General features: G+C 50.1%; 1 protein-coding gene and 1 long non-coding RNA gene across 2 annotated transcripts; one reads left to right on the top strand and one right to left on the bottom strand.

The window, feature by feature from the left end:
* Positions 1-28,760: 28,760 nt before the first annotated feature.
* On the bottom strand, positions 28,761-38,998 carry LOC141374882 (uncharacterized). Its single transcript, XR_012382054.1, has 3 exons — positions 38,872-38,998; positions 29,189-29,236; positions 28,761-29,115 (listed from the first exon to the last, which is right to left on the bottom strand). It is a non-coding gene; the product is annotated as an uncharacterized lncRNA (long non-coding RNA).
* On the top strand, positions 38,159-43,674 carry EN1 (engrailed homeobox 1). The gene is made up of 2 exons (XM_025855060.2): positions 38,159-39,454; positions 42,567-43,674. The coding sequence occupies exons 1-2, from the start codon at positions 38,596-38,598 to the stop codon at positions 42,881-42,883; spliced, it is 1,176 nt and encodes a 391-aa protein (XP_025710845.1). The 5' UTR covers positions 38,159-38,595; the 3' UTR covers positions 42,884-43,674.
* The last annotated feature ends 27,351 nt before the right edge of the window (positions 43,675-71,025 follow it).

Genomic DNA, 71,025 nt, shown 5'->3' with positions numbered 1-71,025 from the left:
TTAGGGCTAAGGCAGAGTATCCCAGGTAAAAACAGACTTGGGAGCACTCCCTCCCCGTGCCCCGCCCCCAACACACACACACACACACACACACACACACACACACACACACACACACACACAGCCACACACACACACACACACACACACACACACACACACAGGCCGAGACTCAGAGCTTGTTGGAGAGTGTGGAACTGTGGCCTCCTGGATGGTGCAGTTTGCTGAGGTTGACACAGGTGGAGACAGCCAAACAGGAAAGGGACCCCTGGGGTGACAACAAAACTTTCCAGGAAGTTGCTGAAGGAAATACTGTTGAATTTTCTGGAAAGCTAGCTGGGGCACTTGTGAGATTCACCAGGAAACTTCTGGGAATCTGCCCCGAGGGGTTGTTCTTGAACTCACTGGAAGCCAGATGAGCTGCCTGCAGAACTCATCGGAAAGCCACACACAGCGGTGGGAAAAGCTCTACGGGCGACGTGCCCGAGTAAGGAGCAAAACAGAAACAAAGCACGGGGACGGAGAAGACGAGCCCCTTCCTCCTGCAGCATACCTCCAGCGCCCTCTACTGGCAAAGCATAGCATCGTGCCCGTTGGCAAAGGAGAAATACTTGGAAGATTCAGTTCCAGGGCAAACAAGCATTGCGAGACGTGAGGCAAAAAACTGATAAGGGCACATTCACAATCAGGAGCACAATCACTGAGGTGGTGCACACACACACGACATACACATATCGAAGTAACGCCACACGTCCTCAGCTGTCCAGGTAAAAACTAGGAAAGAAGCACTCCTCTTCTTACAGGTCACAGTCTCCCCCAGATGCACGGAATCTTCACCAGCCTGGAATCACAGGTAAGGCACACCATGCCTCCTTGGTCCCGGGCAGTACTCCAAGGTCCAGCCTTTCTAGTTTTCTTACTCTCCTTCCCCCAGATCTTCAATTAGGGCTGCACTGGATGATCTCCCAAATTCATGAAAGCTGAAAAAAAAAAAAAAAAGTCCTGCTTGGGTCTCAGAAGCCTGGGGTATTAGAGGAAAGATAACTTAGCTAGGGGTTTGCACCTGTGTGGGGTTTGCACCTGTTGTCCCAGCTACTGTCCAGTTATTGCCCCTCCTCACTCACCAAAGTATCCTGCTTTAGGCAATGAATTACATTAGCCGCCCCAGTGTAGCCAGCTGTCAATCCACTCGCCTGGTTTAGAGATGAGGAACCCTCCCACATTGATGGCAAGAGGCTCCTTGGGGTCATGGAGAGGCTGGACTTGGCCGGTTACACGGCATCCCTTTAAAATGGCCCAACAGGGCAGGTGCTGGTATGGTCAAAGGACAGAAGGTGTGCAGAGCGTCAGGCACGAGTTGTGGCCCCAGGGATGTGACGTCCCTCACCACCCAGCTCCTCTGCCTGCCCACTTCCCCATTTCCTATCACCTGGTTTCCCATCTGCCTTTCAGACCAGGATGACAGGATGTATTTTATATTTACATTATATATGATATAATATAATAATATAATATAATATATAAAAATATATTTTTATATATAAAATGTATGTATTTTGTAACAGTGGAGCTCTGTAACTATTCAGGATAATCACGGGGAGGTTGAAGTGGGATCAGGGCTGTCTGTGCCCCAGACTTGCTAAGCAAGGAGGGAATATTGAACCCTTTCTCCGGTTTATGCCTCCTTCCCGGCAAATTCCCTCTTCCTGAAACTGACCGCGTGCTTAGAATAACGGACCAGGAGCAAACGCCACCCTCTAGGGAAGCCGGTCGGCTCGAGTGCAAGAACACCTGGGAAAGAGCATCCCAAGATCGCCATCTGGTGGCCATACTGTAGAACACATAGCCTGGCCAATTTAATGACCAATCCGGTGGGCAGCTACCCTGAGGCCATTTATAAGGGAAGAACCGCAGGCTGGGACTCCTGGTGTGGGACACCCGGTGATGTCTGCTAATGGGGGCTGCTTGGGAGCAGGTGTCTGTGAGGTACATCCCTCAGGCCACACTTGGACAGAGTCAGAGACTGTTCTCCCAGGCTTGTTGCCCTGGATTCAGGAGAGGTTACTCCAGGGTTTCTCAACCTCAACTCTATTGACACTTGGGGCTGGACAGTTTCTTGTCATGGGGGGATGGGGGGCTGTCCTGTGCACTGTAGGCAGTTTAGCAACATCCCTGTCCTCTGCCCACTAGAAGCCAGTAGCGATCCCAGCCCAGTTCCCAGTCATGTCAACCAAAAATGTTCCCACATGTTGCCCCATGTCCTTTGGAGAAGGGAGGAGAAATCATCCCTGGTTGAAAACCACTGGGCTACTCAATGAATTCACTATTCATTTAACAGACATTCCAGTTGTTAGCAAAATGGCAGAGGGCGGTGGTGACTAACTCTGTCCAAGTAGATCAGCAGCCATCCCCAGGGACCCACGGTGTGTGAGGTTCAGAAAGTTGAGATAAATCAACCCCAAGTCCCAGTTTTCTGGAGCACCGCTCCATAAACTTTGTCCATGGGGTCTTCCATCCGCCATACACCTGCACAGGTACTATGAAGCTCACCCCTAGTTTAGGTCATAGGTCCTTCCTCTAAACCTCAAAGGAAAACATCTGTTCACATGAGGATTAGGTGTGTTCATCTCATAATCCTCAGAACCAAGAGAGTCTGTAGTCATAAGAACAGCTACTACTGGTTTTTTGTTTGTTTGTTTGTTTTGTCTTGTTTTTATCAGCACAAAAGAAATGCCAAGCCCCGCGGTCAGCATTTTGCTGCCTTCATTCCTCACTATCACTCTGTGAGGTGGGTGCCATTTTGCAGGTGAAAACTGGGCCACAGATAGGTTAAGTCCTATGTCCAAGAGCTTGTACTTGGGAGAGCTGAATTGTGAACTTGGGTTCCACACAGCTTTCTGCAAGTCCCTGCCATCCCCAGTGAGCTGACTTCTCACAAGCCATTGGGAACTTGTCATCAGTACATCATGGCGTAGGCTTTGATGAAGTTCTTCTCCTTTTCCTCTGCCTTGGGCATGCTTACTTTGTCTCCTTGAGCTGCTGGAGGCACCTCAAGCAAAGGGACCATGACTTTTGCTTTCCTTGGGCTGCTTTCAGAGCCAGCACAGTGTCTGGCACAGAGGTGCTCAAAGGCACCCAACAGGCCCACCAAGGCAGCTCCCTTCCATGCAGAGTGGGCCCTGCCTAGAAGCCCTCAGAGTCCCACAGAATTCCTATTGGTTCCTCTTTACTTAGAACCATACCTAATGAAGAGATCCGTCTCATCTCCACCTACATCTCCCTCCGGTGGCAATCTAATTAGGTTCTCTCTACAATTAACCATTCGTAATTAAAGAGGAGCAAAGCCCATGTGTCATTCTTAAACTTCATCCATTAAACAACAATGTCCAATTTTGAAATCCCTCTTCAGACAAGGAGAAGTGGTACATGTGTGGGATAAGAATTCTCCAGATATGCTAACCTAAATTTAATTATGCAAGGAGAACAGAGGTTTAACTTCATTCTTCCTGGAAGTGCTGTAATTAAAACTCAATTAGGAGCAGTGCTGGCCAACATCATTATTTCAGTGTCACCCTATTGAAGAGACAAACAGCTCAGTGCTGCTCACGGGGATGCTGGGCTGAAGACTTTTCCAGGGAAGGGGTCGTTGGGCCTATCCTCGGTCTTTCAACATCTTCTAGAAGCACCATTGGTTCATTTGCTTTCTCTTCTTTTGTAACTTTTGAAGACTCTTCTATCCGAGCATCTAGATCGAAGGAAGAAGCAGCCATTCAGATGTCTGGTCTATTAACAATTCACTTATGATGGGCCTGGTGTTTCACATACAGTATCTTGTTTAATCTTTACCTCAACTGTAGAAAGTAGGTATTGTCCTTAATGAAAGACAAAAGCGTCAAGGCTCAGAGAAGTGAGAGAACCCGCCAGTCACACCATTGTGTAATGGTGGGACCAACCAGGCCGCCTCCAGAGTCTGTGCTCATTGTGTTATAATGAACATTTTGAAATAGTTTTCCAAATATCAGATGTTTAACATTAGAGGCCACCTTACTCTGTTTTTTAATGTCAAATAGACATACGAAAAGCAAAAATCGGGGTTCTGAAACTCTTCTTGCATGCATTGTGTTAGCAAGAAGGCCAGTGAGCTTCCTTTCCTAAACCCTTGCCAGGAATCTGGGCGCTTCTTCGTGGTTTGGGATCAATCATAAGGGAACTATAGTGTTTTCACTGGCTACAAGGGGGACAGGACCCAGACCCCACACCATAGTTAGAGAAACCCAGCCCACATACAACCCACGTCTTGGGTGGGGCTGTCTGCACAGACTACCCATGTCAGCGACAACCGTGGCTCCTTCTGGGGATTGCCACCAAGAGGACACGTCAGCCAGGCCAGGGACCTCACACAGGGCCACTGCTTACAGGACAAGTGGACCTGAGATCTAGCTCCTATTCCGCTCCAGACAAAGAAAGGCTACCTCTTTTCATTTGCTCACAAGGGCCGATAATGGTGGTGTGACCCTGCTGGTTTCAGGGTGCCCGGACCCACAGCCCACCGGACCTGTGGCTTCTAGCTCTTTCCACACGGAAAACAGAATACATTTGAAACCTCTGGAGGTAAGCCTGAGGATCTACCCTGATTTCTTTTCTTTTTCCAGAGATCCAAGACCCTCTCCACTCATATCTTCTCTAATTATTTCATTCTACCACCCCCTAGGCTTTTGCCTCCTGCCTACCCTGGTGAGTGGGATTTTGTTTCTTTAGGGTTAGCTTGGCTGCCAAAGCATCTGCAATAGGGATGTGGTTGAAATCCCAGGAGGGGCTAAGAGGGGGGTAGCCCAGGGGTGCTTGTCATGGTTTGCTGCACAAACAGAGCACCACTAGTTGGAGAAAGGCAGGAGGATGAGCCCAGTGAGCTGAGGGCTTCCAGTTGGCTCCATGTTAGGTCGGAGGGTGAGCAGTTTGTTGAGTCATCCATCCATCCCCTCATTTAAAACCCACACACTTCCAAAAAGTACTTGAGATCGTTTGAAACATATGTAATATCGAAGGTGAAACCAAAGAGAACGTGATACAACCCCTTTAGAAAACTGTATGGAAGTTTTTAACAAATGTAGACGTGTACCTACCCTTCGACTGAGCAATTTTATTCCTAGGTCTTTACCCAAGAAAAATGTCTATGTGTGTCCCTGGAAGACTTGACAAGAATATTTGTAGCATCTTTATTCAGAAGAGCCAAAAAATAAAAATACCTGTGTATGTATCAAAGGACAATGAAGAAACAAACTATGGTATATTCAAACAGTACATTTCTATTCAGTAATAAAAGGGAATACATTTCAGATAGGTGCAGTATGGATGAGTCACACGGAAATTATGCTGGGTGAAAGGAGACAGACACGGAAGTATTTGTATTGATGAATCCACTTACATGATTTAGGTCAAGAAGCAGCAAGACTCATCTGTGACAACAGCCGGCAGAATAGTGATTGCCCGGTGTGGGTTGGGGAAGCAGGGAGGAGACTGAGTGGAGAGGGCCTGAGGGAACTTTCTGGGATGCAGGAGATGTTGCTTACCTTGATGTGAGTGAGAGTTACACAGCATATGCATTTGTCAAAACTTATCAAACTGTATTCTTAAGACCTGTGCATTTCATTTCATGTAGAATATACCTAAGACAAAGCAGAACGAGCAACAAAACCTCCACAAATTGCATAAGAAACAACAAATATAGAAACAGTCTAGAAGCAGATGGGCTGCATTCAAACCCTGGTCCAGATCCTACCAGCACTGGGACTTCAGTCCCACTTAGTGGACGGTGAATTCTCCATGCTATTTAAAAAAGATATTAATCTTTCAGGAAACCTACCCTTTCCCTTGGACCATATATGGAGGTTTCCAAGATGGGGCTTTAGGAAGGGGCTCACAAACCTCTCAAAAATGTGCTGAGCATAAAGTACGTTTGTGTTGGGAGCGGGTTCGTGGTTTTCCATGAGACCCCTAAGATAACTTTTGCAGGATCCCAGAGTGAGTTGACTCTCACAAATGAGCAACAAGGTCAAACACTGAGCCTTCTAGTCCCTAGGAGTGAGTCACTAAATCCAGGTCCCCTTATGGGAGGAGATTACACAGAACCTGGCCCTCAGAGGTGCCTCCCAACCGGGAAGAAGGAGTAACAAACATGGCTTCTTGGGGCTCAACTGGAAACAAGGCCGAGCACTGTGCTTTCCCCGTCTTGTGAGGGCAATGATGCTCATCTGTGTGGACCACTGAGCCAGGGACACAGGGGGCAGGAGGGCAGGGCTGGGCCATCGGAAATGCAGGTGAGAGAAAGCCTCCAGTGTGTAGGGAAGCTGTGGGAAGCTGTGATTCAGACTTTCTGGAAGGATTGAAGGATGCTTGGAAAGCAGGGTGAACTATGGGGTGGGAAGCCATGCCCAGGAAAGGGCGGCTCCTCCCTCTCTCCCCCCACCTTGCCATTTCCTCCAGTATCTCCTCCAGCCTTGCCTCCTGGCCTCCCGCTCCAAGAGAAAGCTGTTGGAGTCTCTCTTCAAGGTCCTAGATTCTACTCTGAAAATGAAGAATGGCAGGCAGTAGCGCTTGGTCCAGCCCTACCGTGAGGTGAGGGACAAATGGTTGTTCTTGAACAGCCGAGCAGGACAGAAATGACAGACTTTGGAGCCAGACAGACTGAGATTTGAGGGTGCCTCACTGGGTGGCCTTTAGAAAGACTCTTCACTTCTCTGTGCCTCAAGTCATCATCTATAAAATCGGGATAAAAATCTCTCCTTCACGTGGTGTCATCAAGTCTGAACTGGGCAGGGCCTGATGCTTAGCAGGACTCTGTACACAGTAGGCACCACATTAAAGCTCCCACAGTTACTACGGCCCCCTCTGGGAGCTTCTGACTTCCTTCCATCTGATGAGTTCCGTGAGTGCCATTTAGATTTATTTATTCATTCAACTCATAAGCCACGAGCCCCAGCTGAATGCCAGGTGCTATACTAGGGCCCCAGGAATGTGGTGGAGAAGCAAATGGGCATGGACCTATCCTTCTGGGGCCCACGGGCATCTCTGGGTCACAGCAGCTTCTGCTTCTATTCAGGCACTCCTCGGGAGAGACTCTGGCGCCCTGTCTTCTCAGCCTGCTTGACACACTGGGGCCCATGGGGTGGGGGACGGCTCACAAGCATCAGCAGGTTCCCGTGAGTTTTCGCTGATGGCACCTCTGATGAAGGTGCCAGAGATAATCTCCTTGTTATCTGATTCCCTGTGATTCATCCCTGCTGGGTGCTGACAGCCACCCTGGCGTCTTCCCAGCTCTGCCTGGGGCCTGGAACCACAGTACACCCTGCAACCCAGTGGGAAAAGCCACCACATGCACGTGGGCTGGGAAAACTGGCACAGTTCTAGGGGTCCCTGCCCGTGGAATTGGTCCTGGCTCCGGCTTTGAGCGCTGGCAATGGTTGTCCTAAGATGGAGCCAGTGCATCCGGCCCAGTCTGTCCAGCAGCTGGGGAACAGTGGTGTCTGAGAAGCAGCAATTCCCAGGACAGCAGTTGTGGGGGTGGGGGGGGAGAGGGGCCAGTAGGGGTCTGCAGGAGGCACACCCCCACTGCTCGTAAATAACAACAACATTGACCATCATTCTTGTCATGGGGCCCATGATCCCTTATCCAAAATTCTGGGAGCCAGATGCATTTGGAAATTCAGAATTTAGGAAGTGGTTTAGGACGGTAAATGGTATAAATACTAGATTTTTTTTTTTAAGATTTCATTTATTCGTCAGAGAGAGAGAGAGCACAGCAGTGGGAGGGGCAGAGGGGGAGGGAGAGGGAGAAGCAGGCTCCTTACTGAGCAGGGAGCCCTATACGGGACTCGATCCCAGGACCCCGTGTTAATGACCTGAGCCGAAGGCAGATACCTAACGGACTGAGCCACCCAGGCGTCCCAATACTAGGTCTTATCTGGTCCCCAAGGGGTCTGGGGCAGCACCCTGTAAGCAAACACACTAAATGGATGAGTATTCAAAACAAAGCAGAGAAATAAAGAATATAAATGATTTCACATTCATTTAGGAAGGATTTACTGCCAAACAAGTTAAGCAAAAACATGGTTTCCTAAGCCTTTTTTGGATTCATGATCACAAAGAAGGGATTGTGGAGAAGTGCTAATTACAAGAACAGTTATAACAACAGTCATATTGTCTCTACAATTGTGTTCTTGATCCTATCCGGCGGTGGGGGGAACACCTCTAGAAAATTACATTTGTACTGATCGAACACATGCACTTTAAATAAAAACAGCATTTTGCTAGGTCAAGGCCCTGCCCTCCCATTGCCATACCTAGTATACATAGCACCCCCAGTATGGAAGTTCTGGACCTGCCCCTGCAGAAATGCCCTCCAGCCTTGCCTCCTGGCTTCCCGCTCCACGGGAAGGCCTGCGTGAGGAGACGCCTAGAAGGACTTCAGGCATCGAGCACCTGCTCCCAGAGGTGAACGGGGACTGCAGGCACTCTCAGGGAAACTCTAAGGACCAGCCTGGTGCTTCTGCCCGAAACAGAGAAAGAAGATGTGTGAGGACTGTTTCTCCCCAGCTTAAGGTGATTCCAGGAGTATGTGAGTGCGGGAGGTGTGGACATGGGCACAGGGTTGGCTGGAGAGCCTGTAGGAGGTCTCTTGGCTCCACGGGCAACACCTCGCAGAGCAGCCGGCTGGATGGGCAAACTGCACATTCTTGTCTGTGTAAGTCCTTTCCATTTTCCCTGACCTTGAACAAGGGCATTCAGAGCAGAGGCAGAGTCCCTGCTCCTGCAAGAGCCTCAAAGGGTGGTCAGTGCTCTAGAGGTCTCAGCACTGGCCACCGGTCACAGGGTGTTATAGGTGCGTCTCAGTCACCTGAGGGCCAGTCCAGAGACTTAATTATTAACCTTGCTACCAGGAGGCATTTACACACTAAAGACGAGGAACTTGTGACAAAAGAGAAGAGGTACATCTGAGATGCAGGGAGCTGAGAATGGCAGGTCAGCCTACCATGGAAGTCCTCCACCACTGCCAATCTTGGAAGGGCTCCCTTAGAGAGAACAATGACTTCATGAACATAGGCGATGTTCCCATGATTGTTGTATTGTATCAGCAAACAATCCTTTGGAACAGGGTGCTGTTGTTCATTTCATATTTGCATCCAGAAAGGAGTGAGCCAGTGGTGGAGCTGGGATTTGAACCCCTGTCTACTGAATCTGAAGGCTTGCGATCTCCTGTTGCTGTCTGTAATACAGTAAACACGGGAGCAGTGTTCAGTCTCCATTGTGCTTATACTCTTACACTGGAGTGAAAAAGGGAGTTTATGATACAACCAAAAGAATCCTGGGACCCTGCTTTACCTCCTGTTTTTTAAATAGTCGATCCAAGGGCTGCTAATGCAAATAACACTGTCAAGCATTTGTCCATAACTTACAGTTCACGAAGTCCTTGTCCATGTTGCATCTCATCTTGATACTCTCAATGCCAAGGCAAGAGCTGTAGAGGAAGACTTCATGTTTCTGTATGATGAGTCTGGCAACCAACGGAGGCTCACTGAGAAATGTTCATCCTCCCTAGCTAGCAGGCAGAAAGCATGGACTCGAATACCAACTTCCTTTATGATGTATGTGGTGCCCATCAACTCCCCCTCATTCTACTTCAAACTTCCTTCCCAGGCTTCCTGACATGGTCAGCCTCTACCCAGTTTGTGCAGGTTTACTGCTTTGGGTTCCAAGAACCTAAAGATTTATATTGCCATGATTGATTTATAATGTCATAAATAATGCACTCTAAGAGTTAATTTCAGAGAGTTGACATCAAAGGATCACCGAGCGTAAGAGTAATGTTGCTTGACTCCGGGGACAAAGAAACACCCGCTGGGGGATTGTGCCTCCATCAAACCAATTTCACTTTCCCTATCTTTAAAAGAAAATCTTCATAGTGAAAAATGAGCTCACGTGAAATCCAGCAGTCAGGTGCCTTCCCATGTTTATACTTGTTTACTAGCTGATGACTTCATTTGGGAACTCATTGTGAACTTTTTTTTTTTTTCCAATTGAACCTCCTTACTCTAACCTACTAAGGGGCACAAATATTGATTTCAGTACTTGCAGTGGACTAGCTTCTGTGTATATTTGCACTCAGCTTGGAAGCAAGCTGCAGCTGGGCCCAGGGCACATTTCCATCATGCTGTTGGGGGCCCAGAACTCACGTCCATCCTACTGTGTAGGCTCATCTGCATCACTTCATTAACCTCCCAAAAGTGTGATATCACCTGTTATGCCATGGATTTAAAAAAATGTTTTGATGCAGGGGCGCCTGGGTGGCTCAGTCGGTTAAGTGTCTGCCTTTGGCTCAGGTTATGATCCCGGAGTCCTGGGATCGAGCCCCGCATCAGGCTCCCTGCTCCAGGGAGAGTCTGCTTCTTCCTCTGCCCCTCCCACTGCTTGCACTCTCTCTCAAATAAATAAGTAAAATCTTTAAAAAAAATTTTTTTTGATCCACTTAGCACCTACGGCAGAGTTTTATTCATATATAATCTAAAATGAAAGTTTCAGGCGCCTGGGTGGCTCAGTTGGTTAAGCGACTGCCTTCAGCTCAGGTCACGATTCTGGAGTCCTGGGATCGAGTCCCACATCGGGCTCCCTGATCAGCAGGGAGTCTGCTTCTCCCTCTGACCCTCTTCCCTCTCGTGCTCTCTCTCTCTCTCAAATAAATAAAATCTTTAATAAATAAATAAATAAATAAAATGAAAGTTTCATGAACCAATTCTTACCCTTAATTATGAATGCACTCTGAAATTTTTCTTCTCATATTTCTTTGTTTTTAATGCTGGACATCTTCCACTAAATTTATTTTATAACCCACTAATGGGTTCAGATCTACAGTTTGAAAAACACTGGCCTAGGTGTTCTCACTCACTCTCTTGTGTCTGATTGCCTCCTCTCTATGAGATGAGCTGCTCCTGAACTGCTACTTTCGGTTTTGATCTCCCTCCTGAGCTACAGACTACTCCCCACCTACTGAGTGTAGACAGAAGAACTTAGGTGGATACCAACACCTTCTCCCTTCTCCCCACCAAAGTTTCTTTCCCTTGTGTTCCCTGGGTGGGATCCTTCCTGAGCCAGGGGGTCAAGTCTGGTTGGTGTCTCCTTCTGCCCCTTCCAATGCCCATATCCAATCAAACATTGAGTCCTGTCCAATATCCTTGCTAAGTATCTCTTGAATCCACCCACTCTTTCCAACACCACACTCTGTCCCCTACCTGAGGCCCACCACTGTCCCTGAATTAATTACCCAAGAGTCTCTAATTGTTCTTCTAACTTTCCAGTATGGTCCCCTCCAACCTACTCACCATACCAGGAGAAGAGTTCCTCTCCAGTGTGAATCTGATCAGTTCACTCCTTAGATTTAAAGCTTTCTCCTGGAACTTGTGGTAGCATGGTTCCCTTTGCCTAGAACCCTCTTCCATCTCCTCACCCCAACCCCACATCTGCCTCTGCTTAGCCCCGCCCAGCCTTCAGGTCTCCACTAAGATCTCACTTGCTGCGGGACCCCCTACTCTGTGTACACAGGGAATGCAGGTGAACTCTGACCCAGTGACCACTGTCTGTGTTTCTTAAGCATCTTCCCCTCACCTACCCCAGCACTCACCACCCTGTACTATAACTGCATTTTTTTCTTTCTGGAAGCCTCGTAAAGACAGAGACCATGTCCATCTACTTCTCTGCTGTAGCACCGATGCCTGACCCAGTGCTGGGCAACAAATGTTTGCTGAATGAAAAAATGAATTCTGGTATGTAATCTATCCTTTTCATTCAATACCTTGTAAAACATTCTTCTACTACATCATTTGAAGGAAAGGGTCTAGTGTATTATTGCACAAAGGTATGGCGATTTACTTAACTGTGTCAGGTATTTAGATAGTTACATGTTTTTCTGATTACATACATTATGACAGTGAACATCTTTGCACACCTTTCTCAACCCATAATCTTCACTATCTTCTTGGGCTGAAATTCTTAAAAAGTGGGTTGCTAGGTCCCAATTCATGCATGCTTTAACAAGTCTTGTTTTGTATTGCCAGACTGCCCTGCAGGAAATCTTGGCTAATTTGCAGTATCACCAACAATATAAAAGAGTGCTCATGCTCCCTCATCTTCAACGACACTGGGTTTCATCTTTTTTTTTTTTTTAATCTTGCCCAATCTAAAAGGCAGAAAATAACTCCCTGTTGTTTCATATGAAATACTAGCATTGACAGTTTTATAATATCCTTTCATGCGTTGTTCCTCCTGTGACAGGTTACAGCGTTACACATGATAACAGCTGTTGTTTATTTATTTTTTCAAAAGACTTTATTTATTTGTTTGACAGAGAGAAAGACAGTGAGAGCAGGAACACAAGCAGGGGGAGTGGGAGAGGGAGAAGCAGGTTTCCCGCTGAGCAGGGAGTCGGACGCCCGGCTCGATCCCAGGACCCTGGAATCATGACCTGAGCCAAAGGCAGATGCTTAATGACTGAGCCACCCAGGCACCTCACAGCTGTTGTTTAAAGAGTGTCTACTTGGGGGCGCCTGGGTGGCTCGGTGGGTTAAACATCCAACTCTTGGTTTCAGCTCAGGTCATGGTCTCCATGGTCATGGGATTGAGTCCTACATGGGGCTCCACGTGGGCTCAGCATGGAGTCTGCTTGAGATTCTCTCTCTCTGCCCCTCCCCCCAACTCGCGTGCGCTCCCTCTCTCAAATAAAAAAATAAATCTTAAACAAAAAGAGTGTTCACTTGTAGGCGCTGTCATACAGAGAAGAGAAAGGACACTGTTGAGAACTGTGCACATGTAGACATTGTTAGAAAGTTCTATTTACATGACTCCTCCCCAGGTCCTCACAAAACTTTGTAAGGTGCATAGTATTACACCTCTTTTACAGGAAAGCTAAGTAAGACAACAATACATTATAAATCAATAATGACAAATGATTATAAATGTGAAAATATTTATTGTGCAATTACTATGTGCCAGTTATAGATGCTTAGTGCTTTCAAAGTTTCATTCAATTCTCGCAACAACCCTATCATATATGTACATGTATAATTTTTTGACAAAGAAGCCAAGGTAATTCAATGGGGAAAGAATAAGCTTTTCAACACATGTGCTGGACCGAATGGAACCCCATATGCAAAAAAGTATTTTTTAACTCTTATCTGATGGTATAAACAAGACTTAACTTGTAATGAATCATAAACCTAAATGTAATAGCTAAAACTATGACAGTTACAGAAGAAAATATGACAATAAACTCTGTGGTCGTGGGGTAGGCAAGAATTTCTTAGATAAAAGACAAACTACATAAACTATAGAAGAAAGAGAGTAACAAACTGGACTTGAGTAGAACCAAAAAATCAATCTATGCTCTTCAAAGACACTATTAAGAAAATGAAAAGACAAGCCACAGCCTGGAAGAAAATATTCTCAAAGTACATATCAGATAAAAGACTTATATCCTGAATACATAAAGAATTCTTACAACTTTATGAGAAGACAACTCAATTTTTAAAAGAGTAAAAGATGTGAACAGCACTTAAGTCAAGAAGATATCCAAATGGTCTATAGACCTAAGACAAAATAATTAAAGCCAAACTGAGATACCACTATACATTTCTACAATTGGCTAAATTTAAAAGATTGACAATACCAAGTGTAGGTGAGGACATGGAGGAACTGAAACTTTCATGCATTGCTGAGTGGGAAAGCAAAATGGTACAACCACCTTGGGAAACAATTTGGCAATTTCCTATAAAGTTACATTATACTTACCATGTGATCCAATAACCCTACTTGTAAGTATTTATCCCAAAGAAACTAAAACACACTTCTATGCAAAGCACTGTAGCTTTGCTACAATATTTGTAGCAAATATTGATAGCGGCTTTTTTAATGAGAGTCCCCATATAGGGAAAAAAATCCCAAATTTCTATCAAGAGGTAAATGGGAAAATAAAATCTGGTCTATCACAGTGAAATATGGATCACTCTGTAAATAAAAAGAACTGAACTACACACATATGTAATAACACAGATGAACCTCAAATAATTATGCTGAGCGAAAGAAATGAGACACAAAAGACAATAGAACGTCTGGTTCCATTTATAGGAAATTCTAGACAAGGCAAAATTAGAGTGACAGAAATCAGATGGGTGGTTGCCAGGGCTGAGAATGGGAAAGTGATTGCAGAGGGACATGGGGGAACTTTTGAAGTGAAGGAACTGTTGTTTTATATCTTGATGTTAGTGGTGGGTACACAACCATGGACATTTGTCAAAACTCAGCATGTTGTGCAGTTGAAATTTGTGGGTTTGACTGCATGTAAATTGGACCCCAATAACGCTGATTTTAAAAAGAAAGAAAAAAAGAACATTCAATGCCTATTGTAATGCAGAAATATGACTTCCGGTTTCATACCAACCTTAGGGTGCACACAGATGCACTAAAAGGCCTGCCCAATGATGTTCACAGCTGTTTTATTTGTAATAGCCCCAAACTGGAAACACCCAAAATGTCCACCAGTGGTAAAATGATTTGTGGCATATCATACAATGTGTTCTTACACAGCTGTTGGAATAAGCAAACTACAGCCACATGTAATATCCCAGATGACTTTCACAGAGGTAATGTTGTGCTAAAGAAGCCATATGCAAAAAACCAAACAAACAAACAAACCACACGTGATATAATTCAATTTACAGGAATTTCAGAACCAGGCAAAACGTATCTGTGGTGACTAAAGTCAGAATAGTGGCTGCCTCTGTAGGGGAACATGACTTTGAGGAGCATGAAGGAGTCCTCTGGGGGTGGGAAATGTTGAATGATGAGCAGTGGGTGGGGGTTGCACAGGTGTATACAGATGGAAATGTTTAGGAAGCTGGACACTCCAGATTCATAAACTTGCTGAATTTAAGTCATAGCTAAATAAAAAAAATGTAAAGACATACCTTAAAAATATTAAATGCCAGTTCATTCCAATGCTTTGCTTTTAGACTTGACAGACATACAGACCAGCTAGATTGTGGTTCTTAACTGTTGTCAATGAAAACATGGAAATTGGTAGTATATACAATGAACATACTGAGCCTCCTTATGAGTGAAGACTTGTCTGAGAATTATCTTGATGGTTTGGAAGATTACTGTACGTGCAATCACTGTGTTTGCATTGAATGTGCTAATTAGAAGTATTTCTTATCTGTTCATCGGATCAGATTTCCCAACCACTGCTTCAAGGGGCCCTGGAGCCTTGTGAAGACCTGATTGCCGGCTCCCTGAGAACCTGTTAAGAAGAGCTGTGAGCAAATGTTTGAGCAGCAGGAGGCGTGGTGTGAACTTCAGAGACCCCCTCTGCTTCTGTCCTGTCACTCTGGTGGTCTGCAAGCTTGCTATAGTCAGGAGCCCTCTTTATGGTCTTTCTGTCCATTAAAGTCTTCTTGGTTTTTTTTATTTTTTAATTTTTTTTATTTTTAAGTAAACTCTACCTCCAACGTGGGGCTTGAACTAACAACCGTGATATGAAGAGTCGCAGTCTCTACTGATTGAGTCATCCAGGTGCCCCTGTCCATGAAAATCTTTATCACAAGTGGGTGGGCTGTGAGTCCAGAGCTCATGAGCTAATCACAGTATCACTGGATGGACACCGGGTACTGGGCCAGGAATGTTACCCGCATTATCTAATTTAACCCCCACAGTGACCTTGTCTGGGAGAAGTAATAAGTATTCTTCTTTAGAGATGAGACAACGGTGCCTCAGAAAAGTTAAGTGACTTGCCCAAGGTCACAGAGCTAGACAGTGGCAGAGCTAGGACTCAGACTCAAGCCTTCTGACATATGGGTTTGACTCATCTAAATCCTAAACCAATCCCTCTCTTCAACGTTATTCCCTTAGTGCACAGCTCCAGCTCCTCCTATGCTCACATGTTCGTTTGGGTGGCTGGTCAGTGAGTCTTGAGACCTTCTCCTCAGGCCCATGCCTGACACCCTACCATCAAGGGCAATCAAAGCACCAGTCTACAAGGGATAAATGTCCAGGAGAAAGGCCTCCCCAAAACAGATTAATGGTGCAGTCTAGCTGTTTAGAGCAAGGACTTCTGGGTAAAAATGGCCCTGGGTCACAATGGTGGCTCTTCCATAGAAGTAGCTGTTTGACCTGTGGAAAGTCACCAAACCCCTTTGAACTTCATTTGTTTCCTCTTCTGTAAAACAAAGATACTAGGAGACACATGTTCGTAGATAGGAAAACTCAGTAATTTGAACATACCAATTTTTCCTAAGCCAATCTATGCATTCAGTGTGGTCCCAGTAAGTTCTCAGGAGGATTGCTTTTCATAAAACTTGCCAAGATGATGTCAAAGAATACATGGAAGTCCAAAGGATTAAAAATAGTCAACACATTCCTGAAAGCAGAATAGGTTGGGAGTAATTTGATACCAAGACTTATCATAATATTACAGATTACATGACAAATAAAACAAATGAGACGCCTCACTAGACTCACCCCTGAATGGAACGGTAACACGAGATGGGGACATCACAGACAGCAGGGGCCAGGCACTGGGGTCGGGACTCCTGGTTATCCAGAGAGAAAACAATAAAATTGAATCTTTTCCTCCTCCATATATTCTAGACTTTGTGTAACTTCCAGATGTACTGAGCACTTACAGGTGAAAGGCACAACTTCACAACTTTTCAAAGAAAATACAGGAAGTATCTTTCTGACTGAGTGAAAGAGAACTTCTTCACCAAGATCAAAGAAAAGCACCGACTACCAAAAGGAAAGAGTAAGAAACCAGACTACATTGCAGTGAAGAACTCTCTTCGTCAAAGACACCAAAAAGGAAGTGAAAAGACAGGCCATAAACTGGGAGAAGATGTTTGGAACATCTGTAACTGGTAAAAAATTAGTATCCAGGCTATATAAAAAGCTCTTGCTAATACATTAAAAAAAAAAAGACAACACAACAGAAAATGAGCAAAAGGCATGAATAGGCATTTCTCAGAAGAGAGATCACAATGAACAAGTGCATTAGAATTAGGGAAACACAAAATAAGAACGTAGTGAGGTGCCACTTTAGAAAATATGCTAAACTCCGGACAAGATATCAATGAATAGGAACGTCTATGTTAATTTGTTTCTGATGGGTGTTTGTTTGATGCAGTCTCTTAGAAAAACAGTTGAGCCTTTGGATATGTGTGGTGTAGCATTCTGTTTCTAAGTATATATGCTAGACCTGGGTCAGCAAACCGTGGCTTATGGGCCATTTTGGCTCTGTTTTGTTTTTGCTAAATCAAATCTCATTGTTGGAACCCCACCAACTAACCTGTTCACATCTCACCTGTGGCTGTTCTTACTCTAAGACAACAGAGCTGAGGAGCTGCAACAGAGACTGTAAGACCCACAAAGCCTAAATATTTCCTAAATGGCCTTTTATAAAGTTTGCCAACCCTGATCTAGAGACATTTTTAAAGCCTTATTTTGTTTTGGTCTATCACTTTTTTTTTAAGCCACAACATTTTTAATAGGCTTTATTTCTTAGAATGGTTTTATATTTACAGGGAAATTAAAAAAAAACCAGTACGGAGCATTCCCACACGCCCCCTCACCTAGTTTCCCCTATTATTAACATCTGACATTAGCCTGGTACACTTGTTACATAGTCATATATTGTTACAAACTACAGTCCGTGGTTTATTCACGTTTTCTTAGCTTTTATCCATTGTCTTCTTCTGTTTCACGATCTCATTTGGGATGCCACACCACATTCACGTGTCATAGCTCCTTCAGCTCCTCTGGGCTATAGCAGTTTCTCAGACTTTCCTTGTTTTTGATGACCTTGGCAGTTCTAAGGAGTACCAATCAAATATTTTGTAGGATGTCCCTCAGGAGGAATTTATTTGATGTATTTCTCATGACTAGACTGGGTTTATGGGCTTTAGGGAAGAAGACCAGAGAGGTAAAGGGCCATTTCCGTCATTTTATCAAGGGTACATACTAACGTGATTTACCTCTGCTGATACTGACCTTGATCACCTAGCTGAGGGAGTGTTTTTCAGGCTTTTCCACTGTCAAGTGATTCTTCCCCTTACCCCCACCCCTGTGAGCTGCACTCTTTGGAAGGAGGTCACTGAGCAGAGCCTACACTTCCAGGGTGAGGATGTATGATTTTATTCCTTGAGGGTGAAATATGGATAGAAATTATTTGGAATTTTTCCTTTCCCTGCAAGGGAGATTTGCCTCATTTCTCCTATTCATGTATTTATTCAATCATTTATATCAGTATGGACTCATCAGTATTTATTTTGTACTTTGGGTTCAGGATCCAATACTACCTTATTTTGTGACCTAAATTGTTCCAGATTTACCACTGGGGGTTCTTTCCGTTGGCTCCTGGATCCCTTTGACAGACCTCTACCAATGTAGGTTTTTAAAATTCTTTGAGCACTTCATTACTTTCTAGCACCATAAGACTCCAGGCTCATTTTGTATATGTCTTGCCGGGTTCCAGAATCAGCCATTTCTCCAAGGAGTCCTGGTTCCTTAATAGGAGAATGGTGTTAGGACCCTAGATGTGGGTGCCAGTGTGCTCATTGTTATTGGGGGTATCACTGCTTCTGGGCTTTCTCAGCTGATGGAACAGGAAACATGTCTGTGTGTACTAACCCGTACATAGACACATCCCTATATGTATTTCTACATATCACCATCTGAATTTATATTAAGCTAAATATGAGACCATACCAGTGTCTTCAAGTCTGACCCATTATCACTTGGACCATTCTGGCTTCCTCCCCTTGATTATCTGTAAATTCCCACTCCAACAATGAGACACCAGTCTCCTACCCACTGCCATCCATTTATTCCATTGTTCGATTCCAGCATACATGGTTAGCACTATCAGAATAATTATTGCATGAAACAACTTTACTAACCAGAGTATGGTGCTTTCGTGCACTTCCCTTTGCCCTTAGTCTTAACTTATTTCCCAAGTTGCTTGAGTTGGTGCCTTTCCTCCATCCCCTCCTGGGGGGTTGTTCATTCATTTGCAAAACAGTTAAATTCTCTCCTCACCAGCAGCATTCTTTCACAGGATCCTCTGTCCTCCTAAATGTTTTTGTTGTTGTTGTTGTTTGTTTGTTTGTTTTATAGGGGGGAAGGGGCAGAGGGAGAGGAAGAGAGAGAATCTTTTTTTTTTTTAAAGATTTTATTTATTTGATAGAGAGAGAGAGACAGAGAGAGCAGGAACACAAGCAGGGGGAGCGGGAGAGGGAGAAGCAGGCTCTCTGCCGAGCAGGGAGCCCGATGCGGGGCTCGGTCCCAGGACCCTGGGACCACGACCTGAGCCGAAGGCAGACGCTTAACGACTGAGCCACCCAGGCGCCCCAAGAGAGAGAAGCTTAAGCAGGCTACACAGGCTCGATCTCACTACCCTGAGATCATAATCCAAGCTGAAATCAAGAATCGGACACAACCGATTGAGCCACCCAGGCGCCTCCGTCCTTCTAAATGATTTTTTAAACAGTACATATAGTAAGGTTCATTCTTTGTGCTGTGAAGTTCTGTGGATTTGATAGATGCATAATGTCGTGTATCCATCACCGTATCCCACTTTGAGGCAGTGAAACTCAATAGTTCTGCCACTTATTCAAAAATAGTCTCACCACTCTAAAAAATACCCTCTCCCCTTCACCAATTCACCTCTCCCCCCACCGATCTTTTTATGGTCTTCTTGAGACATTGTTACATATGTATAGGAGAGACATGAATGAGAATGCTCTCAGAAAGAACCAGAAGCAACCCAAATGTCCACTGACAGGAGGATGGATAACTAAGTTGAAGTATATTCCAATAATGAAGTCTCATACACTGTGACCATAACACTAATCCTGTTACAGGTAACATGGGTGAATCCTGGACAAGTAGTAGTATGTGAACAAACAAGTCCCATAGGACCTCAAATGCAAGCAAAATGAAACAATATAAATAATAACCAGTTTTTAAAAAAACAAACGAAAAACACAGAATTTGGGATAATAATTACTGGGGGCAGAAGCAGAGGAACAAGGTGGGGGAGGGGGACAAAGGCATCGAAGAAAGTCAGCAGTGATGCCTAGTTCTCAGGGGTAGTTCATAGCTATTCATCATAGTATTATGATTTTAAATTTGCACATCTGTGTACACGCATATAGTATATTATTATAATATTTATAAACATTTTTGAACTGACATGATCATACCGAATTCGTGGCATGCTGTGAGGATTCAAAGAGAGTATCTGTGAAGAACTCGTTTCCACAAATGATGACAATTGTGCTTATGATGAGCATTCTCACTTCCACAGAAATCACTGTCAGTCACGTCAGCTCCCTGTTTGGGTCACCCTCCTGACCCTGAGTTAGGCCCAAGCCTGTGCCTTTCTTGGAGGTCTCCAGCAGCGAGACACTCAGTGCTTTTCCCCCGATGCCTCAAAAGCCATCCTGAGACTCACAGATTTGGGGAGCCAGAAGTGAGTTTAGAGGTCATTTGCTATCACCTTTTATTTTGCACTTGAGGGAAAAGGGGACTGAGAGGCTGAATGGCCTTCCTAACACTATTCGAATCTATTGCGAAGTAGCCAGCCGTGGGTGTCTACCTTCCAGCTGCGCATAGAGCTGGTCCCTCTGTTAAGAGGGCAAACCCCCCAGTGAGTTAGTACTTCAGACCCAATATTGCAGATGTGGCCAAGCTGAAAGCAGGTGGAGAGTAAAAAGAGGACAGATTAAGGGGGAAAGGTATCCATCTCCAAGTTTAGGATTTCTGATTTATTGGCTCATTGCGTGTGGGTCACTACAGCAGGGGACTGGGGACGTGCACATAGCCTGTGGCTGGTGTAGTACCCACACGTGGCCACATGATGTCACCAGAAGCCAGTATTTATAGACAAGTCCACTAGGGCTCCCACCCGCGCCTGCCCTTCAGTTCCTATCCAGCAGAAAAGATTTTGCTGAGGCTCTGAGCCGCCTTCATTCACTTTGCTAACAAAATAAACTAACAAGCAAGTCCTCAAAATAGTTTCAGAAGGCAAAGGATTGCCTAGACCAGTACTGTCGGATAGAAATAAAATGCGAGCCCTATATGCCAGTTGAGTATATCATTTTAAATGTTTTAATAGCCACATTAAAAGAAAATAAAAAGAAACAAATGATATGAATTGTAATAATATATATTTTATTTAGCCCAATATTCAAAATAGTATTATGTCAACATATAATTAATATTTTAGAAGTTAATGGGATACTTTATATTCTTTTTGTCATGCCCAAGTCTTTGAGACCTGGTGTGTGTCTTATTTTGACAGCACATCTCAGGTCGGACCAGCCATATTTCCAGAGCTCAGTGGTACTACTGGGCAGAGCCAAGACAAAAATCACGTGTGCCAGCTCTGAGAAGCACTTTACATATAATGAAGGGATATTGGGACCAAGGAGAATTCATCCCAAGTGCGAGGATGATTTATCAGCTAGCACTGAGACAGCCTGGACTCCCCCAGAATTTTTGCCACCTGCTGGATAATGCCTGAAATTCCCTCATGTGCTCCCTTTAAGCTTCCTATCCTTTAAACCCTAAATGTGACACAGTATTCTACTTTTTCACTTACAGGCCAGAGACCTGGGATACGAGTTTACAGAAGGATATGGGCCACACGATCCTCCCTCCATGGGAAAGACTAAGAGAACAGAGGAAAAGTTTCTCTGGTCCACCAGAGATTTGTCATAGCAAAGAGAGTTCAAAGCCCTGTAACCCTCTCCCACCTCCCCACCCCTATTAGCCGCCTTGACTCCACAATGAGAATGTTCCGGGGGACAGCTGAATTTGCCAGGCTTCCCATCAAAAGAGCTTCCCTGGGAGACATGCAGGAGGAAGGCTAGCCTGCTTTCTCTCCAAACCCTGGTCTTGCGCCACCCTGGACCCTCACACCGGGCCGGGGCATCTCATCTAGACATGCTGGGACAGTGTCCCCTGGACAGAATGTCTTCAGGAGACACTGCCCCACTCCCACCCCCACCTCAGGCCCTGCAGGCTTGGGGAGCATTTGAGTTTGGTGGTGTCTACAGACTTTTGACCCACTCTACTCTGTGGACTCCTGTCCACAGGAGGGGGAAGGTAAACCCAAACTCCCAGGTTATTGTGGGACCTGCTAACATGCTATTATCTGGAGAAAATGCTGAACATTTCAGATCTCAGAGCCAAACAGCCTACAGTGTGGAAACATCTGAATTTCTGGAGGGACTGGTTTTCAACGTCTGGCACTGTGTTGACAGCCCATGAAGGAGGTGGGGGAGAAGGGCTTGCCACCTCAGAAGAGAAGCCCCGTTTCCTGAATGGCCTGCTCAGGGCAGAGTGTTTTTAAAGTTAACCAAAATTATTAAATAAAATGCGTGGGGACCCACAGCTCACGGCAAGCACAGCACCCAGCACAGAATTCCAGATGTCAAATAAAGATTAGGAGTTGTGTGTGTGTGTGTGTGTGTGTGTGTGTGTGTGTGTGTGTGTTTGTGTTGGAAAGCACCAGGAAATCTGGCCAAGCTGCCATGTTCCAGGCGGTCTCGTGTCTCCCTACAGAGCCCCAAAGTCTCCTTGCTTTCTCCTCGTAATCTAGAGCCAGGGCCCCCCTCAGTCTCCTGGGCTCCACCCCCCACTCCCCTACCACCAACCGAGGGGAGCCCAAATGCCAAAAAATGAAACACACATGTTTGCTATGAAATTCCTGGAGGACTGAATGTTTTCCGGTGAGCAATATCTTCATAAAAACACATAGGCTGACTCTACAGCTGTTGTAAAAACTTATCTGCAACATCGAGTGTGTCTCCCAGGGTGACTTATCTGATTTGGAAACAGATTCTTCATGAGGCAGCAGGAGTCTTGGGCGGGGCTGAGCATACCAACAAACAAACTTGTTAAAAAGTTACAAAAGTGATGGTATGCCTCTTAACTCTGCCCTTCTCCCCAAAGGTTCTCAGACCACACAGCTCCCACTCCTGTGCAGGGATTACTGGGGGTGCCACCTTAACCCAGAAAATTAGCCAGGGGCTAGGGAAGGGACACAGCTGTTCACTTCCCACTGTCTTGGACGGTAACTGTACCATCTCACCTAGAAAGTGCCCAAATGCCTTGGAGGTTGCCTGAGAAGCTGGGGGTGTCAGTGGGAGAATCCTATTTTTGAATTGCAGGAACTGTCCATTCCTAAGGTCACATTTGGAACCGAGAGGAATTTTGCATGCAGAGTTTCCTCCTTATCCAAAGAAGCGGCCAGCAGTCTGCCTGGCAGATGGAGCAATTGGCTTGAGGTCAGTCGGCCCGCCCTGAACTGCGTGTCCCGCGCCTCACCATTTCTCAGGTAGAACATGTGTGAGGAGGCTGGGCCCAGGGCCACTAGGCTTCTCATTACAAAGAAGAAATAAAAAAGCAAAGTCTGGATTTGGACAGGAAAGAGCGAAATGCAAACTACAAAATTTCTTTCGACTGTGCGTGTGTGTGTGTGTGTGTGTGTGTGTGTGTGTGTGTGGTCAGTGTCTGACCTCACAAACCTCCTCAAAGTTTGACTGCCTCTCACGTGGCCTCAACCCCAAAGCCTAATACTGCCAGGGTTGATAACCATTCTTATTTGAGCGCCTTTTTAAAAAGGAATTAGCTGGGAAACCACCTGTTTCTGTAGGATACTACAAAGGGTTACTTTTATTTTTTTTTTAAGATTTTATTTATTTATTCATGAGAGACAGAGGGAGAGAGAGAGAGAGAAGCAGAGGGAGAAGCAGGCTCCCAAGGAGCAGGGAGCCCGATGCGGGACTCGATCCCAGGACCCCGGGATCATGACCTGAGCCGAAGGCAGATGCTTAACCATCTGAGCCACCCAGGCGCCCTACAAAGGGTTACTTTTAAAGGTAAGGTGTTTTTGAGTTACTGAAGCCTAACTTAAAACAAAGCGTTTTGTTTTTTAAATGTAGACAAGATGGGCCCCGTAGGTGGCTCAGTCAGTTAAGCGTCTGACTCGATTTCTACTCAGGTCCTGGTATGGGGCATAAGATCGAGCCCCGTGTTAGGCGCACATGCTGGGCGTGGAGCCTGCTTAAGATTCTCTCTCTCCCACTCTCTCTGCCCTTGCGCCCCTCTCTAAAAAAAATGTAGACAAGAATTTGCTTCTTTTGAATAATAAATTTAAAAAGTCAGCCATACACTTCCCAAATGGGCAGGGGTATGTCGTCACATAGCAGTAAAAGCTGAACCTCACACCAAATTGAGGAAGACCAAAAAAAGGCTAGTGGAACCCAAATTTGTAACTACTCTCCCAGTCACGAAGAGATGAAATTAGGGCAAGTTCAAGGGTGAAGAGCGTAATTAAAGTATCTAGGTGATTGTACAAAACCCCTGAAAGACCCAATGATTTCTGGGGTGGAAATTCCCAAAAGCCTCCATCGTGACTCACTATAATTTGCTGCCCTCAAAGCCCGCACTGGTTTTGGCAGACATCAGGGCCCCGGAGCTCCAGGCCAGTGGTAGTGGTATCTGGAAACTTCCATTGGGAGAAAATGGGGGTGAGGGATGGGTGGTGGCAAAATTGCCTTATAAGGAAACTGTAAATCCTGGGAAGGCCTGGTGTTTCAACAAACTAGAAAAATGTTGAAGGGAAGATTCAAGAGCTCCATGTCCCTCCCACCCAGAGTTCAGGGAAAGAGGAGGGTGAGAGATGCGTGTCCCTAAGAGAACATTCTTCTCTTTCCATCTACCTAAAGGCTCCGCAGCGATGTCTTCACCAAGCTCTGGGAAACAGAAGGCGCCCAGCTCACAAAGGTCAGACCTTGACATGAGTGCACGGTGGAGCCTGTCAGAGCCTCCTGGGGGTGGCCACTCCCCGGGAATCTCAAATTCCCCACTTTACAGGCAATGATGGGGGCTCCCCTGAGAGATCACAATAACTTAAGGACTCCCCGCCGCCAAGTTAACTCTGGTTTGCCTCCTAGGTGATGGGGGCGAGACCTGGAGCTCCCATCTTCCACCTGGCCATTCTGAGCTGGGGCTCCACCACAGAAAGAATGGGCGTTCCCTGGGATTCTCCTAGACATGCACATTTGGGCTCAGAGCTGGGCTGTCTGGGATGTGCTTCCTGGCACATAATTACCACCATCAAGATTATTATTAGCATTAGGCATTTACATGACACTTAATATTTTCAAAGCATTGTACTGCAGTTTAATTAGTTTTTCCTTGCAACATTCCTGTCGAGTCCACACTTGATAGCTGGGAGACTGACAGGGGGAAGAGAGAAATGCTAAAGGTTGATGAAGAATAGGGGGTGCTGCATCGTCGCTTGGCTTTTATTCTCTCTGGTGACCCAGCCAAGATCACCACCCCCTGCTCCCTGCAAATTCTGCACCCCCACTCCCCAGGGCCCCACTAACAAGGTACCTGGAGCCTCCAGGAGTGTGGTGGGGATGGAATCTCTTATATTTCGACTCAAGGTCCGGACACCTTTCAAAAAAAAAGCCTGTGTCAAGTCCAAGTTCACTCTTATTCAAAACTGCCGACACCCTTAGTCTCATTCCAAACCTCTCCATTAAAGTAACTATAAAATCCCAAGGTGGTGAGTCCCAAACCTAAGGCAGCTCTGATAGGAAGCCTTTTAGTATTTGACAAATCCTAATTCTAATTCGGTCTGTGAAAACGGAGGAGTGGTGCAAGCTAGCAAAGTCTGCATCTTGTCGGCGTGGAGGCTTCTTTCCTGGCCCTGAGAGCCCCAGGGCTTATTGTCTACTTCCGAGAAAATAAGACCTTTTTTTGGTCCAAGGCCTCTGGTTCTGCTCCCTTGGTTAAAGGTGAAAGCTCAGGGGAGGTGAAAGCGGGGGGCGGGGGGGGGGTGCAGCCAAGGCCAAGTGAGGAGGGAGGACTGAAATCTCTGGCAGTTAGCTGTGGTTCCCACCACCCTGGGGATAACGCTAGCGCCTCTCCGCACACCTGTGCTTTCTTAAACCAAGCCAGGCACCTCCATTCTCTAGCCCGGAAAGTCCTTCCGCCAGGCTGGGGGTGGGGGTGCCGCTGCTGGCTTCTGGGGGGCCAGTGATGTTTCCAGAAGTTGGCCAGCCGGTGACCTGGGGTCAAGATTGGGATGGAGAGAGTTATGTCTCCTGGCAGTGCTGCTCCTAGGTCCCCTCCTTCCCTCCGTATCCCCACTCCCATCCTGGTCAAAGGTGCCCCACACGACTTAGCGTTGACCCAACGGACGGACTGTCAGGACCCGGGAGTGAAGCAGTCTGGAGGGGGGACCGCCCCAGCATGGTTGGGAAGCCCTGGGTCCTCGAGGTTTTGCCACGGGCCTCAACTGTCCCTGGGGTCCCTCTCTTATCCTTGCCAAGACAGTGAAAGCGCGAGTCTGGAGAAGCTCAGAGACTTGTCATCTTTGTGGGACCAGAGTTCCATGCACATCCCAATCAGGTCCTCGCCGGCTGCCCAGGAGCAAGTCTGAAAACGTCTGGGTTTTGGCGACCCCCTAGTAGACACCTAGACCAGCCACTGAGCCTGGAAGCCGGCTCCTGGTGGCAGGAGCTGGGGCCTGAGGGCCTGCCCAGACCAGCATTTCTGTCCCTGTCGCCCGGTGCAGACAACCAAGGCCAAGTCAATGCTCCGCGCTTTCTGCGCTCCCTGCGCTTGGGAGCCCGTAGAAGAACACGGACAACACCGGCCAGGAGAGGCTGAGGCCTCCGCACTGCTCTTGGGCGGGGCCCTTCAGTGCGATGGAAGCCGAGGTCGTCTCCCCGCAGCGGGCCGAGGCTTTGGGATTCCAGTTCTCGGTCCAGGACTGGGGCCGGCGTGCAAGGCATGGGCTGGGGACTCACCGGACGGACCCCGCAGCCAAACCCGCGGGGCTGGCGAGAACGCGGCTGACTTCAGGGCTTGGGATCCCTGAGGCCTTGCGTTCTGTGCGAGGGACATTAGAATCCCCATCCTCCTTGGGGCCTGGGGGGCAACTTCGAGAAGCCCCTGAGCCAACTGGTCCCCACCTCTCCTCTAGAGCTGGGGACAGATTAGGTTCTCCATTTCCGGCTTGCTAGGGACATGCCCTTGGGGGATTCCGGGAAGGGATCTTTCTTGGGATAGTCGTAAAGTATCTGTGCCTCAGTTTCCTCCTTTGTAAGCTGGAGACGGTGATATTACATACCCCGATAGATTACAGTAAAGATTGAATGAGCTAACCCAGATGGAGAGCTGAGAGCCATGCCCAGAGCAAGCACCCAATAAATACTGGTTATCTACTCTATCTTCTTTCCCTTGCCTTTTGGAGGAAGGGCTCCCTTGCTCTCTCCCTCCCTCTTCCCTCTCTCTATCCCTAACTTTTCCCCTCTCCCTCCCTTTCCCCATCTCTCTCACCTAGTCTCTTTCTCTCTTCCCTACCACTCTCCCCTATGTAGACCGGCAAGGTCTGAGTGAAATGTGAGAAATGTTTAAAATAAATCCGATCGTTTTCCTATGTGAGTCCCCCCACTGGAGTTGGTCAGAGCAGTGCAAATTGTAGCTGGCATTAGTGGGCTCCAGCCCCGGCCACTTTGCAGTTGGCTCTGGAAGGTTCCCACCTCTTGGTCAGCTCCTGGGAACGCATTCGCTTCCGGGGGGGGGGGGGTCTTGATCTTGATTCCTGAAGTCAGGGTTCCAGTGGCCGGCCTGGGAGAGTCCAGAGGAGCGTTAGGATAGATACAGAGTCCCTGCTGTTTCCCTGTCCGGGCCCGCGACAGTGTCCACGCACCCACCCCGCTCAGCCCACAGCTTCGACGCCGAGCTCGCCACAGGCCCCAGTGTGCCTTCTGTGCTAGGCCCAGGCCTGCAGCTCCCGATTTCCCAGGCTGACCTGGTTTCGTGGGGGAGGCGGTTGATGGCAGGACCTCTACACGGACGCCAGAAGGCATGAAGTTCGGAATTCCAGGAGTCAAGGCTGAGGGGCTGGGAAAGCGCCATCACAAGCTGTGTGAGTCCTGCGGCGCCAGGAACCAGAATCGCCAAACCCCTAGCCACCGGTGGGGCTGGAACTCCGGAGAGCCACTGAAAAATCCTGAGCCACACAGACTATCGGGACGTCAGGGCCAGGCCACCAACTAAGCCTTCAGGCCTCGGTTTGCATTCAGACTGCCGGTCACAGGACAAACGATCAGACCTCCCGACCTCGATTTTTCCATCTCTAAATAGGAACACTAACCCCAAGCCTGAATTCCACTTGTGCGCGGGTTGTCAAGACGCTGAAATTCACCACCTCCGAGGAGGAGCAGGCGCTCCCAGAACGATTCCTGGACTCACAGACGGAAAGACCGGAAACGTCCTCTCCATTCGGAGAGCAAAGGGTCCAGGGTTCAAAGTGGCAGCTCCTCTGATTGTCGCCAGGGGAGTTTCTTATTCGCAGGGGAAGGGATGCGGGGCCTCCGCCCAGCTGCGGAGCTGCTTCGGTAGCCGAAGACAAGGTTAGCCGGCCCGGCTGCTGCTCCGACAGCCGCGGACCGGTTGGGGCTGCCCAACCCACCTAACTTGGCCCGGCTGCCCCACGCTTGGGGGCCAGGCCTTGCGGAAAGGACCGAGGGCACGGAACCCGCGCTTTCCTCCAGCTGCGCAAACATGAACTCCAAGCGGAAGTTATGCGCGATCTCCCGGTAACTCGAGCAAAAGACTGCCACCTGCCCCCCTCCGGTTTCCGCGCTTTATTAATTTCATGGAGAGTTCAAGGGGAAGTGGTTTGAGGTTTGAGCTATCCGACATTGGTCTTAATGCTTCCCTTTTCGGCTCTCGGGACACTGTCCGTGAGGGAGCCTCTGATTAGGGGCCAGTCCACTCCCGGGGGTGGAGGTGGACTCAGAGTGTGCGTGGCCTCAGCTTTGTTTCTGGCCTCGGTTCTTCTTTGGTCCTCTCTTTAACACTGACCCAAATCTGGGGCCTTGGTCTTCTCGCCTAAGCCTTCCACATTAGCATCCATTATGTTCTCACTGGCCCCATGACACCGGTCCTCCTCACGGATCCTCCTCATGGGTCCTCCCCAGCGTGTTCACACTGCAAAGTGAACAAAGTTTTCTTGTTTTGTTGATTCTTTTTTTTAAAAAGATTTTAATAAATGGGCACTTACCAAGATAATTCCGGCCGAGAAACATCCTCACCCCCATCCAATGAAATCCTTGGACAACGGAGAAAACAGTGATATAATCAAAGCAGCTATACATTAAATACGTATAAGAGATAAGGCTATAAATTGCATATAAAGGTCCAGGATCTATTTAAAGCTAGAAATAGAAAGAAGATAAGACACAGGTATCTACATTTAGGGCTGAGATTCAATGCTAGATTCAAGGTCAGAGTAGAGAGGGGATCAATCTAATCTAATTCCCTCAGATTAGAAGAAAAAAACAGGCTCAGAGAGAACCAGGGGCCTGCTCAAGGTCACATGGCAGACAGAGGGGGCGAGGGAACCCAGTCCCTGAGTCTCAAAGCAGCACCCATTCCACTGTGTCTCAGGCATTTTCTGCTTTCCGAATCACAGAGCAAAGAGCTCCTCGTGGGGTTTTTTCTCTCTAGCTTTGACTCTTATGAGGCGAGGAGATCCCAAGAAAGATCCCTTCCCGGAATCCCGTTGTCTTTCCTCGGTCTGGCGTTGGCTGACAGGAAAGAGGCTAAATTTCTCCCCGTCCGACCCAGGGACTTCAATCACAAACCTCTCCCTTGAGCACCGTACAAGTGCAGTTCTCCAAAATCACCGACAGGTGGTGCGTTCCTCACAGGAAAACCGGCCGGGAATTCGCCAGCGCCTCTTCGACCCTGCTCCTAGCCCTAACCGCTGGCCTAGGGTCCCTCCCCCGAGAAAGGGGACAGCAAGGAGTGTAGCGAGGGGAACTCAGGCTGGGTGCTGAGTGGTTTGAAAAGAAAATCCCTAGAAACCCTATTCTAGCCTTGCGGCTCAGAGAGGCCTCACGTCCTAAGGAGTGAATGAGCATTGGGTGCGGAGGGCAGGGCTCTGCCCGCTTGGCCAGAGAAAACACGGGGACCCACTAGGGTCACCCCTAGGGGGCGTTATCTTCCCTAAACAAACTCGTGCATGCACCCGGTCATTCATGCACACTCAGCTGCCGCCTTTCTCAGCCACCATCCCCAACTCGTATCCTTCACCTAATTTTTTCTTTTATATTTGGAGGGTGGGGGGAGAATAAAGGGGAAGAGGGCGCTTTTTCAATTGCGACGATAATTGTCTGCGAGATGGGTTTCTTAATCTGCTCGTCCATTCTTCTCCTCTAATATTTGGCTTTGCCGCTTTGATCACCAGAAGATCACATACTTGACTCCTTTGCATAACAATTTTGGGGACGGGCATCCTAGGCGCGGGAGGGGAAGGACGTGCACGGAATGGCTTTGGGATCGGTTTTCTACCGCCACGCCCCATTCCCCCCCTCCCCCGCAGGAAGTGAGGCCAGCCGACCCCCCATCCCTAACAGTACCATTCAAGCCTGGAAAGTTCTGAAGGTAAGTGGGGGCGAAGAGGAAGCTGCTAAACCCTTGGCGGGGAGACCCTAAGGGCCTGGAGTGAGATCCTACCAAAGGAGGGACTGTGTTTTCCCCTTGCGACCCACTGCATTCCCAACCCCAAGAGATCCCGCCTTGGGTCCCCATCACCCCCCCCACCACCACCACACACACATATTGGGGAGAGAGTGAACCCAGAGGTGAATGGAACAGGTTGGCAGCCAGGGAAAGGAGACCACTATCCCTCATCTCATCGCTGTGCTCTCATCTGGGATTTAGACCACGGGACAAAACTCAAACTCCCATGGCTTGGAATTAGGATTGGCGAGCTCTGGGACAAGTGGTGGCCTCTGGGGGACTCTGACCTAGCCTGTTCCCTTCTCTGGGTTCACTTGCAGCATCTGTGGAGTGGGTTTTGGGTCTAGGCGCTCCCTGAGGTCCCTTTGATCTTGACTTTGCCACGTGGTGCCCACCTCTCCCCAGTCAGGGTTTAGGGCTTCCAAGCTGCAGAGGTGGGTCTTGGAGGGGGAAGAGAAAACCAGTAGCTGTTTTAATCTACGTTTAAACAACGTATGCCTCCTCTGCCTTTGCATAGTTCCAATACAGGGGAGCTGCGGGGAAGGGGGGCAGGGTTTAGGGTGGGGAGGAAGGGTGTAGGGTGGGGATGGGAGGCGAGCAGTTGGTTGGGGGTCAGACCCCTCAGGTCCTTGCGACTTAACACGTGGCACTTCCAAACCTTCTGTAAAGGGAGTTGCTCTCTCATTCCCAGCTCGCACAAAAACGCACACACGGAGACTCTATACGCATGGACACCCACAGGCACGTACACCGGTGCAGAGCCCATGCACACACAACACTTGCACACACGAACATAGCGCAAGCACATGAGGATTAACGGGACACAGAAAATGCACACAATCCTTCCATGCACACCCGGACACACAGGCACACGCACTCACCTGGAGCCTCGCATACACATAGAGTCACGTACAAACACGCACGCGCGCGGCGCACACTCGTCCCTCTCCCCTGTTTCTGCAGGAGCAAGCAGACAGGGAAGGTGGTCCTGGAAGGCCTCGGCATTGCAGTGACTCCTCCCCTCCCACCTCACCCGCACGCGATCCAGTCTAGGAAAGAAGGAGGTGCGGGGGGGGGGGCACAAGGTCTTGCCCCTTTCCCTCTCCACTCGGGGCTCTTGAGACTTCCCTTCCCCACCCACTCCCTTTCCGGACTAAACTTTTCCCCTCCCTCACCTCCCCGCCAGCCTCCCGCTGCGCCGACCTCGGCTGGAGCCCGGAGCACATCCTGCATCCTCTCCGGGACGAGGGTCGGGAGGCTGCGTCCCCAAGGACGAAAGGGGGGCGCGGCCTGGCTCGCGCTCCGGGGTCCGCGGGGAGGGAGACGGGAAGGCGCGGGCCAGAAGCCAGAGCCGCGAGAGCTGGGTGCGCAGACTTCTGCTTCCTTTTCCCGGGTCAGTGGGAGAAGATCCCAGGGACACCTCTGACCCCTATGGGAGTCAAGGGAAGGAGAAGGAGAACAGTTTACTCTGGGGCAAGCAGAAAGAACGCGGTTTTCCGAGCTGCAGGGGTATTCCTATGCAAAGGACTTGGATGCTGTGGGTTTTCTTCTTTTCTCGAGTTTTTGTTGTTGTTGTTGTTGTTTTTTGTCCCCAACTTTGAAGTTGGGTCCGGACCTCCCGGGGAGCATAGACTGAGCCGAGGGGGCAGCAGAACCCAGAAACCGCACTGGCCCCTCCTCACTCGCTCCCACACTGGTACCCACTGGCGGGCACAGGGCCAGTCGGTGTGGACTCCGACCCGCGCCGAGCAGGATCGAGGTGGGAGCCGCCACTTGGACAGGTGGGGACTGGGGTGGGCTAGGGGCCCCCTCGGCCTGAGGGTGCCTGGGCTTAAGGGAACCTCCTAGGGAGGGGGAGGGGTGAGAGGACGAAAAGCAAAGTAAAGGAGAGAAGAAAATTCTAGCGTAGACGCTGAATTTACTCTGGGTTTTATTATTTTTGTGGGGGAAGAAAAACCATTAGCGTTTCAGTTTTGGCATTTGGGTGGAATTGGGTGTAAGGAGAAAAGCAGGATGTCTGATTAAAGTGAAGAAAAAAATATGGTGAGAGTGTGTGTGGTTGCCTTGCTTTTGGGAGCCGTGAGCTCTAAAATCTTCGGCTCTAGGGGCCTGGCTAGCTGTGTGGTACAGCTCCAGAGTGGTTTGGGGATACAGAGGAGAAGGGGAAGTCTCTCCCCCGTAGTCGGAGCCTAGGGGTCCTGCATCTCTCTCTCCAACACCCCTGCGCAGCCCTAACCTGGCTCATCAACCCGCCAGCCGCAACCAGTCGGGTGTTTGCGAGTTGGCGTCCAGGACGCCCGGCGCTGGCCCCGCAGGCAGTCCGCAGGGCTCAATAAGGAAACCAGGGCCCGGGGAGCCCTTTCCGAATCCTGACTACCAGGTACAGTTTACGAAATCACTGAGATGTTTCCCCCATTTCCCACGGTCATGTGAAGAAAGGGCTCAATTTTCTCAGCTTGAGAGGGGGGAAAAAAATCCCCAAACAAAAAATCAAACCGTTTCTAGAACAAAAAATGTCCGTGCTGTGAACTGCTCCCTCGGATAAAAGGGAGAAAACCCTGTGGGAAGGCAGAATGGTGGGGACATAAATCCAAATATTGAAATCCCCAAAGGGGACAACCTCCAACAGCACGTACCTTTCTTTCTTTCCTTCCTCCCTTCATTCTTTTTCTCTTCCTTTTTCTTTCTTTCTTTCTTCTTTCTTTCAAATTTCTAGGAACCTGGACATTTACTGGTGTATTTCATGCACACCGGAAAAAAAAAGAAATTCCCCCTGATCCACCCCCCCCCCAGTCTTCTGGGTCATCTACAAAGCTGCCGCCCCAATTTCGAGAGTCAACGGAACATTTTATTTTCCATGGTTTGCGTCCCACGCACCCCCCCAACCCATCTCAGTTTTTGCCCTTCCCCCGCCTCCCCCAGTCCCACTCCAAGCTTCGGGCAGAATTGCTCAGGATCCCTAACCAATACCCAAGGAATCCCCCTTGCACCCACCCAGCCCCCACATTATTATCGCCTCCAAATGAAGACCAAAACCAAGAGCGCTAATTGAATTAGTCTATTGAAAGGACTGTCAGGTACAATGACGTGGCTCGAGGCCCCACATTTCCCAAGGTCTATAGGCTTTGGGGACCTGCAATGTATAGTCTGACCTTCTGGCTCATAATAATACCGCGGCACTTGTAGCAGAAATCTCCTCGCATTCACTCCCAACAAAACCGCTGGTCACCCAGTCCCCGTAGGAAGGCTGCACGCTATTGTGTTGCGACAACTCATTCATGTCCCGCGCCACGAGGCCCCACCGCCATCTGATCTACACTCGAAATGCGATTACCACTGTGTGCATGCAACACGCTCGCACTCTCGGCCCATCGTGCACACGCCTGGCCAGGCTGCAAGGGTTTCCTTCACAATTCTCCTCACACCCATCCTCAAAAGAGAGGGGGAAAGAGGCAGGACCATGACATTTGTCTCTGCCTAAACGAGATCCAAAATTCTGCAGAGATGCAGGCTGGCGGGAGATCTCTTTTTTTTTGGAACAGCATGCACACAAGCCCACACAAACACACTTCTCCAGGCCCAACTGGCTGGTAGGGCAGAATTGGGTGTATACTCTGAAGTGTACATACACGAGCCTCCTGCCATGCACACAAATACACAGACACACAATCAGGGTTTTTATAGACTCTCTTTGTGGTTCTCACATTCACAAGCAAATAGACAAAAACACAGGGTTTGGCCCCTACAGCCATGGGCCACTCTGCAAATTGATAAGTGGTTTTTGCAAGAATGGGAAGAGGAGAAACAAAGGTATAATTTCTCAGCCTTCACCTTGAAAAGCACTCATCAGTCTTCCTGCTATATGACCCTCGGACTTCTCTAGCACCCCCCAAACACACAAACATACTTCCTGTCTGTTTGGCCAGGTGCTTTTCGCTCCGTAGAAGTTCCTGTTAGCCACAGAGAATGCAGAAAATGGAGGAAGTAGTCCGGGACTGGGAGAGAGGCAGTAGGGTTAGGGTCTCTCCATCCTGCTTCCCCCACCCCCCAAACCACCACCAGTGAAAGCCTCTTTGGGTCCCCTCCTTCCCTGGAGTGGGGAAATAAACCATAGGGGTTCCCCCCTTCGGCATTTAAAACAAAACATCTTTTTCCTTATTCTCCACTTGCATGTGGGCTGGATATGGAAACGGAGCTTGGGGCCGATCTATTACACAGATGTGGCTAGGTCAGGGGCCTTCTGTGGAGCCTCTTGCCCTGGGGAAACTGCACAACTCAGAACTTCAAGGCAATGGAAAGGGGCACTGGGTGCCTCCAAACTTCCATACCTTCAGCCCAGAAGCAGAGGGCGTTTGCAGAAAGGGACTCCATTCTCTTCCTTGTAGATTTCCCCACCTGCTTCCTATCAGTCTTCCTCCTGGCCATCCCCACCTGGATAGCTATCAAGTTGGAAGAAATTCCTTAATTCTCAAAGGCAGAAAAGAGTACCCCAAACGCACAGCCACACAAATGTATTCAGACGTGCACACCCATGGCTCCATCCACACGCAACCCCTTTACCCACATACTCACAACTCACCCTGCTGGTACTTTCTCACCCACACGCCCAGTCCTGAGCCCACTCCGAGTCCTCTGCAACCCCTCACACACCCATCTCGTTCAACATTTGCTCACTCTCAGCACACACACACCTCACTGCCAGGCTTGCTAGGACACCAACCCGCTAGCATAGTATGTTCATTTTCAGGACGGTGAAGAGGGCGTGGGCCTGGGTGGGGGTCGTGGAGAGCTGACGGTGCTGGGTGCAGAGCATCCGGGGCGCAGGCCTGGCCTGGGGGAGGTGGGGGGGACCAGGCAGCGCGCCGGAGCGCCGCCTAATCCAGCCGGAGCTCGTGGGCCGCGGGTGCATTTATCATCCCATTACTGTAACAAATCCGGGCTCCACTACATGAAAGGTAAAATGAATTACCGACGTTAAGCCGTCAATAAAGTCATTTCTGTAAATGGTGTCTCCAAAGGGCCGCCGCATTATTCAGCTGGCTTTATCAGCTGGCTGGAAATTACGTGGAAGAGCCGGGCCGCGCGGCGCGCGGGGCCGCTCACTTTGATTAAGCGTCTTGCCAGCGCGATGTGACAGAGCTTTTGACCAGGGTTTTATTCACAGGCCTGTGATGAACGCCAAGCTGATCAGGCGGAATGAAGAGTAATTAAAACCTATAAATTATCTTCCGCAGCCCTTCTCGAGGCGTCTCCTGCAGGCGAGATAAGGCGTCGAGACCCTATTTACGGCGCTGAAAGGGACGGCGGCGCACAAAAGCTACGCGGCTAAATAGGATATTGATAGTGTCCTAATTAGAATTTAATTAAGTACCCACGCTCGCTTGCGGGATAAAGATTTCAATTTTGCGAACTTAAATATAAATAAAATCCCACCCCCATTTCGGGGAGAAAAGGTGGGGCCACCGGGAGATTTCGGGGAGCCCTTGGGTGTAGAACTGAAGAGGACCCGGTAGACTCCAAGGTGGGGTTAGAGGGGCAGCTTGGGAGGGTTGAGATCACGGCGGGCCTGCTTAGCGCAGCGCTCCCGGAAATGGTTCGGGCAGCCCCCAGGCCGCCGGGCAGGTCTAACCGGGATCTGTGAGAGCCCCAGGTATGGGAAGACCCTCGGCTGACCCGAAGATGCAGCCGGCGATCCGAACTCTCGCTCTCCACCAGCCCCTCGGAGAAACTTCGGCTCCTGCGCTGGTTCGGCCTTTTGCGGTTTTCGTTTTATTTTCCTCCTAACCCTCTGTGACTTTTCGGGGCACGGGGGATTATTCTGTATTGTCCTATAAGACAATATCCCCAGAGACCCTTTCTCCACTGTCCCAGTTGAGGATGGCGGTCAGGGAGAACAGGTTCTCTGGAGCTCCAAGCTATTAACATCCCTAAGAAGGCCTAAGCTGCCCAAGCCTTCCAAGCCACTCTCCCGCACCGCAGGCTTCAAGCCAGTCTGAGCCTGGCCCTCCAAAACAGCCAGGCAGACAAACCCTGCTGGTGTCCAGCGCCTCCCCTCCCCTCACCCCATCCTTGGCGACGGGAAAACTTTTAGGGTGCCTCGACCAGGAAACAGCGAAAAAGAGCCCTGCGGAATGGAGACGGGTCTCCGCGAGCATGGAATTGGCATGAGCCTCCGCGCTCCCCCAAAGCTTGGGAAGAAAATGCGAGGGTAGAGCCAGAGGCCTCCAGGGAGTCGGGAGCAATTCCAGAGAGATCTGGGCAACCGGGGTAAACTCGTCCACATCGTCAGCTGGCTAGGACTAACCCTTAGGGTGCAGTACTTTCATTTGTTTGATTTCACTTTGCAGGAAAATCTAACCGGAGGTTGCCCCGAACCCAAAAGCCGTGCCTCACGCACATCGGCACTCAGACTTGCTTAGGCCGGGGGCCCGCCCAAGACAACTCCACGATGCCGGGATGGCTTCGACTCCAGCGGCCAGGGAAAGAACAGGCGCGCCTGGCGAGACCCGCGCTCGGGCTCTCTCGCGCCCTCTGGGCTTGGCTTCATGGCGCCAGGACAGCTCCCGGGGGTTGTCGAAGGTCCGGACAGGGTAGAGGACAGGAGTATGGATACTCTGGAAAGGACACGCAATGCAGCTGGCCTGCATGCACTGCAAAACCTACAGACAGACGCTAGCTAGGCGCAGCTGGCTTCCGGAGTTTGCTATTTATGAAAAAATAAACTGCTTCTCTGAAAGTAACCAACGCTTGGTCTTTTTCACATCTCTGACCCTCTTCGTCTCACCCCCTCCCTACACACACACACACACACACACACACACACACACACACAGACAACATTTCACCGTTCATAGCAAGAAGAAGAGAGAAAATAAAAGCCTGAGTTTCTTAGGCATAGGGATGTAAAAGAGCCGAGGCCCCCTGCTTCCTGACCCTGTGCCCGGCGCGCACGCACCTATAATCCTGCATTTCTCCAACAAGTTGTTTATGGAGTTGCTTCTCTATTTGCCTACACCCCGAAATCCACCCCTCCCTGGTCTCCTTTGCCCCTTTCTCGGTCCGGCTTGAAAGAGGGGGAGGGGCTCGGCGCGGGTGGGGGAGGGCGGGCCGGACGCGCGGGGCCCTAGCCGCGGCGCCCCCTCTCCGCCAGCGGCCGCCACCCCCGGATTATTTATCCGCAAAGTCCCGCGCGCGCCCATTGGGCCGAGGCCCGGGTGTCAGCGCGAGTCCTGGCTCGCCATTGGCCCCGCACACGTGCGGCCTGACTCACGTGCTTCCGGTTTGAAGGCAAAAAGTGTGCCTGGGTGATTTTTTTTTAAGCGAGAGAGTTTGTGCAAAGATCCGAGCTGTCAGAGATTTGAAAAAAAAAAAAAAAAAAAAAAAAAAAAGGCAGCCCCGGCGCTGGCGGAGACGCGCTCTCCCTGCAAAAAAAGCAAAGGCGATTAAAGGCGCTGCCAGCCTCGCGCTCTGGGCACAGCTGAGCGTGACACTCGGGGAAGTCAAACCCCTCACTACTGCCTAGGAAGATGGCTAGACTTTAAAGACTATTTTTTTCCCTTTAAGAAAAAAAATTTCTTGGAGCTTTTTTCTTTTTTCTTTTCTTTTTCTTTTTGTTTTCTTTCTTTTTGGCCGTGGCTTACTCCCCATTTAAAACAAATCATTGAATCTGGTTGCAGAAAGAAAAAAAAGAAATAGCCAAGTGTCTCCATATCTGGATGTCTACAAATTAGAGAGAGAGACAGCGAGATCTATCTGCTCGATAAGAGCGAGCGATCCAGGCCAGACGCCTGGGCTTTTTTTCCTGCACCCGCCCCGTGCCTTCGCTGGGGCTTCGCCGGCCTCCTTCCTCCGCGCACCCCCACGGGCCGCTGGCAAAGTGGGGTGGGGAGCGAGGCGGGGGGGGCGGGGGCCGGCGCGGCGGCCGGGGCGGCGGGGCGGCCGAGCATGGAAGAACAGCAGCCGGAACCTAAAAGTCAGCGCGACTCGGGCCTCGGCGCGGCGGCGGTGGCGGCGGCCCCGGGCAGCCTGAGCCTGAGCCTGAGCCCCGGCGCCAGCGGCAGCAGCGGCAGCGATGGAGACAGCGTGCCCGTGTCCCCGCAGCCCGCGCCCCCCTCGCCGCCCGCGGCGCCCTGCCTGCCGCCCCTGGCCCACCACCCTCACCTCCCCCCGCACCCCCCGCCCCCGCCGCCGCCGCCGCAGCATCTCGCGGCGCCTGCTCACCAGCCGCAGCCCGCGGCCCAGCTGCACCGCACCACCAACTTTTTCATCGACAACATCCTGAGGCCGGACTTCGGCTGCAAAAAGGAGCAGCCGCCGCCGCAGCTCCTGGTGGCGGCGGCGGCCGGAGGAGGCGCAGGAGGAGGCCGGGTCGAGCGTGACAGAGGCCAGACCGGCACAGGTAGAGACCCTGTCCACCCGCTGGGCACGCGGGCGCCGGGCGCCGCCTCGCTCCTATGCGCCCCGGACGTGAACTGTGGCCCACCCGACGGCTCTTCGCCAGCCGCCGGCGGCGGTGCGGGTGCGTCTAAAGCCGGGAACCCGGCGGCGGCGGCGGCCGCGGCGGCCGTGGCGGCGGCGGCCGCGGCGGCCGCGGCGGCCAAGCCTTCGGACAGCGGCGGCGGCAGTGGAGGCGGCGTGGGGAGCCCTAGTGCGCAGGGTGCCAAGTACCCGGAGCATGGCAACCCCGCCATCCTGCTTATGGGCTCAGCCAACGGCGGGCCCGTGGTCAAAACTGACTCGCAGCAGCCCCTCGTATGGCCCGCCTGGGTGTACTGCACGCGCTACTCGGATCGCCCGTCCTCTGGTGAGTACCCTACCCCGGGCTGCGCCATGTCTTTCGGGCCCGCGGACGCCCCCAGAACTCAGCCGCCGCTGTGCTGGGGAGAGCAGACCCGGCCTTGGGTGCTCTCTTCTCTCACGCCTGCTTCCTCCTCACCCCCGTCCCAGTCACAGCCGGGTGTGCCCCCCGTTCTGCGCTCCTGGCCTCTGTGGCCACCACTGGAGAGGCTACAGCTCCTGGCTCGGGAAGCTCAAGTCTTGATCCTTCTTTCCTTCGGTGTTGAACTCCGAGCCCCTCGGGCCTTCTTTGTATTTTACCTTTATTATTCCTGGAAAAAACACAATCAGCCATTGATTTTTCTTTCAGGGAGAGGGGTGTTTAGAGCGGGCGGGGAGGTGGGCCTAGTGGTCTGGGTCTGAAATCCCTCCAGCCAGGTCCTACGGAGGCCGAAATGGAGCCAGGCTCTGATCAGAGAAATAATCGTCACCTTGTGTTCTTACAAACACAAACACCATCTCGACATTTTCTGAGGCGAGTTCATTTACAGAGAGAGAGATTGGAGGACACACAGAAAGAGGGAAAAGGCTTTGATAGCTGTGCCTCTTCCCCAGGCCGGGTAAGCTAGGCAGTCTGACCCGGGTGGGTAGAATCCAGGGAAAGATGGTTGCCAAAACGGTCGGTGCCGATAGAGCCCTGGCTCCTGGTTCTCTAGAGCTCACAGACAGTGGGAGTGGAGAGGAGACCGGTCAGGCACGGGCCAGATCGCGGGGGCACGGGGCATTGGCAGCCGCCTCCGCAGCTTCTCCGTGGCGTGGCGCTCACATCCTCCGGCCCTGCCCCTTCCTTCTTTCACTCCTTTCTTCCCTGTATCTGCCAGTTAGCAGATTTCTGCCAGCTGTAGGTTGTTTTTCTCGACTTCCTTCGGCCCTTTTCTCGCGTGTTCCTCGCGCTTGGAAACCCCGAGGCCGAGAGACCTGCGCTGGGACAGTCCTAGGCCCCAGGAGAGGAGGCTGGGGCCTGCCCGCCTCCCCGGGCGGCAGCGCCAGAGAGGCCCGTGGGCGCGGCGAGGAGGACGGCAGGGGTTCTGGCCTACAATTGGTGTTCCGGGCACCCGAGGCCGGTAGGAGGCCGGACACAGCGTAGCCATGCGCCGCTCTACTCCGGCTGGTGTCTAGCCTCCCCACGGTTGCCGGCCGGGCGCGGATCGATGCGCGCTATCAGCCCCCGCCATCTCGAGCCCCGTTATTGACACGTCGGGCTCCCTGAACCTCCGAAAAGCTGCTTTGATTGACTCGCCTGATGGATAGAGTGATTGAGCTGTCAGGTTGGGCGGCTCAGGCTGGCCAGGAGGCTACGATTTTATTACAAGTGTCCGTGCCTCTGCACACACATACACAACACTCTCACAACATCCCGGACGCACAACGCACAGCGGGGCCTTTCCGGAGATGTGCACATTTCCTGGGCCATCTCTTCCCGCTCAGATAATTACTAATCTAAACCAAGGCCGTCCTTCCTCCCCACCCCACCTCTCAGTCCTCTCCGCACGGCGCTCAGGAGTGGGCCTTGCCTTTGTTCTTGGCCGCTTTCCCTCTTCCGTGCCTGGGGAGGCAGGAGACGGGCTCCTCCTGCATGGGCAGTTCAGGGAGACGAACCTCAGCCCAGACCTGAGTCGCTGCAGCCAGCCAGGCCTGGAGTCTTTGGTCATAGGACAGCTGGTGACCCCAGGCGCTGGCCTGCCCGCGGAGCCAAGCAGCCCAGCTTGCCCCTCTGTTGCTAGGTTTGGAGATGCTGGTGAAGACCCTTCTTTCCAGACAGTTTCTGATATTAAAAGGCCGGACAGGGACTTAACTTGGCTCAGGAAGCTCCTATAACCACGACAGGGCCCACCAAGTAAATGCCGGAAGACTTGGGTCTGAGGCTGAGGAACAGAGGGGCAGGCTTTAAAGGCTGCCTCTTCTTTCCCCCCTGCTCTCTCCAGGGCTGGGCTCCACAGCAGCTCTCTTCCCACACTAGGTTTTGGGAGAATCTTCACCTTCTTGGCGAGGTTTGCTGGGACGTCTTCCCATATCTGTCTTAGGGGCAAAGCACAGATTTCTGTCCGCCTTGTCCCTCTGTCTCTTTCCCTGTGCCCGTATTTTGCTCATGAATGGGGGGAGAACCGATGGAGTCTCCTTGCAAATGTCATCGATGGGCAGGGGAAGCAGATCTGGCCTGTTTTTGTTATACAGGACTTTTCAATCCTGAAACTGCCGCGTACGTGTTCGAAAGAGAGAGAAGGGAGACCTTGCCTGTACAGCTAGGTGGAGAAATGGGGAGGGTCCTCTCTTTCTTACTGGCACCATCCAAGGGGCAAAGCAGAGAACCCTGGGGGCCAGGGTCATGTGGGTAAGGTGTGCAACTGGGTGAAAGCCTTGTTCCGCCTTCAGAGAAGGGGGTGGTCAGTGTCTCCCTGGGACCCTAAAAAGGGCTTCCTTTAGGGCCAGAGAGAAAGGAAGAGCCCAGAGAACATACACCAAAGACTTTGGATCTAGGCAAGCCCCTCACAGTCCCCTCCCTATCCCCCTGTTTTCTGGGGTCAATAGCTACAAGCAGACCCGGTCTTATCATCTTAAGTGCTGGGCGTAGGTGCGCTTCTTGAGGAGGAAGGGAGGATTAGTTTGCAGGCTGGCCATTCCCTCAGGGCAGTCCTGCCCGGTGTCTTCACTGGCCCAGGCTTGAGCCTCTTTTTATTTCAGGGTTGTGAAGACAGCAGGCCCCTGACCTCCAACTCTGGGATCCACCGGATGGGGCTTCCAAATGTCTCTCCATCTTGGATTATGGGATTTAAGCGTGGCACGCTGCTCTCTGGTTCCGCGAACTGGGGTGTGGGATGCACGGACAAGCTCGGCCGGTTTTCCTCCGCGGCCCTTCTGGCCCCCCAGAAGGGAAGTTGGCGACCCCAACAGCCAGGCGATTGATCTCGGGGCTAGCCGGCGGGAGGGAGCCAGGGGCGCAGCAGGGCCTCGGCTATCGCCCCGGAAGCGCGGGGCGCGATCCCCGCTCGGCTCTGCAATTCTCACGGCTTCCTCTGCCCTCTCCCCCCTCCCCTCTGCCCTCCGTCCCCACCCCCACCCGGCCCTCTCCGCCGCTGCAGGTCCGCGCACCAGGAAGCTGAAGAAGAAGAAGAACGAGAAGGAGGACAAGCGGCCGCGGACGGCGTTCACCGCCGAGCAGCTGCAGAGACTCAAGGCGGAGTTCCAGGCGAACCGCTACATCACGGAGCAGCGGCGGCAGACCCTGGCCCAGGAGCTCAGCCTCAACGAGTCCCAGATCAAGATCTGGTTCCAGAACAAGCGCGCCAAGATCAAGAAAGCCACGGGCATCAAGAACGGCCTGGCGCTGCACCTCATGGCGCAGGGACTGTACAACCACTCCACCACCACGGTCCAGGACAAAGACGAGAGCGAGTAGCCGCCCGCCGGCTGGGGCCGCGCGGTCCGGCCGCCGCGCCCGCGCCCCCTCCTGGCATCGCCGCTGCCGCCGCCGCCGCCGCCGCCGCCGCCCGGCCGGCCCCACGCCGGGGGAGAAAGAATCCGCGCACAGGAGGGAGGGAGCAACAGGGAAGAGAGAGAGAGAGAGATTCTCAGAATGGAGAGTCACGTTTGAACGAAACATTTTTTAAAAAGGGAGAAAGACTCGGACAGGTGCTATCGAAAAATAAGATCTGTTCTCTATTCACAGTATAAGGGGCGAAACTGCGAACTCCTTAAAGCTCTATCTAGCCAAACCGCTTACGACCTTGTATATATTTAATTTCAGGTAAGGAAAAGAAATATGTGTAGCGATCTCTATTTGCTGGACTTTTTATTAATCTCCTTTATTATTATTGTTATAATTATTATAATTATTATAATTATTTTATCCCCCACCTCGGCCTCGCTGCCCCCGGCCCAGTTTCGTTTTCGTTGCCTTTTTTCTTTTGAATGTTGTTGCTTCTCCGGTGCCTCCCGCCCCGCATCGCTGGCCCTCGTTTCTCTGGGACTTTTCTTTGTGTGCGTGAGAGTGTGTTTCCTCGCGTGTCTGCCCTTCGCCTCTTCCCCGCCTCCCCAGCCCCTTCTGTCGGTCTGTCTGTCCTGCTCCCCTTTCGTTTTCCGGAGACTTGTTGAGAAATACGACCCCACAGACTGCGAGACTGAACCGCCGCTACAAGCCAAAGATTTTATTATGTTCAGAAACCTGTAGTCTGAAATAAAGTGTACACTGTGCTCACGAGCCGTTGGCGGCCTTCCTCCTTGCGGGCTCGGGAAGGGCGTGGGCGCAGGGCACGCGAGGGCCCCGCGCGCATCGCGCACACACCGGGCGGCGAGCCCCGGGCGGCCCGGCCTGGCCTTGCGATCACCGCACAACGAATACCGGGGGCAAGACGAGCGCGCGGCGGTAGAGGCGGCCCAGAGCCGGGTAGGTCCCGGTCTGGAGGGTCCGGAGGCCCACTCCTGCTCTCTGATGGCGTCCAAAGGAGCCCAAAGACAAAACAAAACAAAGCAAAACAAAAAACAACAAACCCCAGTCCTGACTTCGGAAACACTGCCGGGACGTCCGGCTGCTCCCTGTGCCGACCCAGGCCCAGCTTGGCTTTGCCCTCCTCCTGTTCACCCTGCCCCGCTCTTTGCTTCGGCCTGCACCTTTCTCTTTTCTGTCCTTCTTCCCCTCACAACCCCGTGTGGGTTTCGCTTGAGGTTTTCCCTTCCAGAAGCGCAAGGCCTTCCCAAGGGCGGCAGAGGTGAGGGGCTGCCTCCAGGGCTGAGCTGCCCACGAGGGCGAGGGGGCTCTTCGGCGGGCCTCTGGGCCTGGTCTCTCGGCCGCCGGGACTTCACTGCTCTTAGTTCGGAGAAGTGATTCAGTTCCCGAAGCGTCAGGTCGAGGGCGGCACTTGGAGCCTTTCCTGGTCGGGATTTCGTGGTCCCGAATAGCCCAGGGAGAAGAGGCCTGGACGCTGGGAAGTGATGCTGCTGGGATCCTTTTTGGGCCGGAATTCCCACGCGGGCCCGGGCCTGCCTCGCGCAGACCCAAAACCTAAGTGGGGTCACTCTCCGAATGCCAACAAAGGCTTGCTTCCTGATTGAGGGGGGGAGGGGGCACAGACCCAAGCCTTCTGAACCCTCAGGGCAGGTGGACTTCCCAGAGGGAAATGTCTGCACTCTTTGCCCCTGACCCTGGGACCTTCCCTTCCTGGGCAGGCACTGGGCCCCCTACCTTCAGGGACTAGGAGGAGGAAAGGGAGGTCCCTTTTGTCCAGGATTTGTTTTTTAATGGTAAATCCTCCTTTCTTCCTGTCTTCTGAAATATGTGTATGTACCTGTCCGTGTGTGGCTAGATATGTAGGTGTCCTTGCAGACTTGTGTGCATATGTGATCACGTGCAAATGTAGGTGCATCGGAGGAGCTACCTGGTTTTGTGTGTCCCTGCATGTTTGAGTATTGTGCTCACTGGGTGTTCATTTCTCTGTAATTAGATGCACACTTGGATGTTTGTGAGCTTGCGGTGTGTGTACATGTGTTCATTAGTGTTTGCACACCAGAATGCCTGCAGGTGTGTTTGTGGGGCTGGTGCATGCATGGGAACTCTGTTTCTGTGTTCTTCCCTTGAGTTTCTTTCCTGTTGTTTTTGCAGGATTGATTTTGTGAGAAGTGAGAATGGTCATTCTACCTTTTTCCTTGAGAAACTTCCCCCTCATTTGGGCCTATATCCTGGGAAGTGACAGGGCTAGTAGGCTCCAAGTCCCTGCTCAAGGGTTTGGGAGCCTGAGGTTCAAAGCCTGGAGTTGGAGAGCATACTTGATATTGCCATGGGTTCCCAACTTTATTGCAATAAGTCTTTTCCTCCCCTTCACGCCTTCTTGGGGTGTGTAGACTAACCTCTGCACATAATGGGTGCTTACCCACTCCTTGAGTGAAGAGTTGGAAGCAGAGGCCAGGGGTGGTCCTTCCCTAGGATGGCCCCCGTGAATGGTTTTCTGGTGGTTGGACGTACATCCTTTGCCTTTCTTGGATGGGGAAGGGGGCCCGGGATCTTCAGGCTCTCCAGGGCTTCAGATTAGAGGGTCTGAGACTTGGAGCCCAGGGTCCTCTTGCCCTCATCCACATAGCTCAGAACATCAGGAAGGGTCCTGGCCACCTCCAGATGTGGTGTTGGGGGCACTCTGCTCTACAGAGAACCTGATCCTTTGAGTGCCTGGAAATGGGGCTACCCTTTCTTGGCCCTTCTTCACGGTGGCCCTTAGGTTACCTAAGCCCTTCGAGACCACTAGATCTAGAGGCTGGGCCAGGGGCCAAGGCGAAGAGCCATCCTGTTCCTTAAGGCTCCTCTTCACCACTCTCAGGAGGTCAAAGTCAAGAGCTCTTCCCCTCAACCCTGGGGTAGAAGGAGGAGGTGATGACCCCTCCCTAAGATTGCATTAGTAAAGCTTATGGATCTGTTATTATTATGTAATTTGATTTCTTCCCCGTATCTCCTTTTATCTTCCAACCCCTATGGGCACGAGAATTTTCTTCTTTGTTCAGTGGAGAAAACTCAAGCTCAAACGACTACATATTTGGTCCATGCCTCCTCTGTGGCAGTGTGTCTTTTTCTATGTCATCTCTACTCTTAACAACTGCCTCAACCTCAGGAATCCGGCCCTGGCCCTGACTTTCCTACCTTCCTGCCTTCCTCATCCCCATTTCCCCTTCTTCCTGATTGGGGCTGAGGAAGGAGGACGAGGACTCTGGTCAGAACTCTTTCTTGTTCCCCCTCTAAAAAAAGAAAGTAATAATAATCATAAACAAGCATTGATTTCTCTGATTTATGGGGCTGGCTTAGGGAGTCGCCTGTGTATTAAAAAGTCTGAGGTTGCATCGAAATAAATAGTGGAGTGTGCTATCCCAACTTCCTCATTTTCTACCTTTTAAAAAAAAAAAGATCAGATTGAACCATAAACTTAAATCTTCCTCAGCCCAGAAGGAAATACACACTAGCCGAGTCTAAACAGTATTGATCCCTGGCTCTTTCTGAGGGCAAAGGTCTCTGTGTTCTTGCTCAAAAGTCTTGTCCCTTTAGTAGGGTCAGGGTGAGGCTGCAGATGGAGGAGGGGGTATTGGGATGTTTGGGGCTGCTGGTATGTGTGTGCAAGCTTCTATGTTTGTGGGTTGTATGGTGAGGGGCCTTTGTATAGGGGTGGCATTAAGTATATTTGTTCAGGCTTGGGAGGTGGCAGTGTGTGTTTGGGGTGTATGGCTGCCAATAGTTTGGTGTTTGTGAGTGTGTGCATGTATGGCCAATTCTCAGGGCCCCTAGGCTGGGTTGCCCAGGGCACAGAGAGGGAGTGGCCTGCCCCTTACCTGGCTCCCACAGCCCCCTGACCTATGCAGGATTTCCAGAGATGATCTCACCAGGGAGGTCGCTGCGTCCCGGTCTCCCCCTACCCCAACTCCCGCATCCAATGCCCTCAGTAAAAGACCTACTTGCAGGGGCAGGGCTGAGCCTTGGCTGACTCCCTAGAGGCCAGAGGCCACAGCCAGGGGTGGAGAGGCTCTGGCCAGACTCCTTACCCTGGATGAAGGTGGTTCTCTAGAGGGGTCATCAGCTCCTCCAGTGGTTAGCCTAGATTTTCCTTTTTGTGTTGGAGAAAACCCTATTCCTCTGGCAATAGAAGCTGCCTTCCACTATGCTCAGACATGGGCAGGGGGCGGGGAGGGGCAGGGAGGCCAGGCAGCAGCCCTCCCTCAGCCTTGCCTCACCTCAGGGTGGGTTCCAAATGAAGTATTCCCTCTGGGGGAGGTGGCAGAGTATTGCTCCATCCCTCTGAACCACCCCCCCCCAACTGCTCTTCTCCCAATTTGAACTCAGGTGAGAGGGCTACTCTCCTGTGGCAACTTGTGGAAAGGGGACTCTGCCAACCCCCACTCCTCCCCCAAATGCTTTAAAAGGCCAGTCTTTTAATGAAGTCCCATTGTTGGGAGGGGGTCCTCAGGGATTCTGGAATAAAAAGGTTTCATTTCACAGGCAGGGGTGGGGGGGGTGGGGAAGCGTGGGGAGGGTGGGGGAAGTCCTGAGAGAGTAAGTACCTCATTCAAAAGCACACAGCAAGCGAGAGGCAACCCCCACCCCCAGCTTTCCTAGGAGTCCAGTGTCCTTGCCTTTGTACCACTGCGTGGGTAGAGTTACTGCGCAGCAGGCCACTCCGCACACGTGCGCGTGCTTCTGCACATCAAAGAGCACAAGCATGCATTCATCCATGTGTACACATGCACACACATGTAGAAAATGTGCACATATACAAAGAAATGTACATGGGCTGATGTGTGGAGGTGTGTTCCCAGGGAGCACAGGGACATTGCCTGTGTAGAAGCTTCTGGCACACATTTATGCACAGTCCAGGAATACACATACTGGTACCCAACACATACCTGCCTGCCCCTTCCATGGAGGCCACCAGGGAGCACTGGGATGGAGGTGGGTGGGTTGATTGGGTGGGGACCAGGAAGACGGGAATCAGGGCAGCCAGGGGAGTGATGGGGTAGCCCCCTTTCTCTCCCAGGAGGCAGCTGGATCCAGGTGACTCTAAGCTCAGACACAAGACACACAGGTACAACTCTCTCGTGCCTTACAGTGTACCCTGCACCTTCCCAGGGGCATCTCTGGGGGGAATAGCAGGCCTCAGGCAGGAGGGGGCAAAGTTCCTAAAAACAGATTTCTCAGAGAGCTTGGTAAGTCCTGGGCTATTACAATTTATTCCTTGGATTTGCTTCTCAATGCAGTCTTTCCAGGCTGAGGTGTCACTCTGGAGGTGGAACTCTGGAATTCTCCCCACAGATATGAGAGTGGGTTGCTCTGGGGACATTTGCGAAGATTTCAGGCCACGGTGATGGAAGACTCTAGGTATAGGCGAGTCTGTAGAAGAGCAAGGATTTACTGTGGGTGTGTAGGCACACACATCTTATGCTGAAAAGAGAACTGGTATCAATCACTCCCCATTGGGCTCTTGGTGGTAGGAAGGAAGTGGGGTGGTGGACGGGAGGCGGGGTGGGGGTGGGATGGGAGAAGTGGGTAAGAGAGTTGTGTAGAGGAGGTGGTGAGCACAAACATCCCCCCTCCTCAACTTTGCTGGGGAATGGGGTAAAACTCCCACAAGCTTTTGGGGACTAACAGCCACCGGCAAATTCCTCCCTGCTCCCTGCCACCATGCAAGCGCACTGGAGAGTGTTTGGCAACGCCAGCAGGGGTGCGCTCATCCTCCCTGAGGCCTGGAGAGCGTGCAGCCCGGCCAGAGGAATACAATTACAGCGCAGAGGGGAGGGAGACCCCTGCGGGCAAGATGGAAGGAGTCCCCAGAAGAGAGGGACCCACAAGTATTTAAAATTTGGCCACAACGGCTGCAAGAGTGGGCTAGGGCCCTGACAGAGACCAACCAACTCAGGCTGAAAGACTCCCAGTTCTGCCATCTGATAAAGCTGACACAATGCGAAACCTGACGGATAAAGTTCTGCTGCTGCTTGGCAGGGGGTCTGGGGAGAAGCCACCATGAATAGTCTCCAGGTCTCCAAGCTGAAGGTAATTAGATGCTGAAGAAAACAAAGCAAGTCCCAGAAACCACCACAGCAGATCTCTCTCCCTGTCCACTCCCCTTCACTTCCATGAGCAGGACTTGTCCACTGGACAGGATGGAGACAGTTCAGAAGAGGACACTTCCAGAAATTTAAAACTAGTAATAACATAATCATTATTTATTGCTAGCTCACACTGCTAGCTATTTAGCATAATTTACCTCATTTAACATCATACATTTCTTTGAGTTGGATAGTATCATCCCCATTTTACAGATAAGAAAATTGAGGCTCAGGGTCTTCTTGCCAAGGTCACACCAAACCACATTAAAACTTACACTGTAATAATGCATCGTTAGCCTACCAGACTGATTCGCCCTGGCACCTCGCAGTATCAAGTCTCCACCATAGGGAGACTTGGCACATGGCAGGGAGAGGCACAGGGTTGGGTTCAGGGCTAGTGTGGGTCTTTTGGAGTCTCAAGTAGGAGTGGTCCTCAACTCCCACCTCCCCACCCTACACTCCCCCCCCACCCCGAGCTCCTAAGTCAGGGCTGAACTCCTGCTCTCGAACCCCACTCCACCCAGGTCTCAGATTAGGTTCCCGGGGGTTCTGTCTTTTCCGCATTCAAGGACCCCAGCCCTCCACAGTCAGCAGTGTCTGCCTCCCTCCTTATTCTCCCACCTGTACCCAGGCGGGTGCGGGCCGAAGCAGCCTGACCCAGCCGCGCGTCTCCGACTTTGGCCTTGCTCCAGCCGGGTGCAGCGCCCTGCGCCCTGAGCTCAGGGCCCCTCGCAGATGCACTTCCGGTCAGCGCGGCCCAGGCCGCAGGCCCTGATCGCCCCGAGTCCTCTCTGTCCAGTGGGGTGTTGGAGATGGGAACGCATCTGGGGCTCGCCTTCCCTCCAGGCACTGCGAAACCCCAATTCTGCTCGCCCAGCTCGGGCCGCGGCTCCTGAGCCTCCGCTCGTTGGAGACACGAAGGGAAGGGCCACTCCGGCCACGTCCTCGCGCCCGACCTCCATGCAGGCGACAGGGACCCCGCGCTCCAGCCGCAGCCTCTCCCCCGCCCCACTGGGTTCTCCCAAGCGACTGTTCTTTGTGCAGTTTCGATTTGTGTCTAGGCCGGGTTCGCGTTCCTTTCTGTCATTTTCTATGGGCTTCCCAGCCCCTGAGTTCCTCCACGTCCTCTGCTCCTAGGTTTCCGTTTTCCGCTCCGGAGGGCACCCTCCTGCGGCCAACCTTTCCATTCCGGCCTCCGCTGCGGGTGTGCCCGGGCGTCCCTGGGGCTCCTCGCCTTCCGTCTCCTCTCTCACCCGGCCCAGCTCTCAAGTTCGCTCCCCGCTGCTCCGAGGGAGGCCGGCGCGTTCCGACCTTCCTGTCCCCCTCCCCCGGCCGGCGCGAGGGACCAGCGCTGACCTTGGAGACCGCCACGCTGCTCCCCCAATGTTCTCCCGTCACCCCTCCCCTCCTTGACTCGATGGCTCCCAAGTCCTGGCCACTGGTGGCAGGGGAGTGGGGGCGGCGCCCTTCCTCTGGCAGCAACGCGCATCGGCTTGCAATCTTGGCTGCGCACGCCGCGGCTTCGAGCAGCGGGGCCTGGGGTCAAACAAGGGAGGAGGAGGGGTGGACCTCCAGGCTGGGAGATCCGACTTTATTTTTGTTGCTTCAACTTGTCCCGAACGGTTAGACGAGGCGCGCTCGCGCACACACACCACGGGGAGTCCAAACCCGCGCCGGCTCCGCTCACTGGCTGGACCCGCCGGCTCAGCGCCTTGAGCGCTCTGGGCCCGTCCGAAGGCCCCGGCGTCAGAGGGCTCCGGCGCCTGCCTCCGCGGTGCGTGCTTGGGGCGGCCCTGACCCCAGAAGGGCCGCCAGCTGAACTTTCCCGGACTAGGTGAGCGCCTTCCGAAATCCCCCACACGGGATCCTTTTTAGGGCCGAGAAAAAGTTTCAAGTAGCAGCCCAATTCCCTGCTGCCTCTTCCCTCAGTAAAGCTAGCACCTTCAGGTCCCAGATATTTGCCCACCTTGCCTCTCTTCTTCTGGAGATAATTTGGCCAAGTCACTTCCCTCTGCACAGCTGCGGTTTCCCACTCGGGTTCACTGTTTACTTGGAATTTCTTAAAACCAGCGGCGCCAAATTGCCCTCGCTCTGCGTCTTCTCTGGGCGGGCCTCCGCCCAGGCCTTGCGGAGCTTCCAGAAGGGCGCGGTCGGGCAAGGAGGGCGCGAGAGGCTTGGGCCTAGCTGGGACGTGTCCTTCGATCCTTTGCTCGATTTCCCACGCCCGCCGCCCCCGCCCCTGCAAAGTGAGCTCCGGCCTTCACCGCGGGCCACCTCACTTCGGGCTCCGACCCAGTGGCGTCTCCTCCTCATTAGGCGGAAGCCAGGGGGACTCGGGATGTCGATACCCCAGAGAGGACAGTTGGACCCAGTTCCACCCTCATCAGGCCTCGAGTGCCTAATCTATTGTCTGAAATGTCCTCACAGGGCCGAGCTCATTGGCGGTGCATATCTAGTGTGGGGTGGTTTGGCAATGGCAGGGAAGTGAGGAGCCCAAGGTGCTGGGTGAGTGTTGGCGGAGGAGAGAATTTGAAGGATACAGTCTCCCCGAGGCCAGTTTCATTCAGCTAAAGTAAACGAAATTCCCTTTGGGGAATAAAACTTTTGGGGCTCTCCGACCACGCAGGACCTGAGGGTGCGGTGTGGGGAAAGGAGGCCGTGTGTGTTGTGCACCCCGCGTGCAAACTTTGGCCCCAAATAGAAGCAGCCACCAAGTGAAAGTAAGCGGGGATGTCCGGGGCCAGAGAAGGCACCACCACGGCTGACCGCTGACATTCCTGCGAGCGAGGGAAGAAGACACGCTGCTCCCAGCCGCCGGCCTGGGCGAGGCGGACGTCTCCATCAAATCTGCTCATTTGCCTTTCTCCCGGACAAGTCTTGATCTCTTCCTCCCTTGGCTCCTGCACTCCTTGTTACCTCAGGGAGAGTTGTTTGTACCACTGCTCTCCTTTTAGGAGAGCTGCCCGCATTTGGATTTGGCCCACCAATCCAAGCAATTTAAGACCTGCCTGGCGAGGTGCTAGGCGGTCCTCCCTCCAGCTTCCCGGGGTGGGGTGGGGGACCCCCATCTCCCCTAGAGACCCTCTAGAGCCAGGGTGTTGACGATCATTACTTTAAATTAAAAGTCCCTTTTTTCCTTCCGTCTAAGCCCCAACTTAGTTTCAGAGAATGAAGCGTGAAAGCTCTTTTATGGAGATTACCGATGCTTCATTTATTCCCGCAAATGGCAAACACAGCCCGGGAAAAACCGAGCGAGCGAGCTCCTTGTCTCGGATCCTCAGCCGTCTCTGTGTTCACAAGCTCACTTGGCTGTGAGAGGGGGTGTCTGGGAAAGCCCCTGCAGTGGGCTTACCTGGGGAAGGGAAGAGTTCCTTTGCTGGGTCTGTGGCAGCGGTCTCCCGCTGGATGGGAAAAGGACCTAGCTACAAACCCCGGACTGGAGAGCTGAGAGATTTGGGACCAGGGAAGTGTGTGTGTGTGTGTGTGGGGAGGGGGGTCCAAAGCGTTACCCTTGAGTATCCTTGAGGTATGGAATTTATGCCTGATCCCGAGATACTGGTTATCCTCAACTGCCCAGATTTCTCTTGCATTTCCTTTTGACAGTGGGATTTGGGGTGCATTGCAGGAGAGAAACAGGAGACCCATGTGCTGCCTCCTGACCTCATTTCCCGTTCCCATTCCAACCCTACACCAGCCTTTGTGACCTTCTCCATGCTGGGCCAAGTGGTTGTGTTCATAGTGACAGTTCTCTCTCCACAGTTTTATTTTGGTACATATGCATAGCCCCAAGGGCTGGTAGTCCCTTCTGGAAAGGGTGGGTCATTTTGGAAATGGATCCAGAGCCTCTTAACCTTTGATTATACAAAAGTCACCTAGTGACCTAGTGGTTGTCTCCTCCCTAATCAGGGGTTCTTTGGTCATTTCACAAGGGGCAGTTGGAAGGAAGCAAGGAGAGCCTGAAGGAGAAAAACGACAGCGAGTTCTTATTCTTTTGAGACAGAGCAGGAAAGTTTGAAGAGGGAAAAGTATAAGCTTCTGGAAGGAGAATTCCCGAGTTCAGGCTGAAATTCCTTTGTGACACTGTGTTATTAACTCCAACACAGTGGCGTCTCCACATTCCGGCTAGCCTACTCTGGGAACCCCTCTGACACAAAAGCTATTGTTTGGGGGGGGGTGGATAACCAGGAGGGGCCATTAGCCCTTCCCCCTCTCACCTTACCCAGCTCCCAGGTTGCAAGGAAAGCGAAAGTGCTGCTTTTGTTTTAGAGAGACTTGTTTTTTGTTTTTGTTTTTGTTTTTGTTTTAAGAAGATAGCCTATGGAAGTGTGAGAGTGGGAGCTGCCCTCCAGTGTCAGTGGACCAGGCTGGAAAAAAAAAAAAAACACTTTTCCTTAGTATATAGCTGGTGACTTGTCTATAGCTTGCCCGGGAGTCAGGCCTGTGTAGGTGCCTTTTCTGCCTTTAATGGGTGATGGCTCTTATACCACAGAGGTCCTCAGTGGCCAAGAGGGGCAGTGTAAATGGGTTTTGAGAGCAAGGTCACCCCACAGAGCCTGCGGAAGTTCCTTGCAGAAAGGGAAGGCGAGGCTCCCTAGGTGGGGCCGGGGTGCTGCATGAAGTATGTGCGAACACACCACACTGAGTCGGGGAAGGGGGGAAGAAGGCTTGCTGCTTGCATGAACAGTTGCCAACTTTCATTAATTACTCAGTCACTTTAATGTGAAAGCAAATACCAAAATGCTTTAGTGCCCATTCTGGATTAATGGACTGCAAAATTAGATGAAGAGGGGGCCAAAGTGAGAGTTGAGGTGTTCAGGACTATGCAACCCTTCTTTCAAATCCAGAGGGCTTTTTGGGTGGTTTGGGTTTTTCTGCCTCCCACCCGCCCCCGCAGAAATGCCTCAGCAATGCCTGAGGTGGTGGTCTGTAATTTGAAGACTTGAAACAAAAGGTATTCCTTCGTGAACAGAGGTGGGAGTCTCATGATGACAAGCATCAGAGGGAAAACCTTCTGCTGTTTTCTGATCAATTATTCAGTCCCTCAGCCTGGCCTACACCGAATGCCCGTGATGCACGGAAGTGGGCACCAGTGGGAACGGATTCCTTATGTTCTAGGTGCCCGTTTTGGTGTGCGATAGCCCAGGTTTTCACGTTAGCCAAACGGGTTCCTGAAGGCTATGCCTGGGTGTTTGGAATATTGTAAACAGAATCGGAGCCCATCTCTTACCTTCGGGAATGTCAGAGACAATACCTCTGGGAGCATTTTTGGTTGGTTAACTTAGCTGAACTTATAACCTGTGAAATAGAAAACAAAGTCAAGTTTAGGTGAGCCTACCTTAGTTTACGGTGTCGGTAGCTTCAAGGAAAAAAAAAATGCTTCCGACTCCTCCCACATTGAATCTGTTTAGGATAGTAGAATATACCACAGATTTACAGAATTTAGAGGTTATGTTTGCTTTTCCTTGATACTTTTCCTTCTTACCCTTGTATTTGTTCGTGGGTGCTGTTGATCCATGTGCCGGCATTTTGGATGGATTTTTCTGGGAATTGTGTTGGTACAGAGCAGTGTCAAACAGCTTTAGGCTTTGGGTTTGGAACAGGGCATTAAGGGCTGGAATGCAGGGTGACTTTGCATTCTGGTTGTCACAAGATGTAGATGAAGCTGGAAGGGCATCCCTGAAATGGCTCAGGGTCTATTTTGGGGTAATGTTCCTCAGAGTTATTACCAAGGCAAATACCTTCTTCATCAGAAGCATCACATTTCCGAATGGGCAAAACTGGGGCAGAAATTTGAAACATCTTACTGGGGCCATTTTATGTTTAATAGCTTGCTGTAAGTTCACTGTTGCAGGCCTAGCCCTTGAAGGATACATTCTTGGAATTCTGGGACTCTTTCTGGGATTCTTTTAGGCACCGTCTATACACGTAAACCAGTTTGAGTAAAAATGACACAGTGAAATAGGAGTCGGTTGAAGTCAAACAAATAGCAATGTGGTTCTTTAAACTGTTTCCCACCCCTTGCCCAGACTGGGCTGTGGGTGAAAAGCAGGCCTGTGGCCAGTCTTCCTACCAAGTGTACCGTGTGCCCCCAACTTCCCGGGGTTTAATAGGGTGTAGGTAGGGGACAGGTTGGGGGGACTGACACCCCAGAATTAATTCCCTTTTGAAATCAAGTGAATTTACCCTAAGTGAATACCTTTCATACAATCGGAGGATGTCGGATCCCAGGGGGAGGAATTCAGAGCTGGCCTTTGAGCCGAAAGATGACTCACATCTCCTTGGTGCTCAGGTTTGAAACTCAAATCCTAGACCCTTGAAAATGCTTGTTTTTCCTCCAAGAGGTTATGGGACCTACACAGAAGCTACACTTGAACTACTTCAACCTCAAGGAAAGTCCCTTTTATTCTCTTATTAATTTCTTTAGTTAAGGACCTTATAAAAGAGATGGCTGTGTGTACTTTTCCTTGGGAACCCTAGACAGTGAGCTGTCAGCCTCTCTGTGGGGCCAAGGATTTAATATGCACAGAGGTGGGACGCCCGAGGATCAAACAGAGTAAGTTCCAGAACCACCCAGGATCAAGACGAAATCGGCCCCCCTTAGAAGATCTGACTCCTTATCTTTGGCATCGGCACAAACGAGTCATCCCAATCCCTGCAGTTTTTCCAAACTTAACCTAGAGTCTCATCCCTGACATTCTGACAGGCAGATGCCAGAGTGAAAATGGGAGTTTATGCCACCGTTTGACCATCTCGGCTGTTGTTTATTTATTTTCCTGTGTGGGAGGGAGTGAAGAGATTACAGGAGGAGAGGATTTCTGGGAACCTTTAACAGTAGACATAGGCTGATCTTTTTTTAAAAAATGGAGTTTGCCGTTTAATAAATAAAACTGCACGTGTCAATCTGGGCAATGTGACGTGTATTTGAGTGGATAAAAGATTCATGAGGAGTCAAATCACAGGATGTGTTGGATGCAGCTTCCTTCCGTGTCTAGAGTCACATTCCGAAGAAGGCAGGTCTCTCCCCTCAGGTAACTCCGGGACAGGCCTCAGCCTCCTAGGCCTTCATGAGAGGGAGGAGCCGGCCAGACTCCTGGGTCCACGGATCACGTTTGTCTCCCAAGTGCCTGTCCTCCACCCCCCTCCCCCCCAAGTCCAAGTAGTAGGAAGTGCCGCCGAATGACTTTATGGGAAAAGGAGTGGAGGGGTGCCCTTGAGCTTTTGGCGCTCGATTTGGACTGTTCTCTTTCTATCACAACGTGTGTCTGAATGGTGGGAACTTTCTATCTGGAAGAGAATTATTTTCGTGCACAATTGTCCGTCCTCCTAGGAAAGTTATGCCTGCCTTATAAAAGGGGACTGCCGGTCTTCCTTTGTCCTAGGTTGGGAAGGCCTCCTGGTCAATAAATACATATTAATCATGTAAAAGGATTGACATGCAAATGAAGGGCACCATTGACAGGCCCTGGATGGCAGAGGGGAAGCCCTTCCGCAGCTGTGGTCCTGGCCGGAGGAAGCCAGGGGCGCACCAGGCTTTTTGCTGGGCGTTTTCTAGAGGGTTAGACACCCTTTTCTAATAATTACGTGAAAGAGTTAATTGAGCTGGAGATTGCTTTAGGATCTTTTGCTTGCATCCTTCTTAGCTTTGTCAAATCTCCAGGTTTGTGGGGGTTTTTTTTTTGTTTGTTTGTTTTGTTTTGTGTGTGTGTGTGTGTGTGTGTGTGTGTGTGTGTGTTTGTTTTGTTTTTTAATTTAAGTCTGAAAGTAGGCAGGCCACCCTTTGGATTGCTGTGTCTCTGGGCCCAACTGGAAGTCTCTAAAGGTACTTTGTTCTTCTGATTAAAGAAAAGTTCAACCCAACAGAAAAACGGTTAAAAGCTTAGCGGAATTTTTTGAGGAATGCTTGATATTGCAGGAATAATTATTAGTTGCCATTATGAATTACTGCTTATAAAATAGCATGTTGTACATTGTTGTAACTTTCTTCACAGAGCACAAAAGACAGTACAAAATAACCTTGCTATAAGCAGGGCTAAGCTTTGATTCAGATTTTTCTACCTGCATGACACCTGTGGGTATGTTTAGTCCACAGCAATGATTTTCAGGATACATATGACCACTGAAGAATATGATTTAGTGTCAGGATATGTACAGAAAATCTTTTGTTCTAAAGACAGAACAAAAGACCGTATTATGCAGTATTCTGTACTAGCAGGTCTTTGAGGTGAATATAATTGCTTTATCCATTATGAATTATTAGAATATAAGAAAATATCTTAACTCCTCTGAAAGACTCAGTTATTCTATATACAGAAATCGAAGTGAAGAGTATTTGAGCAAATGGATGGTCTAACTTTGATTTTCCTCCTTTAGGGGTACGGGATGTTTAAGGGGTGGACAATTGGAATTTACATGATTTAGGCTCAGAGTTAATGCCTAGAAGCACTTGTCAGCCAAAATGTATGTGTTCAGTAACTTTGTTATTGGACTGCAAAGCAGATTTTGATGATATTCCTGCTCAGGCCAGAGGTGTCAAAATGGGCCTTGGTTTGGTAAAGACAGTGGATGGATGTCTGCGGGTTCTGGCAGGTCAGGGCCTGGGAAGAGTTCCTGGGGAGCCATGTGTATGGGCCTGCTTGCTGTCTTTCTTTTGTGGTCATGTCTAATCTTATCCGACGCTCTGCTACTGAGTAACAGGTCTAGCCACACCAACTGGAGGAAACAAGTGGGAATCGAAATGGTCTTCCTCTCCTGGTATGAAGCACTAACCTCCCTGTCTTGTGGATTAAATGTATCTGAGGATGACCGGGGGACCCAACTCCTTCTGATTTTGGGGCTCTGTTAGCACTTGGACCAGGATATTGACTTGTCAAAACATTTGCATTTTCCTCTTTAAATAAATTCATGAAAATGTTTTTTGATGGGGCTTGTCGGCTTTGAAAATCTACACCCAGTTTAAAATCAAGCACCAAGTCTCCACAATTCTCACTATGGACCTATTATGCTTTTAGTGTGCTTTGCTAATGTTTACCTAGATTCTGGAAGAATCGAACATTACCTAGAATTCAAACCTGGCAAACATGTTGTCTCTTGAATCACTGCGTGTGTATGTTTGTGTGTGTGTGTATAAAAAAAGTAGCTACCACCAGAGATAAATTATTTAACATGATTTTCCTGTATTGTGGAGAGGCAGGCTGAGCCTCATTTTTTGGATTATGATTTGTATTATGAAATGCTTATCAAATGTTTTCCAAAGATTAGTTTAATTTTAATTAAATAAACCTTTCTCAAGAGGAGGCTCCCAACTATTTCTTGTACCCAGAGGCTAACGTACTTGTTGGTTTTAATTATTTTCTGCTGTTACCCAAACTGCTTTGGGTACTCCCGCCCAATTAAATCAAAAGCGCAGGTTCCTTATACACAATATGTTTAATATTTAATTTTAATTAAATTAATTAAATTGTTTATTTAATTTTATGTGCATTATTGTGCATAGAATGATGCAAAATTCATGATAGGAAGAGTTAGAGTGGGGAGGTGAATCAGAGAGCTTTCAAACAAGCTAATTACGGAGCTTAAAGGAAACTTCCCCTTCATTTCCAGGGAAACATCCTTACCGGAACCTGAACTTTCTCTCCCAGCGGTCCATGACTGCAGCCGCTGTGGATGCGGGTCTGTTGGCCTCTTTCATCCTCTGGAGCTCGTCTTAACAATTTGCAGCTGCAGCAGCGGCTCGGCGGAGGACGGGGTATGTGCGGGCATGTACATGCTGTTGTCACGGCTCATGCTCGAGTGACATTTCCTACTTTGCTGAACAAGGAGCCACCAGCACAGTGCTCCTGGAAAGGACCGTTTTCTCCCAAAGACACAGGCAAAACTTCCAGAAATGTCTTCCCACCCAGGAAGGGCCCATTCTAATGGCTTTAAGCTGTGGGATCCAGGCCAGGGCTTAGAACTGTGGAAGCTTGTGAGGGGGCTCACCTTTATAGTTGGGAGCAGTTCTTTTAAGGGAGGGGGCCGTGGGCTTGGCTCAGTTGCATCTTTAGGGCATGGTTTTTCAGGAATGTTTCCGTCTGCACTGTGTTAGACTGAACTGTCTCACTGGAGTGCTTAGTTCCCAGGAAATCTGATTTAACAGACGTAGGAAATAGAGACCCCGAAGTCCCCAGATTTCTCTCTCGTCTGAGTCATCTCCTAAAACAAGGGGCTCTGGAATAAAAAGTTTGAAGTGCCCCAGTTAAAGGAGCCCACTGAAATGTGAGGCATTTTCTTATCTCTCTTCCCGATTTTCCTGACTTAACAAATAATGACATTATCACCATTGTGGCCTGGTCCTTGGGGCACCTGAGCCAGATTTTCCAAACTTGACTTCACGAGGTGACGCATTCGTTGAACGTCTTTTCACTTTGGGGTTTTGCACATCTGGGCCACGGTGGACTATTTATATTTACACAATTCATCACTCTATAATTTTTTGTGTGTGTGTGTGGGAGGGGATAGTTTCTTTCTTGGAGCCTTTTGCTTATCGAGACTCATTAGTGTAGTGAAACAGAACCTTTAACATGATTTGCTCAGCCACTGGGAGAAAAAAAGGAGAAGAAAAAAATAAATGGAAAGAAGAACGAAAGTGAGAAAGGAAAAAGAGCGAGAACTAGTTCCCATAGGTGAAGCTGTTTCAATTCTCACCAGCCACCACCTTACTTGAGAGCGGGGTGCTAAAAATAAACTCTCTTTCTCTTCTTTGCTGTTGTTTTTGCTTCCCCCCTCCGGCTGGTTTTGTTTCAGTAGATTAAATATTATCATAAAAGTAGCTGATGATTCAGGAAATTAAAAATCAGGTTTGGAATATTTTGCAAAAGCCTTTTTATATCTACAGCTCCTACCCAGTTGGGACAAACATTAGTTTTAAACCGAAAGCATTTGTCAGGATGAATTTTTGCCTCAAATTCGGGAAATATTGAGGAGCACAGTTAGCCTGAATGGAAAATCAAAGTGGAAAAAAGAGTAAAAATAGTAAAAAGTGAGTTTAGAGGGAAATCAACGTTGGCTCACTGGGCATAGAAAAAAGAAAGTCCTCACTCTCCATTTATGCTGCACATCTGTAAGCTTAAAAACATTTTTAGTATAAAACACAAACCTGTGTGGTTACAAGACATGTGTCTGAGGGCAGACACCATCAAATTTGTGGGACACTGCTGTGTCACCACGTTTAGCATCAAATTATGAATTAAACAAGAAGAATGAATAACAAATTAGGATTCGCCTAAGCTTAGCTTTGTGCAGTGGGACAATGAAAATTTATTTGAATTCTATTCCTTGATGAGGTTACAGATTTTCTCCCCACAGAAGATACACATTAATGCTGTGGAGACAATTATTGGAAGTTCATTTTCTGCACCCATCTTAGAAACCTTTTCATGGAAGCAGGAAACTCCTGTGCGGGTTTCAATTTTCAACAAGCCCCTGCCCTATGGAACTTTTCCTTTGCCCCTCTTGATGGAGGAATCATTTGTTAGAAATATTTTGAAGGTGATAGCAGAATTAGCAGCGCTGAGTTGTGTGTCTGTGTGGGTGTGCTTCTTTGTTTTTGTTCTTTGTCACCAAAGTGTAGGAAAACAATTGTTAAAGATGTTGGCTTTTACGAGTCCTACGCCCGGCTCAGAAATGATAGGCTTCTGACAGCTGGACCCGTTTGTGAAAAAAAGAAAGAAAGAAAGAAAGACCATAATTTCCAAAGCCGACTGCACTTTTCAAAGTACAGTCCACTGTTCCTCCTCACCTAACTGGAACCGGGAAATAATGTGTTGTGACCCTGGCTAATGCCTTCACCACATGCTGAAATTGGGGCGAAGAAAGGAAAGGTGGCTGGAATGCTCACAAGGGAGCAGACAAGCAGACAAGTTAGATATAGTGGGAGCAATTTCTTGTGTTGCTGGATGTGAGAAAACTTTTCAAGCCCTTAATGTAACCCATATGCATCATCATTCCAAGCTTATTAAAGAGGCTAAATAGATAGACGTATAAGATAGACATAAAAATATCACCTGCTCACATGCCGAGGGTATTTGGGGAAATTAAAACAAAGCACAAGCCAGTGTGACTGCTGGTTATTTGCTGCGTGAGCGTATGTCACACCTAAGGGATGTTGCCTTATTATTATTATTTATTTTTCTAAGCAGCTTTTTCCCTTTGAAGGGTTTTAGGTCCGCAGGAAAGTGGTGGAGACTCTTGCCTATTTGTAGGGTTACTGTAATAATTACAAGTTTGCCTCTTACTGAGTTCATTCTCAAGAGCCGGAAGGCTTCTTGCTGAGGTTAGATCCGATGTGGTTTGTGCAGCTTCTTCGTTAGGGTTCCTGTCTCCCTTGAAGAAGACGCACCGGGCTTCGCGAACAAAATGGGTTTAGAAAATAAAGCGACAGTGAAGTGTATACAGATAGCCAATGGCTTAAAACAATAGCCAGGTTTCGTCAAAGGAACAGCTTTGCGTGGACTGTTTTCAAGGAGGTGCCCCTGTGGTCTCACCTCGCCTTCCTTCCAGCCTGTCTGCTTCTGTAGACATGATCCCTGCTAGCTTGCTGTGTCTTTCTCCGTGTCACCTTTGAGATTTGACCACAACTGGGGCAGAACCTGACGGCTCCCCCGCCCCAACTTCCCTTCCAAGTGCAAGGCCTGTCTGGTGCCCCTGCCCTCGTATTTCTGTTCTGGGGCCTCGAGCAGTAAGCAGTTAATGTATTATGTTAGGTTTTGTCTCTTAATGTCAAAAGTGGGGGGCTAGGGAGGTAGAGAGTGTGTGTGTGGTGTGTAACCCCTCTTGGATATCAGTCACCAAAGTCCCTCCTCAGAGGTCCTGAAAATCTCCTCTTGACTCCCTCCTCCCGCTGACCCCCTCACCCTCTCGCTGCCTGCCTCCAATCGGACGTGCTAATCACATTCAGGCCAAAGGCAGGGCCAGGCTACCTGGCTGCCGCCCAGAGGACATTTTATTTTATTTACAGATGAGCTGTTAACCCCTGAAATATGGATTCTTCTGGAAGCTGTGACACAAGGAAGGCTAGCCCACTCGGGCAGTTCCAGCCCGGAGCTGCGGTAGTACTCACCTTAATTAGCTGTGTCTTTCGGAACAGAGCCCACAAGCCAGAGGCCGGGGGCAGGGGGCACCGGCCCCCTCCCAGCCTTGCCACCTGAGGGGACATGAAAACGTGTGCAGCCCAAGGCCTAGCCTCGGAGTGGATTCCACTCCAGGCTCTGGTGGGATCTCTGCTTTCGGTCACCAAGTGGGTTCCAAGATGATGATCTCACACTTGGGTTTGTACACTTTTCTGTGTATTTCTAAATAACAGTTGACCTCTCTGAAGCAAGGACTTTGAACGGATATGCCCTTCTTCCCACAAGACTGTAACTGCTCACAATCTTCGAAGAGCATCTCTTTCAGAATGACCTTTGTGAGTTAGTGTACAAATCACGTATTCACACACATGCCCTGTCACAGGCAAATAAAAGCCGTCTTGTGATTTTATATCCAGACCTTGCTCTTGCTCCAAATAGCTTTTCCCGGCCTGGTCACTCGCCTTATTCATCAGACTTGGCTCAAAAGGACTTCTGACTCTTTCCCAAACTCAGATCTCCCTGGAAGCAAGAAACTTCTCTATCACTGGGGATTTTCAAAAGAGTGTACCACATGCTCCGACACAGTTCCAGAAGAGTTCTTAGGGGTTTTAAGCATGGCAGTTGTAATTGGAATAAACCTACAAGTCCCTGGACATCTCTTGGAAGGGGACAAAACACACCTTGGATGTGAACGTTTTGGGTTGGTGACAATTCCGTTCTCAAAACAATGTAGCCAGCAGGCCTGCCATACACCACCCCACCCCACCCCACCCCATCTCACCCCACCAAGCCAGCTTGGACCTTGCTCCACTGATAGCTGGACAACTAGTAAATATTTGTTTGAATTTCAAGCAGGGTAGTGCAGTTTAGTTTCCTCAGATGAAAATCTGAGGCCTGGTTTTAAAGACAGGGTAAAATGTTTGGTATCGGAGAACCTGGTAATGGTATGTCTTTAGCAAACTCTATTTGCATCTTTAAGACTTCTCTGGTAATATAGATGTGCAGAAAACAATGATGTATAAAAATTCATTAGCCATGAAGCATGTTCTGAGAATACATTGTTGGTATTCTAAGGGAATACCTAATCCTTAGCAAGTATGTTTCTTTGTTTCCATTCATTTCTTACATATATATTTTATGTTTATATTTTGTATGTAATATGTATATATTTTAAGCAGCCCCAGGATGCCCCACCCTTTCTACTAGGACACCGGAAGAGGGCTAATTAGGAGGGCATCTACACTGGTACATCTGAGCCTGTGGCATTGGTAAAGGAAGGGCTCCTAAAACAATTTGGGGAGTGGTAATTTGCTATTTGACATTTCCTTATATCTAAATTACTGGTTAGGCTGTTTTATTTTGGATTGCTTTTGTAGGCACTCTACCCCCGCCAGTGCATGATGGATCCCTAGGCTCAGTGCCTGTAGGAGGAGGAGTCCCAAGTCAAAGAGAGCCCCAGGGGTGTGAGTACATGTCTAGAGAGGCTGAGGCGGGGCTTCAAGGACTCCCCAAAGGAGGAGTAGAGCATGGGGCAACTTCTCTGGCAGGCTTGACCACTACCCCTGGGAGGCCACACTGCGCTTTCCAGCACAGAACACGGTGCTGGGGTCGGGAGACCAGCTTCTGCCACCAGCTGTGTGAACTTAAGTAGGACTCTTACCATCTCTGGATGGGAACCTAGCATTTGCAAGATAAAATGATTGGATGAGCTCTGCAGTTCCCTACCTGAGGTCTTTGACGGGAGTATCCTGGGGAGGAGGGACCTATAGTAAGTCCCAGTGTTTTCAGGCGACTGCTGGAAGAACTTCTGCCCTCCACTTGCTGAGGCTGCTTTGGCCAACCACACTTGACATTTCCTAGCTTTGGGTGGGAGGTAGAGCAGTTCCTTGGGCTCAAGGATGCAGTTTCATGCTGACCAGGAGCTCTGGCTACCAGTTACATGTGTCTTTGGTTAATAGAAATGGGAAAATAAATGTATTGTTATTCAATAAATATTTAAAAATCAATAACACTTATAAGATACCTGGCATATTGTTGGCCCTTAATAAAAGGTAGTCATCATTATTATTAATATTCTTCTAGCTTATCTGGTTGGCAAGAGCTTTTAAAATGTGGACCATAGCAGGGACATTCACGGGGAGACAGTTGGGAGCCCAGGGAGCTGGTTTCCAGACCTTTCCAGGAAATAACATGGTCTCAGGTTCTCCTGGCTTCACGCTCCTGGTGCAGGAGGGCAGGGTGGGCACGCGAGGACTGGCTATCCCAAGGCACTAAACCCCAGGGAACAGAGTCTCCAGCCCTGTTTCGTCTAGAGCCCACCCTTTCCCCCAGCTCCTTCTTTGTCCTGAACTGGCCCCGTCTGCTGGGTGGACCGGCAGTCCAGCTCTGGTGGGCAGAGTCTTGAGACTGAACCTCAACAGCCTGGCTGCCTGATCCTTTGCTAACTATGGGTTGCATGCTCTGACGAGAATAGGGATGGGGTTAGGGAGAGACATAAGACTTACGAGGGACGGTTTTCTTCCTCAGCAGGTTTCCCATCTCCTTGTCGAGGTGATGTAATTCAGAGTGCAATTGCACAATTGCTTTCATAGAATTTTATGCCACACGTTATAATAAGAACTACAGTTTATCGACTGCTTCCTATTTGCCCAACGCTCTCTGGGATATTTGCATATATATTATCTCACTGACTTTTTAGACTAGCCCTGAAGGGTGTATCAGTATTTCCATTTGATGATTTCAGACACTGAGGCTCAGGGAGGTTAAGCGACTTGTCCAAGATTACACAGCTAGACAGTGGCAGAGCTGGGATTGAAAGCCCAAGCTCTTTCCAAATATTAAAGATTTGTTGCAATTTGATGAAATAAATATCCCACAGAATGAGGAAGACAAACATTAGCAAGTTCCCAAAGAGTCACAGAGTGAAAGGTAATCCAGAAATGCTTCCGGGAAGAAGAGAGTTGTTGTTGTTTTTAGGCGAGTTCTGAGTTGGCTCTTGAAGGGGAAAGGGAAGAGGGAACAGGGGATGGAAGGGGAAGGTGTGGACTGAGCTGGGGGCCGCATGTGTGCAGGAGAGACGGGAGAGCCGGCATGCTGGTTTTGGGGTGATGGCGGAAGGCTGAGCCCCTCTGAAGGTCAGATTGAGAGCGATGCCCCCATGGTTGCCGCTTGGGGAATAGGTGACATGGTTGGACACCTCTTTCCCATGCCTTTGGCTCTGGCTTTCTCTTTGGCTACCATTACCTCTCTGCCCACTGGTGGCAAGGGCTGCTCTGGGACTTCTACTCTGTGGACAGCAGTCAGATTCCAGGAAAAAATTGGCCAGGGATTTACTTTTCTGCTCCCTCCTCCTCTCCACCCTTCCTCCCCTCCTCCGTCCTTTCTTCCTTCCTCCCTGTCCCCCTCCCTTTCTTTTCCTCTGTCCCTCCTAATATTTTCTTTTCGAGACTAGCATTTAAGCAAGCATAAAACTTAATGAGACCAGCCGCTCGTAGTGTAGCTCTACCACCCCACCACTCCAGACCGCGATTTTCTGCTTTTCCCCAGCGCCTTCTGGCTGCTGTCCATTTGTTCCCGTCAGGCTGACGGCTGTAAACGTTGGGTAGATAACAACCTTTTATTTCTTTTGACGTTGATATCAGAGCATTTTTCCCCCCTACGTTGTCACAAAATTATCAATGGGTGCCTATATCCCACTGGGCCCCGGGGGGACCCTGATGGATAGAAGCTTCTCACCATGGCTGCATTTCTAGTTGTTTCTTTGGGGTGGTCCTTTCCTGCTGCTCTTGTCACCGAGGGACCCAAGAGGTGGGTAGGGACCGTGGGAGCACAACGCAGAGGAGTTGGGCTGCCTGGGGAGGGGGACAGGGCAGGCAATAAGTCTATTGACAGAGATACCTCGAGGGGTACATGCGGCTGGTGGGAGCCAGGAGAATGGGTTGGCGCTGCCAGGGTGGCTGACATTTATTTCTTGCGACTCTTACGAGGACTGAACGAGATCATGTTTGCAAAGCTCCTAGCTTTCAGTAAACATAGTTCCCTTACTGCTCTTTCCTTCCCTTCTCCTTCAGATGGTCTTGAGCAACTCGGAGGTATTGATGATGGATACAATTATCTCTGTATAAGGAGGTCTTAGCTATGGGCTTGGCAAAACGATGGTCAACCCATTCATTCAACCGTTGTCTGCGGAGCAGCTGCTATGTTCCGGAATGGGGGCCTGAATGAGACAGGCAAGACCTCTGCCAACATGGACCTCACAGTCTCGTCGGAGAACCAACCGATAAACAGGTAAACACAAAGATAAGAATGTCCCACAATGTTGGTTCTATAAAAGGATGCCAGATGTTTAAATTGGGAGGTCAGGGGTGGCAACTGAATTTTAATTGGAAAGGTCTGGAGGGGTATTTGGTTGGAAAGCAGGGCCAGGGTATCTGTCTCAAAACGGTTTTTTCTTAAGGTGGGAGTTTCTTTGGATGTGTCTTCTGGAGGGAGCCATTTAGGATTTTACGGGAGGAAGAAGCTAACGTAGGCTTTCCCCAAAGCCCATCCTCTCGTGCCAACACTGTTGAGGGGATAATTAATGTCTGAGCCAAGTTCTGCACGATGAGAAGGAACCAGCGCGTGAAGTTCTAGGGGAAGAGGTGTGTGGCCACGGCCAGCACTCAGGGAGGTGTGGGAAGAGGGGGCAGGGTGTGTGGGGGAGGGCTCCGGGAGGCTGAGCAGGCAGGGTCTGTAGGCCTGTGCCCTCAGGGCTTGATTTCCAGTGCAGGAAGTCACTGGAAGGCTCTCAGCAGGGCTGGGGTGCCCTGGTCAGGCTCAGGGTGTAGGCATTTAGACATCAGAAAATATTTTAGAGGAAGCGGTAAATATGAAGGGCAGACCCAGGCGTGATCAGGCCTATCTGGGAATGTTACACGTGCTGGGTCCTTTTGGGTGAAATAGAATGTGAATTGGCATAAATAGAGTACATGCTATGGCCAACGAGACACTCGGAAGAGATGCCACAGTTGGGATGTTTCTGTGACCGTGAGGCAAAGGGGAGACCTGGGGAGGAACCTGAGGAAGCCTGAGTGGAGGACCAAGTCCAAGGCGTAGGGGGAAAGGAAGGCTGGGGCTCTGTGTGTGTATGTGAGTGGGGGGTCCGCTGGGCATTGGATGCCCCCCTTTTTCCTCCTGGTGTGGTTCCCCCGATCAATGACTATGTCCATGGAGCTGCCAGGCCTCCGGCTGGCGCAGCTTCTCCTGGGCCATTCCTGAGCTTCCTTGGGTTCCCAGGGCCCGACCACTGCTGCTTCTCTCAGGAGTCTTTCCATCCCTGCTGCCGCCAAGGGTAGGCTCACATCTACCGGGAACATGGATTGTTGTGATTCTCTTATGATTCTTGGAGAGCGAGTGCGTGTCTATCAGCTCACCCGTGTACACGTATTCAGACGCTTCTGGTCACACCAACTTGAGCCACTTCTTGCCACCACACAGATCCTCTGACGTATATCACCCCCCACACGTGGGCCTGACTCGCCAGGCCCTGGCAACCCACAGATGTTTGTATACAATCATGGACCTGACACAATGCGAGTCGCCTCATCGGTTGGATTTGCATGCAAACTTCCAACACAAAAGGCTGCACCAGCAGAAGATCCTTGGTCTCCTGGACCCTCCCTCTGAGGAGCAGGTCTGGGTACCATGCGCCGTCCACGAGGCTCAAAATACAAATTCCACAGACAGGCAACTCTGAAACTGTTCTTCAGGACCCCTTAGGCGAGTCATGAAATCAATTCGCGGGGTTGCAACTAACTTCCAAAGAAAATGCAGTAGATAAATTTGGATGGAATAGGATGGGAAATGTGAGTAGGTCTGTCCTAAGTAGTAAGGATAAGTGTAATGTGAGCTTTTTTTCAAATGCGTATTATGTGTACCAGATTGCAGTGGAATTTTTTGTTTTTACTGTGACTTGTGGCAGAAAATGTTTGAAAGGCACCGCAAAACCTTCCATCTTAGTCTAGCACTGTGATGGGCAGTATGAGAAGCCCTTTCCCCTCCTCTGCCCTCCAGAGATGCTGGCTAGTGGGGAGCCTGAGCCCCTGCAGAGCTCAGTGATGTGGCCTATTTGTGCCCTGACCTGGGGGGGTGGAGGGGTGAGGCTGGAAGCTGAGACGCTTTCTGGGGGGTTGGCTGAGAAAGAAGCCAGGAGATGCTTATAAACCTGAATGGACAGGACCAGTGGACGGGTTGGTGGTGGCAGAGGGGTAAGTGACGGCTGAGGCTCCAGCCAGGTTTTGGGTGTGGGGTGGACTGGGGCTGGGAATGCAAGTAGAGGAGAGACTTGTCTTTTGTGAAGGTGGATAGTGAGATTTGTCACAAGCATGTTGAGTTTGGGTGGCAAGGGAGACTTTCAGTTGGTCACAGCCATGGTGGTCCTGGGTAGGGTCTGGGAGAGAGTATAGGTTGGAGGTGCAGGTGTGGGGTCTGTTGCACGGGCGGGAGCAAAAGTGGGCTCAGGGGGCCAGGGGGTCAAGAAGAGGCCCAGGAGAGAGCCCCGAGAACCACTGCCATGCAAGGAAGGACCAGAGGCAGGGACACTGTGATGGGAGAGAGGCTGTTCTAGAAGCCAGGGGGTGAGTTCCAGGGAAGAGGCATGGCCTGCTGTGTCCCAGGCGTCCCTGAGCAGAGGATCTAACCAGAGAGGAGACCCAAAACAACCAGATTGCTGCTCGGGACTGAAGTTCATGCTGTCAGCTCCGTGGGCCAGTGCGCCCCCCGAGACCTGCCAGGACTTCCCTCGACATGTTCTCATCAAGTGCCAGGAAGGAAGAGAGTGAGGTTGGGACAGGGTAGAGGTAGAGCTGTATTGTCAAACTGGCAGAGCCCACTGGCCTCCCCTCCCCTCAGCCACCGAGTGACACAGCCCCCTACCACAGCAAGGGACATCGGGAAACATGAGTTATAACTCTGGCCATCAGGAGCTCCCCTCACTCTCCACGGGCCTCATTTCCTGACCGAAAAACAAATGGGATGTCACCAGAATCATCTCTTAGATCTCTGCCTTCTCTAAAATTTTTTGAGGCCATCTTAAATGGGCCTTAAATGGGGTTTATCATCCTTGCCCTGCTTCCTTCACAGGAGGAACGCTTTGGGATCGTCAAGAACCACCAAAGCAAGGGTATTGAGATTATAGTCATCATTCAGGGTATTTACCCAAAGAAAATGAATACACTAATTTGAAAAGATACACACACCTCATTGTTTACTGTATCCTCACGTGTAATAGCCAAGATATGGAAGTAGCCCCAGTGTCTATCACTAGATGAATGGATTAAAAAAGTTGCAATATACATACACAATGGAATATCACTTGGCCATAAAAAAGAATGAAGTCTTGCCATTTGCAAAAACATGGACGGATCTAGAGAGTATTATGCTAAGAGAAATAAGTCAGACAGGGGTGCCTGGGTGGTGCAGTCGGTTGAGCATCCGACTCTTGGTTTCGGCTTGGGTTGTAATCTTGGGGTCGTGGGATCGAACCCCGTGTCAGGCTCCATGCTCAGTATGGAGTCTGCTTGAGACTCTCTCCCTCTCCCTCTGCCCCCTGCACATGCGCGCTCTCTCTCAGATAAATAAATCTTTAAAAAAAAAGAAATAAGGCAGACAGAGAAAGACAAACATCATATGATTTCACTTATAGTGGAGTCTAAAAAACAAAACAAACGATTAGTAAACAAACAAACAAACAACAACAAAAATAGAAACAGACTCAGAACTCTAGAGATCACACCGAAGGTTGCCAGAGGGGAGGGGTGTTGGGAACGGGGAAAATAGGTGAAGGGGATTAAGAGATCCAAACTTCCAGTTATGAAATAAATAAGCCACAGTGATGAGAAGTACAACATAGGGAATACTGTCAATAATAATGTCATAACTTCGTGTGGGGACGGATGATACCTAGACTTACCGTGGTGAGCATTTCGTAAGGTACGCAAGTGTTGAATCATTGTGTGGTATGTCCGAAACTAATAATATGTATCAACTATGCTTCAATTAGAGATTTCGAAAAGGGTTATGGTTGTTAATAATTAGACTCAAAAAGGCCCTCAGCAGCCTGAGGTAGCCAGGTAGCTGTCAGATCTCTCCATTCCTTTCTCCTTCCTCTCTACCTGCCTACCAGTTTGCCGCTGTATTCTCAAAATTGTGCATAGTGGTTGGCAAAAATGGGGGCATAGGAGGAACTGAGGCAGAAACTTATTAAGCCAGTGAGTAACTGTTGGGCACGGACTCAGTGCAGGTCTCTGTTAGATGCTGGGGTTACCATGGAGACCAGGATACAGGATTGGCCGTGAAGGCTCCCTTCTGTTGGTGCACAGCAGAACCACCCCTGCAGTTCCTCAAACCCAGATTCCATGGGTCCCGTGCTAGACCCACCTCTCTCAAAGCCTCAAGGAGGCCACCTTGGCCTGTGTCTGTTTAAAAACTCCTTAGGGGATTTAGTTGCACTTGGAAGGGTGAGGACCAACCACTGAGTGGGAAGACGCGAAGCAGCTCCCTGAGATGGAGTGGTAAGTGCTAGAAGAAAGTGGGTTCATGAATGTTGGGACGGAGTGCTAAGGAACCCCAGAGCAGAGAGGTGTGTGAACATAGATGCAGTCAGGGAAGACCTCCTGAAGGAGATGCTGCCCATACTGAATTTTGAAGGATGCGGGAAGAGGGAATAACAGGTGTGAAGGCACGGGAGCTTTAAATGGATGGCCATATGCCACCTTAAAGGTGTCTACACGTAAAGTGCACAGTCTGGCTTAGAGGTATACCTCATAGGCAAGCCCACCTGTGACCCTGAGAAAGTCCCATTGCAGATCGCTCCCTTTTCACAACA

The sequence above is a fragment of the Callorhinus ursinus genome, unplaced genomic scaffold (assembly GCF_003265705.2).
Source record: "Callorhinus ursinus isolate GAN/ISIS: 27379988/994484 unplaced genomic scaffold, GSC_fseal_2.0 scaffold2, whole genome shotgun sequence".
Taxonomy (NCBI): domain Eukaryota; kingdom Metazoa; phylum Chordata; class Mammalia; order Carnivora; family Otariidae; genus Callorhinus; species Callorhinus ursinus.
Note: the sequence above shows the minus strand (reverse complement) of the source record. Positions and strands in the feature narration are given on the sequence as shown.

Coding starts and splice junctions, on each gene's coding strand:
- EN1 (XM_025855060.2), top strand. CDS start 38,596: ATGGAAGAACAGCAGCCGGAACCTAAAAGTCAGCGCGACTCGGGCCTC. Junction 39,455..42,566: donor CTCGGATCGCCCGTCCTCTG/GTGAGTACCCTA, acceptor CCGCCGCTGCAG/GTCCGCGCACCAGGAAGCTG.